This window comes from Zalophus californianus, chromosome 9 (genome assembly GCF_009762305.2).
Source record: "Zalophus californianus isolate mZalCal1 chromosome 9, mZalCal1.pri.v2, whole genome shotgun sequence".
In the NCBI taxonomy this organism is placed as follows: Eukaryota; Metazoa; Chordata; class Mammalia; order Carnivora; family Otariidae; genus Zalophus; species Zalophus californianus.
In genome coordinates, this window is record NC_045603.1 from 70,923,274 (window position 1) to 70,995,362 (window position 72,089).

Sequence of the window (72,089 nt, forward strand, 5' to 3'; positions counted from 1 at the left end):
TTTCTCATACTCTATTTTTTTTTTTTAAAGAGAGAGAGAGAGAGAGAGAGAGTGAGAGGGAGCACGATAGCAGAGTGAGGGGCAGAGGGAGAATCTGACTTCCTGCTGAGCAGGGCGCCTGATGTGGGACTCCATCCCGGGACTCAGGGATCGTGACCTGAGCTGAAGGCGGACGCTTAACTGACTGAGCCACCCAGGTGCCCTCCCATACTCTATTTTCCTCTGAGTCATCAGAGGCATTGGTATAGCATTTCTTAAATGCTATTATCTCTAGAATTTTCTTCCAAGTGACTGACACTCACAGGCATTGCTATCACCTGGCCAGAGTAGTAATTAGATTCGTCTCAATTTCTGAGATGTTCAAATATGAAAAAAAACCAGAGCATAATACTTAGAAATTGTTAGGTATATTTAAGAGCGAAGTAATAATTGTATCTAAAAATGTTACTAGTTCAAACACAATAGAAAGTAGATCCTTTGAAACCATAAAAGTTAGAAAAATATTAATTTCAAACTAAACAAATAGGTGAGGTGGTACAAAATTCCTTTGAAGGACAAATTAGCAAAAAAATGTGACGAGCATCTGGTAGAGAAGGTAAAACATGAAGTGAGGAAAGACTGAAAATTGAGTGACATGGTATTTTGTTTAAATACTATTTACATATTTTGGTTAATTTTTGGTTGGGTATATTGCAGCTGAGGATGAAGTATCAATTATCAAGGTATATGAAAAGAATTCAGACAAATTCAGATGAAGGAAATTAATATATTCAGCCAAGTATTTTCTTTCCTTCCTGCATTTCTCTAAAATGTCTCACTTTCTGTGTGTTTTTGTCAACTTTCATTTGTGCTTCTATGGCTGTTCTGACATTTGACCCCTCCGCATCTTTTAACATCTTCAGCAGTTACTCTAGGTTGATGATTCTAACTTTTTTTTAGATTCGGTCACCCAATTCAAGTCAGCATATGGGCTACTAATTTAAAGCTCATTTGCAAAGTAGAAAATGCAACATCCTAGTTATAAATAATCCTTCACATCACCAACTCAATATTGCAAAGACTGCCAAGTGTACATTTGAAGATATTTTCTGGTGATTTTGACAGACTGGGATTTTAATATCCTTGGGGTATAATCATCAGGGACTAATATAGATGAGAAGATGTAAAAGGATCTTCATTAAAGGGAATTTAAATAAGTGAAACATTCCAGTTTAATATTGGGTGACTTTTAAGTAAAGCTAAATGTCTGAGAGCTTTGATTTTTAATATGATATTGTCTTTGAACTTCTAAGTAATCTTGTATTGAGCTATGGCTTTGACTGAGTTTTCAAAATTCTTGCAGCTCAGAAAATAAGGTTTCATTATTATGTTTTTTAATAGATGGTAATGTAACAATTGATTTTTAAAAATGATGCACTCAGGCATACTGGGAAATCAAATATTTTTTTTTTCCTGCTGAATCCAAATGGAGGAAGACTTTCTACTTAAAGATCTATTCAGCTTCTATCCTTAAAACTTGCAGGAAACATAAATGAGTTTCTTTTTCTTTAGTCATGAAATCCTATTTACAAAGCAGCTTCTGAATATTTGAACATCTTCCTAAAGAAAGGGGAAATATATGCAGTTTTTGCACGTGAGCAAAATGATATATAAGATGGTTTTGTAAATAATATTGAACTATTATGATTAGGGAGGATAAAAATGTTTCCATCACTGGAAATAGAACTGATAAAATATGGAAGTGTATAGCGGCAGGTGACAAGCTCACTTTGTCTCTGTCCCTCCTTCCATTGAATCTGGCCTTAGTAAGGAAAGTTTGGGGTGGCCTCAGTAGGGAAAGTTCATCTCTCTTCCACTTGGCTTCATCAGATAGATATCTGGCAGCTGAGGCTGGTTCCTGATTGGGGAGCCTAACCTAGTTGAGACTGTAGCTGGAACATGGCTTCCTCATCATGCTCAGGGTGAGCATCTCAGGTGGGAGAGAATGCCAGGAGGAAGTTGTGTGCTTTCTATGATTTTGCTATGGAAGTCACAAAGCATCACTTCTTCCATGGTTAGAGTAGTGACATGCTCCAACCTGGATTCATAGACTTCATCTCTCAGCAGAAGTGTCAGTCCAATGTATTTCTTTCATAGAGATTGTAGATCCTCAGATCTCATAATATATTGCTGTATTCCTAAATTGCCAAATTGCTTTTTGAGCAAAGGTCAAGTATGTTGGTTCCTCTCACTTCTCCAGGAGGGCACAACAGTTCCTGACTCTGCATTTTTGCTAGTAGTATTACAGGTTTTTGAGATTTTTTCTAATTTGATAGTGAAAATGATATTTGTTTTAATTTAATTTGTATGTTTGATTGCTAATGAAGAGAATTTTTTCTTTATATGTGTTTGTCACTTTTCTAAATTGTTTGCTGGCCACTAACTTTATAACCAGTATTTTCTTTTAATCCTTTTTTAAAAAAGTTTTTATTTAAATGCTAGTTAGTTAACATATAGTGCAATATTGGTTTCAGGAGAATTTAGTGATTCTTCACTTGTGTATAACACCCCAGTACTCAACACAAGTGCCTTCCTCAATCCCATCACCCATTCAACCACCCCCCCACCTCCCCTCCAGCAACCCTCAGTTTGTTCTCTTTAGTTAAGAGTCTGTTCTATGATTTGTCTCCCTTTTTTTACCCCCTTCCCCTATGTTCATTTGTTTTGTTTCCTTTTTTTTTTAAAGATTATGTATTTATTTATTTCAGAGAGAAAGAGAGGGGGAGAGAGAGAGATGGAGAAGGAGCATGATGGGAGGGGGAGGGACAGAGGAAGAGGGAGAGAATCCCAACCAGACTCCCTGCTGAGTGCAGAGCCTGACACAGGGCTCAATCCCAGGACCCAGAGACCATGACCTGAGCCGAAACCAAGAGTTGTATGCCCAACTGACTGAGCCACTCAGGCATCCCCATCTGTTTTGTTTCTTAAATTCCACATATGAGTGAAATCATATGGTATTTGTCTTTCTCTGACTTATTTCGCTTAGCGTAATACACTCTAGCTCCATCCATGTCATTGCAAATGGCAAGATTTCATTTCTAGCCAGCATTTTCTAATTGTTTGCCATGACTTCCTTAGAATTAATGCAAATGGCCCTTTGTCAGATTTTATTTGATAAGTATTTTCCCATTTTTTAAAAAAATTCAATTTCTGAAATGTTCCATGCTCATGGATTGGAAGAACAAATACTATGAAGATGTCAGTGCTACCTAGAGCAATCTACACATTTAATGCAATCCCTATCAAAATACCATCCACTTTTTTCAAAGAAATGGAACAAATAATCCTAAAATTTGTATGGAACCAGAAAAGACTCCAAATAGCCAGAGGAATGTTGAAACAGAAAAGCAAAACTGGCAGCATCACAATTCCGGACTTCAAGCTCTATGACAAATCTGTCATCATCAAGACAGTATGGTCCTGGCACAAAAACAGACACATAGATCAATGGAACAGAACAGAGAGCCCAGAAATGGACCTTGAACGCTATGGTCAACTCATCTTTGACAAAGCAGGAAAGAATGTCCAATGGAAAAAAGACAGTCTCTTCCACAAATGGTGTTGGGAAAATTGGACAGCCACATGCAGAAGAATGAAACTGGACCATTTCCTTACACCACACACAAAAATAGACTCCAAATGGTTGAAAGACCTAAATGTGAGACAGGAGTCCATCCAAATCCTAAAGGAGAACACAGGCAGCAACCTCTTCGACCTCAGCCGCAGCAACTTCTTCCTAGAAACATCGCCAAAGGCAAGGGAAGCAAGGGCAAAAATGAACTATTGGGATTTCATCAAGATAAAAAGCTTTTGCACAGCAAAAGAAACAGTCCAGAAAACCAAAAGACAACCGACAGAATGGGAGAAGATATTTGCAAATGACATATCAGATAAAGGGCTAGTATCCAAAATCTATAAAGAACTTATCAAACTCAACACCCAAAGACCAAATGATCCAATCAAGGAATGGGCAGAAGACATGAACAGACATTTCTGCAAAGAAGACATCCAAATGGCCAACAGACTCATGAAAAAATGCTCAACATCACTCAGCATCAGGGAAATCCAAATCAAAACCTCAATGAGATACCACCTCATACCAGTCAGAATGGCTAAAATGAACAAGTCAGGAAACGACAGATGTTGGCGGCGATGCGGAGAAAGGGGAAGCCTCCTACACTGTTGGTGGGAATGCAAGGTGGTGCAGCCACCCTGGAAAACAGTATGGAGGTTCCTCAAAATGTTGAAAATAGAGCTACCCTATGACGCAGCAATTGCACTATTGGGTATTTACCCCAAAGATACAAATGTAGTGCTCCAAAGGGGTATGTGCACTCCAGTGTTTATAGCAGCAGTGTCCACAATAGCCAAACTATGGAAAGAGCCAAGATGTCCATCGACAGATGAATGGATAAAGAAGAGGTGGTGTATATACACAATGGAATATTATGCAGCCATCAAAAGGAATGAAATCCTGCCTTTTGCAATGACGCGGATGCTGAGTGAAATAAGTCAATCAGAGAAAGACGTGTATCATATGATCTCACTGATATGAGGAATTCTTAATGTCAGGAAACAAACTGAGGGTTGTTGGAGTGGTGGGGGGTGGGTGGGTTGGGGTGGCTGGGTGATAGACATTGGGGAGGGTATGTGCTATGGTGAGCGCTGTGAACTGTGTAAGACTGATGAATCACAGACCTGTACCTCTGAAACAAATAACACATTATATGTTAAGAAAGAGAAGAAGATAGTAGGAAGGGAAAAATGAAGGGGGGGAAATCAGAAGGGGAGACGAACCATGAGAGATGATGGACTCTGAGAAACAAACTGAGGGTTCTAGAGGGGAGGGGGGTGGGGGGATGGGTTAGCCTGGTGATGGGTATTAAAGAGGGCACGTTCTGCATGGAGCACTGGATGTTATACAATCAATGAATCATGGAACACTACATCAAAAACTAATGATGTAATGTGTGGTGATTAACATAACATAATAAAATAAAAACAAATTGAATTTCTGAAGTTTGGTTATGTACAAAAGTTTTCAGTTTTTATGCAGTCTCATCTTTTAGTCTTATCATTTTTGTCCCTTTATCTTAGAAACTTTAAAAAATTATCTTCTAGGTCATTTGTTAATTTTCTCTAATGTTGAATTTGCTTTTCATTTCTTTTATTGTGGCTTTAAAATGGCAGTCTGCATTTTGGATCATTCTTGTTTATTTTATCAATTTCGTAAAGGCAGTATCCCCTTGAGTATTGTAAACAACACTAATTTTACACTTAATAAAATATTCCTATGCCTTAGTACTATTTTGAGCAAAGAAAATTTTTTAAAGGTTTTATTTATTTATTTGAGAGAGAGAGAGAATGAGAGAGAGAGAGAGAGAAAGAGAGAGACAGAGCATGAGAGGGGGGAGGGTCAGAGGGAGAAGCAGACTCCCTGCTGGGCAGGGAGCCTAATGTGGGACTCCATCCTGGGACTTCAGATGACCTGAGCCGAAGGCAGTCGCTTAACCACTGAGCCACCCAGGGGCCCGAGCAAAGAAAATTTTTTAAAAGATTCTTTTTAAGAATCCTGTTTTTCTTCTCATGTTCTTTTTTTCCCCCAGTATCCCATGATTTTTCCTTATATGGCTCATTCTTTTAGAGGGGATCTATGTTTACCCAATATTGCTTTATAATTTGTAAAATTATCTAGGAGTTGAGTTTTGATGTTGATCAAATATATCAGAGAGGTCCAACATTCCCCAACCCCAGCCCTAGATCTAGAGAGAGGGAAAAATAAGAAAAAGTTATGATGGCTATGTGACTATGGTCAAAGCTATCACCAAAATCCCTGCTGGAGTTCCAGTGGCCTGGGGACACAGGAGGGAGCCAGGGCCAGGGTGTTTACCTATGGGCTACCATTACAGTGGTTTTCTTTAATTTTTATTGTTGAAGTATAATTGACATACAATGTGATATTAGTTTCAGGTATGCAAAGTAGCGATTTGGCAATTCTATACATAGTGCTCACCACAAAAAGTGTGGTCACCCTCTGTCATCATATGATGCTATTACAATATTATTGACTGTACTCCCTATGATGTGTTTGTTGGCTACCATGTGGATTAAATAATCAGGAACCCTTTCTTCTACCTCCTCCCCTAAACTGAGTCTGTTTCTGTCTTGGGTGTGACCTTTTGCACCTAGAGCAAGCTTCAGGGATTGTCTACATTACAGAAGACACTCAGTGTTATAAGCATGCAAAGAAAAAAAAATAATCAATTTGACCTAGGTGGAATTGGACAAAAAATGACTTCGAACGGACTTGAACTTTTATAGATGAAGAAGTCAATGGTAATGCTGGGCTCTAAATAAGTGAAGTCATTTGCAAACTACCGCACAGTCTTTATGGATATTGTATGAAAAGACGATAGAAAAACCCTCTACATACTAACATATCAGGAGCACCATCCTCAGACTTGAAGGACATGATAGAAAAATATATTGGAATAGACAGAGAGAGATAAATACTTATGTTATAAAAAGTGAGGCAGTAATATTCTCAGCTAATTCTGCCCATACTTACTTATCATTCAAAGATTAACATAAAAGTGTGAAAATTTTTACAAAGCTTAAAAATCATTATATATAGTTTATTCAAGCAATAATCCCCTCAGAATTGGTTATTACCACTATTAATGACTTGCTAGTTAGAGTGTTAATGGCCCATAGCAAAAAACTGCTGGTAATGACTGATTTCATAGGGATTATTGCTTAATTAATGACACTCCACCTATCCTTAGTCATTTTTGTATCATTTTTATTGCCTATTTTAAGACCCTGAAGCTTAGTTTATTACATTTGGAAGAATGTCACCAAGACAGATAAAATAGATAATAATTTTCTGATTGTGGTTAGCTTTATAATGTATGGACATTTCACTAAGTTATTTCATATTTCTCTATCCCTTGCTAATCAAATGTCACTTGTGACTTCTGGGTGGGTTACAAGAATATAACTTAAAAATTGATGTAATTGGTTTTGAAAGAAAAAAAGTCTAAAATATTTCTGAATTAGTGGACACATTTTCGCACATCTCCAATTTGGATCGGGTAATAAATGGGAAATACAAAGCTGACATAAGATGAGATACTTTCCTTTGAAAACCTTCTCATTCTATGCAGGGAAGGCTTGGCAGGATTTTGGTTTAGCTTAGCCTCCAAGTAGCTATCCACTTTTGATTTTCTGATTTTCATCTTCATCATTCATAAAATTAGATTACTGGACTGGATAGCCTCTTAGTTCTTCATAGCTATTAAATTCTATAATCAGAAAGCACAGTTTCAAAAGAGAAAACAGGAACATTTGCATTAGAGCTATAGAAAATCCTTTTTTAGTAAATCCCATGGGATAGCCGAATTATTCCTTAAACTAAACATGGTCCTTTTGAATACTGCTTGAAGGAAATGGGTCATCATCTAAGGTTTTAGAAATGAAAATATTTTTGTTGTGACAGTGCTAAGTTTTGTGGACTTGGATCCAGCTCAGTTTCTAACTGGCTGTGTATTGGGGGCAATTCTAGCACCTAAAGTGGGCCAACATCATGAATTTTCTGATGTGATGTAAGGTGATGAAGCTTGACATTAATCAAAACACAGGACAACGACAACAAAAATTTATTGAAATACATTTTTCCACAAAAGATGCTTAAGTTGTTGAAAGTATCAAGTTCCTAAATCTCATGGTTCATGTTGCATAATTTGGAAACTTGCCTTGTAAGACTTGACTCTGAAAGACTTGTAAGTCGTCTTCTAAGTTACTGGCTCTCACAATGTGATCTAGGGACCCTGGGAGTCCCAAGACTCTTTCAGGGAGTCCATGAAGTCAAAGCTATTTTTTATAATAACACTAAGATGTTATTTGCCTTTTTTTTTCTTGTTCTCTCACAAGAGTACAGTGGAATTTTCCTGAGGTTTCAGGGCACATGATACTATTTATAATGAAATGTACTGATATTTGGAAGATCTGCAGAACTAAGTGAATTAATATTCTCTGAATAACCAATGCATGATGTTGCAAAATTATGCATGGATAAAGAATTCTTTGAGACTTATCTGGCAGGGGAGATACCATGATTACGAAGGTGGTTTTCCCAAGGCAAGGCTTATCCGTTGCACTTTGGATGTGCTGACCCCTGCGATTTTCCCAAATGTGGGAAACTCAACCGCATAATTTGTGGTAGCGGGGGATTGTGTTTGCACTTTCCCCTTATAAAAAATATTCATTTTCCTTAAAAAAAAAAAAAGAATTCTTTCAAAGTGGAAAAAAGACCAGTGGATTTTAATGTTGCAGAATATGAAATGTTTCTCGATATGGTTTCAGATTTCACTTTGCAGCTAACCTTCGAGAAACTACTACCTGTTGAGTTTTGGCATAGTATCAAAGAAGAATATCACAATTATCTGAAAAAAATTCTTTTTTTTTAAATATTCTTTTGTTAAAAATTTTATTTATTTATTTGAGAGAGAGAGAATGAGAGATAGAGAGCACGAGAGGGAAGAGGGTCAGAGGGAGAAGCAGACTCCCTGCTGAGCAGGGAGCCCGATGTGGGACTCGATCCTGGGACTCCAGGATCATGACCTGAGCCGAAGGCAGTCGCCCAACCAACTGAGCCACCCAGGTGCCCTGAAAAAAATTCTTTAAAAAATCCTTCCCTTCCAACTACATATGTGTGAGTCTGGATTTTCTTCAAATACTTAAATTAAAATAACATAGCAATAGATTGAAAGCAAAAAGAGATATAAAAATCCAGCTGTGTTTTATTGAGCCATATATTAAAATGATTTTAAAAATGTAAAATAATGCTCCTTCTGTCACAAAAATTTTTTTGTTTGAGAGAACATAGTAATTGTTTTCATAAAATAACTTATTTATTTTAATATTTAATGGATTTATGTTATTTCAAAATAAGCTAATGAATGAAAAATTTAAGACTTTTAATTTTAATTTCTAATATGGTAAATATTAATAAACAATTCACATAAACAAATTCTTTAAGGTCCTCAATAATTTTTACCTGCATAAGGATCCTGAGACCAAAAGTTTTGAGAATTGCTACTCTAAATCAATTATATTCCTAAAGACCTATTTGCTGCCATGGTGAACTTTTAAGAAAATATATTCCAGACCCTGAAGACAATTTCCAGGAAGAACTTCTGAAAATGTTTTGAGATATGGCACATCAATAGAATGAATGTTTGGCTTTCCAAGATAAAAGATTTAACTGAGTAAACCTTATTTGGATAGAGAATTCTGGTATGTTTAATGAAAGAATCATCCTTGTAGTGTATTACAAGATTAGGTCTTTTCAGTTGTCACTGGAAAGTGAGAAAAAGTAGCATATATATAAGAACAATAAACTGGCTCAACTGAAAATAGATGAAACAGACAGAAGTGATGTGAAATTGTTACTTCCAGAAACCTGTATGGTAAGTCTTGAGACCTGACCCTTGTACTTTTGGAGCCTTGGATCACTCTGAGTCCTTAGCCCTGAATCAGTATTGTGGACAGAAGAGGTTCCTGCTATTTCATTTAGAAGGGAAGTGATTTTGAGAATGCACCACAGTAGTCTCTGCAGGTGTTGGGGGAGTTCATTAGGAGGATGTGACTGGCAGTTGGCCCATGAGCTGGACCTGGGTAATTAGAGGCTCCTCACCCCCTCCCTATCCATGGAGTGTGCATTCTGCTTGCCTTCCTCACTCCCAGAAGCTGCTCCAATGGCATAGCCTTGAGATAGTGGTGTGTTGTTGAGGCCATCCGGACAGTGTTTGTGACTGAACCCAGTTAAGCCCTCTGTATAAACTTTCAAGATTCTGGCAGGCAGGTGTGGAGATCTAGTCTTCTTGTGGCTGCCCAAGACAAGCCTGCCCTCACTTATTAAACATGCCACGTACAAATCTGGAGTGGTCTGCCTCTTTCTTTGGTCTCTCCCTGCCCTGTGTGTGCAGGGCCCCGTTTGCAAACCAACAGACATGGTAGGATTTTCAGTATAGGTTAATCTTCATCTCTCTCAGAGCAAAGTAGATATGAGAGGGCTGCAGCAGAAGAAAGCGTGACACTCACTTACTTTCTCTTCCCTTTAAAATACTGACTCATCAGCTCACTTGAATCCTTGACACTAGCTCTAAATTGAGACTACATGGATCTGAAGCAAACTTTGTAAAGAGCTTTACTACCATGATATTAAAATCGGTTTCTGGAAAGAGAAAGGAGGGTGGAGTGGTAAGTTCCTTTTTTTTTTTTTTTTTTTTTTTTACTTCCAGCCTGTGTATAATTGCAAATGATGAGAAAGAAGATCAAGTTCATCACTTATCACACAAAACATTCATGGCTGGAATTCTGTAGAGAGATTTATCTCCTTTTTCTGTGTTTTGGGATATAAACAGAGTGAGGAAGTGATTAAACAGTGTAAGAAATTCATGCTAAGATACTGATCACATAATGTAGTGTGTTATTCTTTGGTGGAGTGTTTGCATTTTAGAAGGGGACTGAGGTGGGTATCCAACTAAAGTAAGCAATCTGGAAAATTTTTTTTGAATAAAGGAATGGATAATTTTAAAGTGCTAGGCAAAGATTGGGCACTACTTTTCACATTACACGATAGGAGAGATGAGTATGAAAACATTAATAAAATGAAAAATGGAAAATATTAAAACAAAAAAGCCTACAAATAAAATCAGTAACCTTCCCCATTTATCTGTAGCTGATTCTAAATTGTCCTCTATCTTTATAGGTATTTTCTTTCATACCCTAGCCCATTGTTCAAACTTGGTGACACATCAGAACTGAACTACTAGGGGAGCATTTAAATTTTTTATTAGAAAATAATATATTTTCATGGTAAAAAAAATGTTCAAGTGATTAAGAATAGCATTAAGTAAAATGTAAAATTCTGACATCCCTATGCCATTCCCCAGGGGTGTTTACCTTTACTTAAACCAACATTCCTCCCTCCCTTCCCTCCTCCCTTCCTTCCCTCCTTCCTTCTTTCTTTTCTCCCTCCCTCCCTCCCTTCCTTCCTCAAATATTTATTAAGCACCTACTATTTACCAGGCACTGTTCCAATTGTGGGGACACAATGAACACACCAGACAAGATTTCTGCCTAATGGGACTTACTATAACTTTGGAAATAAACAAATATATATAATCAGATAGAAAGTAGAAAGTATGAATAGTTACAGAAAAATAAAAGAGCATAATGGGCATGAAGTGACTGTGGATAGAGGGAGCTAATTAAGCCAGAACCTTGAAAAGCTTCAGTTTTAGTTTTTCCATAGTGGTTGCTGCCATAATTCTGGATGATAATGCTTATAAGTTTGTTTCTTGATTTCTCATCTTTAGTCATTACCTACCGATGCCTCATCATGAAAGTTGAGGTATTTAGCTCTCCCATAATGGTTCCCTACTCTATCACACCTCTCTCGAGTTTTGTTAGTTATATTATACTTTAGTCCTTAAATTGTTTGCCTTTGTATCTTGAACCTCCTTTCATATTTAGACAATTTGGACAGTCTCTTTTGACTCTGCTAACCATCATAAAAACTCAGGTACCCGGCTATACTCTAGATGTGCCAAATAAGTTTCTTTGAGGTTTTCTTTGAGGCTTTGGAAATCTATATTTAAAAATAAAAGCTCTCAGAAGATTCTAATGATTAGCTTATTGGAAACCATTGCCCCAGGCTACATCTTCTCGCACTGGAAATTGAGTAGATTCATTCTCCATGTTCTAACTCAGTGCTTCTTTAGATTTTTGCACCTCACACAGTGCAGAGATATGCAACCTAGAGCAATGTTTACAATGCATTTAAATCTTTAAACTATATATTTAAAATACATTTTTGCCTTAAATGAAGATATATATATTTGTTTTGCTTTAAGTGAAGCTATATGTAAGATGTAAGATATATGGTTTCATGGCAGTGTAACATCAAGCCAAGTAACTAATACGGTCCTGTTTAGGGTGAGGCACCTTTTGGGTAAGAAGGAAAATACATAGAAATAATGGAAAGTTGACTGGTTCTCAGAATAGTTGAAAACTTTGGACAGTAGGGGCAGTAAGGAGCGCTACTCAAATAGCAATATTGTCAGTCAGGGTTTTTAGTTCAATCACAGAAGGACTCTGATTGATTTTGAGCAGAAAAAGAATTTATGAAAAGAATTTGCAATGGCTCACACCATCACATGGAAGGCTGGGCATTAAGGTGAGAGACTGGGCAGCAGCCAGGAATGTTCTCTGGAATCATATGGCAGAGCTGATCCCGTTAGGACAGAGCCCAGGTACTGTGGCTTATACCACGGACCCAGCTGACATTTGGCTCTCCCCAGTATAGTTGGCACTGCTGCCATTGTCTACCCCAGGAAGGCCCTTGTACTGCCTGTAACTGCCACCACTTCCAAAGGGGTTTCTCCAGTTCTGTCTTGTTTGCATCACTAGCTATAGATGTAGTCCATGCAGGTGTATCTGCATAGCAGAACTTGGGTCTCTTCCCACATCCAACCTCAAGAAAGGAGGAGAAGGCAAAGACCCAGCATTATCAGCTTCTCTAGTGGGATCTACAAGGTAGACAGTTCTCCAAAGAGAAGATTCAAGGTGCAGGGTGGTCAGACGTCCACTGTGGTGACTTGGGCTAAAGGAGAACCCAAGGAAGTAATATGATGACTATGAATGCAATTCACATATATCATGAAGGCTGCCAAAATTTGAGTGCTTGAAAGTGTGCCTTGAGGTATTCCTGGAGTGGAGAACCACTTTTATTGACCTGCCCTACATCAGAAGTCACTGAGCTCCCAGCCTGCGGCCACTGTGGAGTCCAAAGGACATTTGAATTTCAGCTTATGCTAGCACTGGTCAGCATGCTCAGAAGCACTAATTTAGGTCTTTCTGTAGAATTTGGAACAATTCTAATTTACACATGTGAGAAGAGTTGCTGGCCTCAAAATCATCAGACTCCCATGGAAGAACTTTGTATCATACAAGAGGACCCAGATGAATCATTATTTAAGTAGAGCATTTCCTTTTATTTATACAAATTAAAGCAAATTTTAATGTAAAAAAAAAAGAATTTATGAAAAGAATTTGCAGTGGGGTTTAGGACTACTTCTATACCTAGCCAAATCTTCTCCTTAAGGTCAAGCTGTAAGTATAAGCACCTGGAAATAGGGACTGTGCCTTCTCTTGGCCTGTTGTATCACTCACATGGCATTTGTCAAAACATGAAAAACAAACTACCTTGTATCTGGATATTTTGTGTGTGTGTGTGTGTGTGTGTGTGTGTGTGTGTGTGTGTGTGTGTGTGAACAGACCTAAAATAGAACAGAAGATCTGGCTGGAAAAGCTCACGTCTTATTCAGAAGACTGTATTGGTGTTTTAGGGCTGCCATTAGAAAGTACCAAAGACTGGGTGGCTTAAACACCAGAAATTTGTTTTCTCAAAATTTAAAGGCTAGAAGTCCAAGATCCATGTGTTGGTACACGTATTTTTCTGAGGCCTCTCTCCTTGGCTTGCAGATGACAACCTTCTCGCTATGTCCTCACACGGTCTTTCCTTTCTGAACACATCCATGGTGTCACTCTGTGTCCTAATCTCCTCTTCTCATAAAGACACCTGGTTGGATGAGGGCCCACTCATATGGCTTCATTGAGTCTTAATTACCTCTTTAAAGACCCACCTGCAAATACAGTCATGTTCTGAGGTGGTTAGGGCTTCAGTTTAGCGGGGAAGAGAGTAGGACACGATTCAGCCCATAACCAAGAGCAGCACTGGGGGAATAATTGGGAGTGTCTGGTCTGAACCCTTCATTTTGGCAAGCCAGCATTTGTTCACTCATTGCCACAACAGAAGTCTGGTTCTTCTCTCTGGAACTAACTCTGGCCCACTCTCTTGTTGGGGAGGGGGGGTTGTCATCCTTAACTTCCCACAGGTGCATCGCATTCTCCATATGGGGATTGGTCAGTGAAAAGCACATGATCCTATCGGAACAATGAGGTGCAAAGAGACATACCCCGAAATTAGCAAAGAGGCCGGTGCTCTCTCTGCAGACACTGCAAGCAGTGAGGATGACGTGAGCCAGACCAGGGATCACCATACGGTGCTTGAGAACGAAGCTAACACAGCACAAGGCAAAGCCAAGTGATGGCAAATCTTGGTGACATTGTTTAAGTTCTTGCATAAAACTGAACCTGGTGCCTGGGCTTCTCAATAGTGAGCTTCCTTTCCTGTGTTAGCCTCTTTGAGTGGGGTTTTCCATCATACCCGAGGCTTCCAAAGCCTGTGCATCCTGTTATGATGCAAACACTTTCATTTTAGAGATGAATGAAGAGAGATGTGAGGAAATCTGAGTATCCAAGAACCCACAGTGGGGAAACCTGGCTTTTCAATCATTCGGTGTTTCCACATCTTTGAAAACCCCACAGCACAGTTCCTTGCTCATTAACACTCAGTTTATATTTGTTCAGTGAATGAAAGAATGCAATTTAATCTTAATTTAAATATTTTCATTTAGCTCTTTTCAAAAAGGCAGATACTACCACACCATTGATATCCGTGTATTTCTAACATTGCAAAAGTGATCTCTGAACATACTCCTTATCAAGATAGGGAAAGTTCATTTTAATGCTAAAGTAGGCTGATTTTGAGTCCACTTTATTGAGATGGTTTAATTAGGTAGGCTCCTCCTACTCACCCTGTATACTCCATGCAAATTAATAACCCTCAGTCCGGGCGTTCCCTGGGTGTTGCCAGGTTCCAGAAGCCTCTGTGTCCTATCTCTGGGCCTACACCTTGCGCTTGCACAAATGATTAACTACAGAGAGAGCTTGTTTCTCCTAAGTGGGGCTGCAGCATTATTTCTTAGAAGGAAAATATATGGGCAAACCAGCACTTACCCAATCCAAATGTATCCAAATTTCAAATATCTGCTATACATATATTACTTGTTCATTAATGTTAAAAAAAGAGAATGTAGATGATGCTGGTTTAGAAGAAGATGTTGTTTTAGAAAAATTTAAAAAAACTAGACCATCACCACAAATGGTGGAGAATTAGGAGGGGCTGTTATATTTATGTAAAACCCTTCTTCCCCAAAAGGAGGACAGAGAGAGGTTAAAGAATTCAGAAATCATCAATAGGTCTGCTGTTTTAGTCTTCTGAGTAAGTGTAACAATTTATTGTCTCATACATGGTTTTATCAGTCTACCTTTCCTCCAAGGAGATAAAATAAATGAAATCAGCATTCTTTTCAACTCCCTTGGCATAAATTATTACTTACTCTAAGCAAGATGACTGATGATTTCTAAAGCTCTTTTAATTATATGCTAAACTGATTAGTGGCTGAAGGAAAGTCCTTTTAGGGCAATGAACTGAGATTATTTCAGGAATACTTGCATATTGGGGGGTGAGGTGGGGAAGAGAGGTGTATTCTACTCAAAGAACAACGAACATGTGAAAAGTCTATACACTCTATTAGTAGGGGCCACCTGTACTCCAATAAATAATTGAAACTTGGGAAAAATTTTGCCAGATAAATTCGTCCCCCCCCCCACCATTATCTGGGGTACCTTTAGAAGGAAGGATCGAAGGAGGATTATTCAAATATTAAGCACTTTAAGCACAGAAATATCCTCTGGCCACCTGTTGGGAAATAAACTCGTAGATTTAGAAGGAGGGATTTTCAATACAACAAGCACTTTTCCCCAGTAGAAGCATGAAAATGGGCTTCAGTAAGAACAGAGTGAGGAATTGAGTTATTTTGATAATTAAGACTTCCAAAAGGGAATATCTTGCAAACGAAGGTAGGATATGGTTTTTGAAATCATATTTTCTCTAGAGAATGATCTGCTTTAAAAATTTTTTTATTGGGTAGAATTGACTTCTTTTGAGGATTTCCCATCTTCTTAAAATTTGTGGCTTTTATTCATAAAAGGGGTTTGAGTCTTCCTGAAGGTAGGATAATGGTAGAGTGTATTGTAAGAAGAATGCACATAAATCACATAAGGTTGCTGAGTATAATTAATTTTATGTTATCAGGAAAACAAAATTTTTGCTGTGAAAAAAATAGCTGCTAAATGCCCTGGTTGGATTCTAAAGATTTCCTCATAGGTTCTTACCCCCCTGATTATTCAGTCAAACACTAACCTAGGTACTGTTGGGAAGGAATTTTTCAGATGGAATTAAGGTTACTAATCAGCTGATCTTAAAATAAGGAGATGATCTTGGATTATCTGGGTGGGCCTGGAATAATCATAGGAGCCTTTAAGAGCACAATAGGAAGATAAAAAGGCAGGAGGAAACTTTTGGACATGATGGTTGGGTTTAAGGCATAGACTGTGATGATGGTTTCATGGGTACATATGTATACATTAAGCATGTACTACATTTTGTTTGTCAAAGCGGGGGACAGAGAAGGAAAGAAAACAGAAGAGCTAGAGAGATATGGTGGGAGAAGAAGTAGCAGAGTAATGATGCAGAAAAGGGGGTGTTCCTGAGGTTATATGTGTGAGATGGGTTTGACCTTGCCTTTTGAAGATGGAGGACCTGGGCCAAGAGTTAAGGAATGTCGGCAGTCTCTAGAAGCTGAGAAAGACCCTCCTCCCTCAACAAACAGCAAGCAAATGGGGACCCCAACCCTATAGCAACATGGAGCTGAATTCTGCCCACATTATGAATGACCTTGAAAGAGGATTCATCCCCAGAGCCTCCAGAAAGCAACAAATCCTTGTTGATACTTTGATTTTTGACTTTGGGATACCCTGAGTAGAAACTAGCATATTCAACCTGGACTTCTGGCCCTCAGATACCATGAGATAATAAAGTTGCGTTCTCTTAAGCCACTAAGTTTGTGAGGACATGTGACAGCAACAGAAGATGAATACAAATGTGAAGGAACTTCATACTATGAAATTAATTCTCCTCTCTTAGCACATTGGAGATGCTCAAAGAATGTCCTTAAAGCATTCTGATGCAACAAAGCCTAAAACAAACACACACAAAAGCAGAGTGGTAAGGGGCATCTGAGTGGCTCAGTCATTAAGCGTCTGCCTTTGGCTCAGGTCGTGATCCCAGAGTCCTGGGATCAAGCCCTGCATCAGGCTCCCTGCTCCGCGGGAAGCCTGCTTCTCCCTCTGGCTACCACTCCCCCTGCTTGTGTTCCCACTCTCGCTGTCTCCTCTCTGTCAAATAAATAAATAAAACCTTAAAAAAAAAAAAGCAGAGTGGTAAAGCTGGAGTATCTTCGGGAAGAAAATGTTTTATCTATTTAGTGAGAAAAGACATATATTTAAGAAAAAATCATTTTTCTCCAAAGATCCTACTTCTCAAATGGAGATTATGATTGTTATTTCAGAAACAGCCACAAAAACAAGTCCCCTTTAGCCCCATTTCCTTCTAGTCTACACTGCACTCACAGTTTGTTTGCCTCCTAGTATGATTCTGCATCCTGGAGAATATTGATTAAAAGATTTTTTTTTGAGTCTTAGATTTAAATCCTGATTCTGCTGCTTATTGGCTTAGTGGGTTTGGGAAGTGTAGCTTTTCCAGGTCGTGGGTCTTTTTGTGGGTAAGGTGAGGAGAAAGATTCTCACCTGCATGGCAATGTTGAAATAACAGAAAAAAACGTGTGCTTCCAAACAGGGCTTGTCACAGAGTAGCCTTTCGTCAAATAATAGTGATTCTTTTTTTTGTATCAGTGAACCTTCTTTTCTTTGACAGCTGAATCTTACTCTAGATTATAGTCCAATTTAAATTGTATGTTGCGAAGAATACTTCTCAAATAACCCATATTGATCATTCCTTACCCCCCCATTTGTAACTGAGGAGTTTCTTTTAATATTTGATAATGACTTTTTTGCCCCACCTTGATTAGAAACTCTTTCATGCAGGAACCATAAGGCACACAATAGGCTCCCAATAAGCATATGCTGGTAGTTTTAAAATGTTAGCAATGCAGTTTTTACTTTGCTTTGCTATGAATGTCCGTGGGCAAATGTGCTTTATTTTCCTGCACCAGGTATGCCAAAAAGTGTAAAGAAAATAAGCCATCCTCGTTGGATGTGCAGCCAAGTCCCCAAGCTACGGTGCCAACAATCTCAAGAGAGAGACTAATCTTGAAAGAATGCCAGCATAATTTTGCAGGCCTGTGAGATTTGGCTTGTTCAGATAAGTTTTAGATAAGCATCTGCACTTTTGGTGGCCTATCCAAATCCAATCCACACAGCCAGCCTAGAGAGCATCATCCATCACCATGCTGGCACCAGTGAGAATTTGTCCTGATGGGGATTTATTGCAGGAAATAACCCTTCTTTTCTGTAAAATGATTTGTTTCAAATCCAGGCATCTTTACTCCTACTGAAAACTCCAGTGGCGAGACGCATAGCTTTCTGACTTTTCGCTGTGCATTTTAATTGAGCTCCCTCTCAATCATTGACTTACATGTTTCAGTGCCTTGTGGAGGAGATAAGAGGGAAAATCTGATTCACCTTAGGGAGGATTTCATAAGGAAATTGGAAGTTTCTTTAGAATTATTGATCAGTACCTGTTCTGAGCATAATTATACTCAGATGTTGTCTTTTCCTCTTTTATGCATTCATAGGACATTTCTTTCTTACTCCTCTCATTTCTTTATCCTTTTGTGAAGTTTCATTATTTCATAACTTGTCAGTGGCATTTTATCTTTCTTGACTCATAAAACGTCTTTAGAAATGTATTCTGTATAATCTCAGTGTTTCTATATTCAATTCCCCTTTATCGTTTCATCACTGCTGATGGGCAGGCTGCCCTGGCTGTTTTTCCAGGAGGTCAGTGGTCATTTGGATCTTTAAGTGGGTGCATGGAGAATCTATGGGTTCTGTGGCTTGAGGCCCTGGAGAGGAACCTCTTTGCCAAGGGATACTTTGTAGTTTGGAATGGTTTTTGAAGCTACTGGGTGCTTCCTTTTTCTTTTCTCTTTCCTTCCTTCTTTTTCTTTCTTCCTTCCTTCCTTCCTTCCTTTCTTTCTTTCTTTCTTTCTTTCTTTCTTTCTTTCTTTCTTTCTTTCTTTCTTTCTTTCTTTCTTTTTTTTTTTTTTTGAATGTGGAGTGTGTTAGTTTCCTAGTATTGCCGTCACAAATTAACTGCAAAGTTGAAGGCTTAAAATACCACACACTTACTCTTTTCCAGTTCTGGAGGTTGGAAGTCCAAATTAGTTTCACTGGACCAAAAATAAGGCGCTGATAGGGTTGTGCTCCCTCTGGAGGATCCAGGGGAGAATCTCTCCTTGCCTTTTCCAGTTTCTGGTGGGGGCGGGCACTCCTTGCCTGGTAGCCACATCGCTCCAATCTCTGCCTCCGGTCACACTGCGTTCTCCTCCTCTGTCTCTAGTCAAGTCTTCCTCTGCCTCCATCTTACAGAGACACATTCGATTACATTCAGGGGCCACTAGGAGTCTTCCCATATCAAGATTCTTAATCGCTTCTACAGAGACCTTTTTTTGCCATATAAGGTAACATTCACAGGTCCCAGGGATGAGGACCTAGATATTTTCGGGGGCAATTAGTCAGCCTACCACATAGCGATAAAAATCCCAACACTTACTTTTCAGTTGTTTAAGAGCAAGACAGCAACTTTCATTTTCTTTTGTATCCATTCATAGTATTACTGTTTCACACATAGAAGAGAACAACAGACAAGCTCATCAATTACATGAGCAAACACATAGAAAAATGAATGAAAGTTTTGCTGTACCTACCATGCACGTGTCAGACCCATGGCAAATGTTTTTCTTTGCACTTTGCTTGTTGGTACTTTCTTTCTCCCCTTTCCTCATTCTTCCATTTCATAGTCCTCTGTTCATCAGCCTCCATCAATTCTCCCTCCCTTCTTTCATTCCTCTCTCTCTTCCTCCCTTCCTTCCTTCTTTTCTCCCAACTATATTTTGACTTAGCATATAGAACAGTTGGATGGAAACATCTATATATCTGGTTGCTACTTGTTTTCATAGCTAATTTAGATTATTGGCATATTCAGCTAGGGAAATGTAAATAAACCCTGAGGCCAACCAACTGAATTAAATATGAAAAATTTGGTCCAGCCACCGAGAAGTATTCACACTTTTGAAGGTTTTACTGGGTTAAACAAACAAACAAACAAACAAACAAACAGACTTCTCCAGGTGATTGTTTGAAATTTTCATTCTTCAAAGTGTTTGGCATATAGCTTTCAGTTTGCCCTTGTAGATTCTCCATTGATGATGATGAATAGGACCATTTCTGAAACTCAAATTAAAAGTAAACAGAGTAGGCTTCTCATGTGTAACCAATGAGTTGTGGCCAATTAGGATATCAGGACATTTGTGTCCTTCAGTGTTACCAGGTGCAGTCAGGTGGTGTGAGGTCAGAAGATAGCAATAGTATCAGGCTATTAGTATTAAATATTTAAATGCAGAGTACTAAACCCAGCTCTCAACTATCCATGTTAATCGGGGAGACAGGAGGCATGGAATAATGAAAACCAGAATGATAATAGTGATAATAAAAAAATGCATCCCAACTACTGCTTTGAATATCCTCTACCATTTAACCAGAGCTCAAAGAAAAGGGAGTAGAATAGGTTGAATTATCTGTTGGATAATTTTGGAAATTCTGGGTAAGATTTAGCAAACACAGTACTGGTTACACCAAAAGTTCTAGAGGGTATGTGAGCAATGGGGAAGTCGTTCTGTGATTTTCCCTGTCTGGGCTTATTTCATGTTTTACCTTCAGGGCTGTTTTTACTTATTGATAACAGTGACATGTTAGTTAAGATGCCATCTTAATAGACAAAAGGATCACTTCTTTAAGGTTACTTTAAGATCAGCACAGATTCTCCTAGTTATGCTGGTTCCAGGGACTTTTGAGTGTTTCCATCTCACTCTGAACCCTACTGAGATGAGGAGCCCTGCTTGGTACCCACTGATAGTTTCCAGTAAGTGAGGAGAGGCAGATTCTTTGGTCTCCTGGGGTATCTGAAAGTCCAGTCAATGTCCCTCTAAACCTGTATTGCCTGATATGCCACCCATCTTCATTGTAAAGCTTTGAATCTATGATTAAATGCCACAAATTCGCTTTTGAACCCCGAGTTTGTGTTCAGTATTTCTAGGCAGCTTATGAGGCTCCTGGTTAAGCTGCAGCTTCCCAGATCGTATTTTGTATGTTTCTGTGAACATTCTAAAGGCATTCCCCATCAAATTCTACTCTCGTATCAAAATTCAACTCAAGTATTTCTCGAAGCCTTATTCAGTCTCTCACGATGGAGATGAGTTTTCTTCTCTGACTGTCATTTTGGTCTACCATTTCACTGATGATTAGTATAAAGGGTCTTCTTGGAAAAGCTCTCTCTTATTTTATTGCAATCAACTATTCTCTCTTTTATTGTTGTTTTAGTGTTTTACGTTTGTGTAACAGGCTACATTAATAGGAGTTCAATGCCCAGAACAAAGGATATTATCTTGCCTCAGGCTCTACTGGTCAAATCATTCCTGGAACATTAGGTGTAGTTTGGGTCCTTTCTGAGGGACATTGACAAACTAGAGCATGTGCAAAGGATGATGACCAGGTAGGCACAGAGTCTTCAAACTATGATGTAAGGAGAGCCATCGAAAGATCTGAGACTGTTTAGCCCAGAGCAGCAACACCCAAAGTGTCTTCCCATGGAACTATACTTCCCCAACATTTCCTGTTAACTTACGTTACTGTTTGTTCAATTATTCATCTTCCATACTAGATTCTAAGCTCTGGGATGGCAAGAATCATATCTGTTTTGTCTACTATAGTGTTTCCAACCTATATCACAATGCCTGGTGTAAAATAGATGTTAATAAATATTTGTTGAATGGGTGAATGAATAGACAAATTTTTCATTGAACCATAAATCTGTGTGATGTTAATAGGGTGAAATGGGAAGAAATTAGATTTCTGTGGTCAAATAGGTTTGAAAAGTGCTTGGTACGATGCAGTTAGTTGGGTTTCCTTGCTGCTGGAAATCTCAGAGCTTTAAAAAAAAAGCATGTTTTTAAGACAAGATTAGGATATTTTCTAATTTCTATTTTCTCAGTGTATCGCACCATGGAATGCTTGCTTCCCCCCCTTCACGAAGCCTCCAAGGGAAATGCTGCCAATAAAAAGGAGGACAGGGTCTATGATAGGGGGCTTTAAATACATGAAGGACTATTATTTGTAAAGGAGGACACAAAAAGAACCAGCGAGTAGAAATTTATAAGGGTGCATTCTTTGATTTAGCATAAAGATCTTGTTAAAAATCAAAGCAGTACAAACATGGAGTAGACAGGCTCCCGAGGTAGTGAGTTATCTGTTCCTGTTTAAGCAGCTTTAAGCAGAAGCTGAAAACTCACAGGGAGAGTTGTAGGAGCTGACTTACCCATCAACTAAAAGATTGTGTTAGGTGACCTCTAAAGTACTTCGAAAGCCAAAGTTATAGTTTTCTGTGGTTTCTCTCTCTCTTGTTTGCAAGTTCTTTGCCAAGAAGACATTGTCCTCTCTTCAACACACCCAGTGCTTTGTTTCAGAGTAGACATTTAATAAGCATTTGCATATTATTTGATTGGTCTGTAGGTTTTTACAGAATTTAAAATATTGTAATGGAGACATATTGGCTATAACATGGAAAACTTCTGTATATAATTTTCTTATAATTAGAAAGGAGACATTAATAGGAAGCCTGTCTTATGGAAATCTGCAGAACTGTCCAATGTTAGGGGAAGGTATAATTGCTGATGCTATCTCACTATATTTCTTCCTCTGCAACCCCAAATCCAGAATCCTCACTCCATTTTACCTGCGAAGCTTGACTCAAAACAAATGAGTTGTAATCATTTGGATGACTTCCTTGTGAAATTCAAAAGCATATTGAACGATTCAGACACCATAAGCTAATTATCTGCAAATGTTCGATTGAATTTAGAGGGATATTCTTTGATCTGGCTTTTGCTGTTTATGTGTTTCTGTTATTTTGTTTGCCATCTGGCCCAACGATAACATGTTGGGAAGTTAGGATGTATACGGAACCTGAGTTCTTTGGTGTCAAACTCAAGCTAGTGCTGTGTTCTTCAGACATTTTTATATGACTGTTTTTACTTCAGGTTTCCACTCTGTTTGCTGCTGCTATCTGTGTGTATCCAGCAATTTGTTTTTACTAAAGTATCCAGAGTTGGTTTCTTTTGTATGCTACCAAATGAACAACCCCATGTGTTTGGATGAAGAACTTGGACAGTGAGGGTATAAGGAATAAGAGCCTAGAATAGCGCTGTGCAGCAGAAATACCACACCAGCCACATACGTAATTTAGAAGCTTCTAGCAGGCATATTTAAAAAAAAGGAAGAAAAAAGAAGAAAGCAGTTGACATTAATTTTAATAATATATTAAATTTAGCTCAATATATCTCAAATTGTATCATTGCAACATATAATCACTGTGCAAAATGATTGATGAGATGTTTACATTTTTTAAATCTGAAACCTCTAAAATCCAGCACGTATTCTTATAGCATGTCTCAGGTCGTATGCTAAATTTTCATCCGAGATAATTGATCTCTATTTAGATTTTAGAAAAACTACAGTAAAAAAGTAGATTCACTTAGCTAAGCTGTTCCAAACATACTAAAAATGTGTTCAATAACCAAATTGAATACCAAAAAAGAATTTACATTCAATCCCTCCGTCACACCAGCCATATTTCAAAGGCTACCCTATTGGACTCTATAGGTGTAGAACCTCACTTTTAGCGAGTCCTCTAACAAGTAGAAAACCTAGACCACTCCATAAGCCCAGGTTTCTTTCACCTTCCTCCTTTCCTCTCTTCTATAACCTCACCCCTTGCCATGCTTTGCTGTATAGATCAGAATCCAGTCAGAAAAATGGAATATCTTGGGTGGTACAAGATATTGCAAACAGATAGGATGTCATACAGAGGATTCATTACACAGGTATTGTTAACAGGCTGAAAGAGAAGAGGGAATACTGAGATAGTAACAACTAACAGCTACCACCCTGGGAACTGAGGTAAAATAAAGATGTAGAATCACCAGAAGCGAGGAGCCTGGAAGAGAAGCCCCATCCAGATGGTGTTCTGATTTCCAGCGAGCCACCTGGATGCTCCTGCACCTGTAAGGGAGTGTGCCGAGATTGGTCTGGGGGGGCTGTGGCCAAACTCGGGTGCTGGCGCCCATCTCCACAGCTAGAGGGATCTGATAGAACAGGACAAATAGGGCGGAAGAAGTCTTTATACATCTTCTCACCTTCTGTGTTCACTCTCGTACTTCATCTGTCCTGACGGAAGCCAGTTTGCAGAATTCCATCTTCAGCTTCACGAGCAGAGGACAGGAGGGTAGACTGAGTGTGGAGAAAAAAATAGGGAAATAACTGGCATTGGCAGGTTGGAATGCTAGCCCTTCGTTCTGCACAGGCACTCCTTAACTTAACCTGGATGGCTCCTTCAGTCCAACCATGGGGTCCTGGCTGTGGTCCTGCCATTGGCTTTGGCGGAACTTAGTTAGAACCCTTCGGGAAGAAGGACTTCTTGGGTTCATCTGAGTTTTGAAAGCAGCTCTAGCTATGTAGGTCTAGACTAAAATAAGTCCGGGGTTCAGCTCAGTTTGAAATGGCTTCAAACTGACCTGCTATTAATGAGTTTGGGCCTCAGTAAGGGAATATTTTTGCTCTGCCAGAACTTGGATGGCCAATTCTACTTGTAGGGGCAGCTTTATTTCCACAAATGGTACCAGCTGCCCATTCACTATGTTCCATAGTCTCTGTGGATTTTGCGACACCTTCCCACAAATGGGCACAAAGGGAATGCTCAATCTCCATTTGCTCCTTTTATGGAAGAGGGAAATCACATTTCCCTCTCTCCAAAAATGAGTTTTAAGTGAACGCACTTGTGTCTTTATTCCTGAAGCTTGTGATTATGCAGAGCCCCGTGAAGAGATCTTTAACATATCTCTCATTCTTGAAGGGTAAGATTCTAGCATGGTTGTGCCTTTTTTTCTGAAAGGGAGATAAATGCAGGGGGAGATGCTCTAACGAGGCGGCCGCAACTGCTCGAGGTAGCATGGATGAGCAAATGGCAAGGCAGCGCCCGTCTACCTGCCTCAACTCAAAGGACCCATTGCCCCACTCACATTCCAAGGCAAGTGGGATTATTTGTATAAGAAAGATATATTTGTGGAATTAATGCTGCATATGTTTGAACTCTTTCCAAAACGATGTATTCAGCAACGCTTAAAACATTTTGAAAGCTCTGTGTAAATGGGAGGATGCATTAGCCATTTCCTGGCAACGTGATGTATTTGTGTTTGGGTTACAGTTCAGTTCTTGGCTTCCTCATCACACAGCAGTTGGAATGAGTCTTTGCATTAGCATGAAATGACACGGTTTATTTTGTTTAGTAGATCTGGTCTTTCCGAAGCTGGTGTTAGTTTCTCCTGGGCCTGTTGTGAACCTTTGACTCTGATAGGCTGGAGGGGAAGAAAGGAGAAATCCTGACAGTAGTTTTGACACACTAGGTTTCTCATTAAGAAAGAAAACAGGCAGTTCCCCTGCCGCCCTCCCTTCCTGCCACAAAACAGAAATCAAACCATGGCAAGAATCCACACAGAAGAAGAAATTGTCATTGAAGGGGGTCCTTTGTATTTGATGTTAGCGGTCCTCTCTACCATAGCCCATAGAGGTAGAAGAACAAAATTAGGCTCTTTACATTTTCTGGCTTTGCCGATAATTTGACGAAGTAAAGCCAACATAGGTGAATTGGAATATTCCCCTTTGGGATGTGGAGACAATCAAGACATATATTACCGGGAAGTTAATGAATGCAGACCCTTGAGTATTTGACACCCAAGACTTTACTCTTTAATTTGGGATCCTCATAGTGCTCAGAATCCCTTCCTTCCAGCAAGTCCCTGGCAGATGTTTTATTGTTTTGTTGTTTCTCCTCTGGGGCTGTACATTAGGTTAAAATATCACAAATAGCTGCTATTACTGTGTGAGTCACAGAAGCTGTAATTCTTCGTGACAGCCAGAGGAAATGTGACATGTTTAGGGAACCCTGTCATTGATGCTAACACTCAGATCTAAAGGCAAATGTTTAATGACCAACTCAGCAAGCTGCATAAACTTTGCTATCTACCAAAAAAAAAAAAAGGTTACTCTCAGCAAACTATAAATATTTGAAAAATGTCTCTAGACAATGATGAGCTTTCTCCTCTTTCACCTCCCAATCTATAATTGTAGGATAAATATCCTATCTGTGACAAATCAGACAGATCTTCCTTCTCTTCTGTTCATGTTTGTATATCTAGGTATGTTATTTCCAGCCAATATCCATGACGTTGAGTTAAGCAATCTTTCATGTTTTAATCTGATGTTAATATAGGAATTTGAGTCCTTCAAAGTTCCTTAGGATATGGTCATTGGGAATAGTGTAAGTGTTGGCAGTATTACTCAACTGCCTGCTAGTGATCTCATGATGAAGTCATTAATTTTATGTAGCCAACAAACTATAAATTCCCCCAAATGAATTTTTCACTATATAAATACATGCATGCTCTGTATTATCTGTCTAACTCAGGGTTTCTCAAACTCAGCACTGCTGACATTTTGGGCTGAATAATTCCTTGCTGTGGAGGACTGACCTGTGCATTGCGGGACGCACTGGGGCTCAACACACTACATACATACCAGAATGCTTCTTCATCAGTTGTGAGCACAGACTATCTCCAGGATATTTCCAAATGTCCCCTGGGGGGGGGGGGCGGGGACAATCATCCCTAGTTGAAAACCACTGGCCGAACTCTAGGTCCCTTTCTACTTCTCTTCCGAGTCTCCAAACTACTTTAGTGAATGCATAAAAATTCCTTATCCTCTCTTATATGTCAAGATTACAATTCTCAATATTGTCTTAGAAGGTCTCACATGCATATTCATGTTTTCCTGCTTGAAACTCCTTTGGATTATTATCTGCTGTACTTACAATATTCTACGTATTACTGCAGGTATAACTGTGTATTTGTGGGCACTTTTCTAGACTGTGAGTCCACAGCGTTTAGACATAGCTGGTGCTCAATATTTTTAAAAAAATGAAAAGAATTGATATTCTTTTGTAGATCACACCTCATTTAGAACTCTCATTTCGTTTACCACTTTATTTTTTTTAAATAATGAAAGAAAAAAAAAACACCAAACAGGTGTAAAGATAAAAAATTCAAATGGCCCAAATTCCACCATCCGGAAATAATTATTTGCCATGTAGTTAATTTTCTCCCAGTATTTTCCTGTGCATTTTTATTTGGTGCTTTTAAAAGTTTAATGTCACATCATAAGCATTTTCCTTATGAAAGATTTTTATAAGCATTGTCTTAATAGCTACTCTTGTAGAAAATAAGAGCACAGTCTAAGAGTTTAAGTAAGATCTTATGTGTTAAGAGCAGCACTGCAGGAGGAAGGAAGAAAAGGAGGCTCAGAAGCTGGCAGCCACCCATCACCACAACTTTCTAACCTAGCAAACTTGCAGGCGCTCTTTCACACCCAAGTACAGAATACTCTCTGCTGGATCCAAGACTGCTTTGTGACTGAGCAGGGGAGGGGGGCGTCTATGACTGCAGTCACTCTACCGTGAAGAGAGTCACCCTGGGGAGATGACACTTCATACTCAAAAAGGAAAAAGAAGGGGAACCTTGGAATCATGTTAGTCAGCATCCAAAAAGGTTGCACACGAAGGGGGCTAGGCTCATGTATTTGAAAGGTGTGTCAGAGGAAAATACAGGTTGGACTCTCAATCTAATCACTTAAGTCATTAAAAGCTGAGGTTCTTTCCTAACTGTTGTCAAGAACCAGAGATAGCAGCTTGAGAAGCACTTGACCCACGGTCACTAGCTTTGAAGAGAGAAGGAGCCAAGAATACAGGCATCCTCTAGAAGCTAGAAAAGGCAAGGAAACAGATTTTCCCCTAGAAACACAGAAGGAAATGCAGCCTTGCTACCACCTTGGTTTTAGCCCAGTGACACCTGTGCTGAATCTGACCTACAGAACTGCAAGATAATAAATTTGGGTTTTTTTAAGCCACTAAAGTCACGATAATTTGTCACAGCCGTCATAGGAGATTAATGCATGGGCAAATACCTGGGAGTTACAAGGTAAGTGTTTAACTTTATAAGAAACCATCTTATTGACCTTTTGCTAAGTGGGATTAAGCTGGGTTCTTAACATGAATGGATGTACAGTTCTTTACTGTGGCTTTTATAGAAATGGCTTTTATAGAAAGATTTGTAGATTCAGATGTAGAGAAAGAAAAAAAGCAGGAGACAACCATCACAGGTTTAACAGTTTTGGGGGTTAGGTAACCAGTCGAACCAGTCATAGCTAAGTTTCCAAGGACATTAACATAAATGGTATTTTCATAGAAATGTTCTCTTATGCCCATTTCTCTGACTAGTAGGCTCACATGGCTTTAGAAGCCAAAATGCTAGACTTCTTCATGCCCTTCTCATTACTTTGGTCTCATCCTCTCTCCAAGACTGGCTTTTGCAAGTGTTAGTGTTGCCTTGGGCTTATCTTCCGACATTGCTCTCTCTAAGGGCTGCTAAAAACGGTGATTCGTCTTCCACCAATTCACACCACAGGGACTGCATCTAATTGAAATTCATCCAGGGTGCCTGGGTGGCCCAGTCGGTTTAAGCGTCTGCCTTCAGCTCAGGTCATGATCCCAGGGTCCTGGAATCAAGTCCTGGGTCAGGCTCCCTACTCAGTGGGGAGTCTGCTTCTTCCTCTACCCCTCTCCCCTGCTCATGATCTCTCTCTCTCTCTGATAAATAAATAAAATCTTAAAAAAAAAAAGGAAATTCATCCAGATCTCTGTATGTGTATGGTATATGTCATTCCTGATTCGGACTAAGGGTCAAAATTTTTCTCTCTGAACATTTGATTATTTTTGCATGAATTTTGAAGAATCTTGGTGTTGGAGAAAAACTTATGACACTTGTTAAAAACGGTAAGGAAGACTTTATGCAAGAGGGAGAACTTCAATGGGGGTTTTGCAGTAGGGGGGAGGACCAGGTTCAACTCCAAATGTAATGATGACAAGTGGGGATTTACCAAAGGAATAGGGTGGGGCCAGTGATTACAGAAAATTGCTAAGAGGAAATATCAGGGGTAAGAAAGGATTCTGGCTACCCAACTTGACAGGTTTCTTAGAAGGCAGGATGGGGTGATAAGGTATCAAGGGTGGGGGATAAGGAATTTGATCAGATATTGGGATTTCCATTAAACTGACCTGGAAGGATTCTTGTTAAAATTGGGCTAAGTAGGCCAAGAACAAAGCCCACAGTCAAGGCTTAGTCCAGAAGAGGGGATCAGAGGAGCATGATTCAGGTTTGGTCAAGAAGAGCATCTTTGTCTTTGGGTACCTATGCTCAAGCTGCCACCCTGGCCTTTGGAAGTTATTTTTAAAAATACAGTAACCCATGCTTGAGGGAGTTTTGGAAAAGACAATTTTCTATTAATACAAAAAAAAACTCTGAAATACACGAATTTACATAATTAATGTAAAAGGAAATATGAGCAAGAAAATATATATTAGGCAAGCTAAAATGAAAGCAGTACCCACTACTAATCCAAGCATATGAATTGTATAAGAAAATCATGATAAGTTAAAAAAAAGGAACTTCATTACAAAACTGTCAGTTTGTTCAAATCTGAAAGATGATGCCCTATGATTTAAGAATTTTACTCCCCTGATCCTTCCACTTTTCAGACAAGTGATTTTCAATTTTTTACAAAGCCTATTTCTGGACATGAGTGAATGGGGGAACCAGGTCTGAGGGGCCAAGAAGATTCTGCACATGTTCTGTTAATAAAAAGGTTTCAGGGTGACCAGAATTATCCCTGTGAACATTCTTCCTGCTCTGCACGATGCCTGTAATGTGGTCTTGATGCAGATAGGCTTCCAAAGTACTTTAGTGGCCATTCCTGTGGTTTTGTCTTATTTTCTGAATCATGTGTAGCAATGACATTCCAGACGGACTCTGTTGCTTTGGTTCCATTTCTGCAGCACTGATGTATTTGCTAACCTCTCTTGTGGGCATGTTATTTTACACAGGCAGTACATGTCACACTGCCTGAAGGGATGGTGGTCTGGGCTTCTTGGCTATCCACAAAGCACGGCAGAATGCCAATGGCCCATCGGTGGACAGACTTTATGCTTTCAAGTATCTGACTGTTTTCACACCCAATGAATCATCAGTGAGATAGAGTCATATCACCTAAATCCTGATGCTTTTAGGAGGATGACCAAAATCTTTAACCTGGCCCACAAGCTTCCTTATATACTAACATCGTTTTTTTTCTTCAACAGAGGATTTTAGAAATACGTCCTTTACCCATCCTTTTACACCTCCATCCATGATACTCTCTCCATTTGCTTTTGCTATCCAACCAGGGATTTCTAAGCCAATGTCACCACAGAGGTCCCAAGGGTCTTCAGGTTCGGCTCTCAAAGAGGCTAAGAGGAAGTAGCAGTGATGTATCTTGGTGGATAATTTTTTGAACCTATCATGACGGTCTCCCAAAACTCCACCTGTCAAAGTAAAAGAAACCATGGCCCCCCACCCCTCACAGGTTCAGCCCTCACTGGAAGTTTCAATGGCATCAGCAGTCTGGTTGGCACCAATGCTACATTTTAGCTGTCACATCAGGAGGGCAAACGTGGGCCAGTGCTCTGCTCTCCCTCATCTGGTACTTTGTGTTCAAACTTGGTGGATCCTGAAGTTCTATCACATTCCTCTCTGTACCATGTAGTCAGGTAGTTACTACATATTCTGACTATACACAGACTACCCCTTCTCTCTAACTTAAAAATTAAGTGGTGGGGCACCTTGGTGGCTCAGTCGGTTGAGTGTCTGACTCTTGGTTTCGGCTCAGGTCATGATCTCAGCGTCCTGGGATGAACCCCACATTGGGCTCTGTGCTCAGTGGGGAGCCTGCTTGAAGATTCTCTCTCTCTCTCCCTCAGCCCTTCCCTCTGCTGATGCTCACTCTAAAGTAAATAAATCTTTTAAAAAAATATGGTACCAAAGTTTTTAAAACTTAATTTTAAGTAACACGATGACTAGTGATAATTGAGTTCATGGGTCCCGAGCCAGATAAGGACCACTAATTGTTCAGTGCTTTTATGTTAATTAAATTATTTTCCCATTAGGAATGCTTGCTACTTACAAAGAATTATTAATGTACCATATCCTTTGTCCCCACCCCTCCTTTTAGATTCCTGTAACTTGAATCTCTTAATAAATCAGCCCTAAGCCCTGAAATATACTATTGTTTGTTATTGCTATTTGAAAATGCTAAGCTCTCCTGAAATAAACTGCAAAGTAGTTTCATTTGACGTTATCGTATTTTTTGAACTGAACATGTTATTTGGAAATGAAAAACAAAGCACGTGAAAAAAGCAAACAAAAATGTATTCCTTTATCACTAGTTTCTTGGGAAATTTTATCTAACATTATTTTCCCTTTTTGGTATGCTTGTTGTAATCCATTTATTTTCTTTTCACTTCTTGTCAAGCCTTCCTTCTGGAACACCCTTCTTCCCATGATTATATTTCTGAATCCTCTGAGATCTCTCACTAAATTGTGTAGAACATATGCTGCTGTAAGATTTCATTGAAAGGTATAAAGAAGAAAGAATTCTGTTTCCTTAAATTCCCTTTCATACATAAAATATTTGGTGAGTTGCTGATATCTTTATTTAAACCTTTTTTCAGATACAGACTATTAGTTGATTTTATCTTTATGTTTGACACCTCTAGCTACAATTTTTAATTGAAGTTTTTAATATAAAGGAGAATACATGGTAACTTTGTGACTTTCTCTTCCGCCTGGTTTGAAAAATTCTAAATATTTTTAGAGGCAACAGGCAATAACTAGTGAATATTCTAAATAACAGCTTCAAGAAGTTGAAAAGTGTTATCATTACTAGCAGACGCTATCGTGCCACCCTGTCCCCAACACATACACTTGCCCTACATCAAGAGAAAAAGCTAACTGATAAAGGGAGATTAAGGGCAGAAATCTGTGTAGCCATAATCAAATGTTCTTAATCTATGGATAACTGTGGCAGGACAAGACCCACACCACTCAGTCATTCAGTTCTGTGCTTGTAACCCCCAAATTCTTGTAAGAATGAGACTTGCTTGATGATTCACTTGTGAAGGATCTCGTCAGAAAACTGCTTGAATCAGAAACAAGGTCATTGTGTGAAACAAGCATTCATGCTATTAAGACGTTTGCCATGGGACTAGACCGAGAAATTTGCACAAGGCAGTTTATAAACCACTCCTCTCGACCATGAGGGATGCCTCATGAATGAGAAGCCAGGTAAAGAGGTGCCAGGTAGAGATTGGAGTCATTGTGTAAGGGGGAGGGGGTCAGGAAATAGACCACCAGAGCCACTGGGGATGCAGATACAAAATAGGTTTTATTAAGGAAAAACTCGTAAGCAGAGAAGTAACAGAATACACACAGTCCATCAAAATCTTGTTATCCCGTAGCTAATGCCAAGCCGCGGTGGGCTGCATGCGCCATGGCCAACGCCCCATAGATAGGAGCCCTGGCTCCAGGTTGCCAGACAGCAGCCCGTTCTCTTGCGCTGACTCAGATCTGTTGAGCCAGCTCTCTCCTAACTACCAAATCAAAGGAGGAAATGAACCTCCAGGGTTATCCAGGCTTTTGCTCCTCCGAGTGATGTTTAATGAAATATAACAGAATTTCCTAGGACAAGAAAGAGAAGACAGATTTAGTATACAAAGGGAATAACACAGAGGCAATGAGCATGGGGATGTTGAAATCATAAAGAAGCAAGAAGTCCTTCCAAGACCAGGGTGAGAGAGAATGTATGTGTTTGTGTGTATCCAATGCTATACCTATAGACACATCACATGAAAACTTTTTTTAAAAAGTATGACATTACTTTTATCAGCTAACTTTCAAAAAGTTAGGCCCATAGCTGAGAAAATTAGTAATTTATATCAAAAATAGAACAAATAAGTAGGGTGCCTTGAGAACAACAAATGCCCGTGAGGATGTGGAACAACAGGATGCTGGTGGGAATGCAAAACAGTACAGCCACTTCAGAAGACAGATTGGAGATTTCTTACAAAATGAAATATACTCTTTCCACACGATCTGGCATTTACATTCCTTGGTATTTACTTTTGTGCACCCCAAAACCTGTACACTGATGTTTATAGCAGCTTTATTCATAATTGCTTGGATAGCAAAGAAGATGTCCTTAAGTAGGTAAATGGATAAATAGCAGTACATCTAAACAATGGAATATTTTTCAGAACTAAAAAGAAATGAGCTATGAAGCCATGAAAAGACATGGAGGAAACTTAAATGCATCTTACTAAGTGAAAGAAGCCAATCTGAGACGGCTCCATACTCTATGATGCCAACGATATTAGACATTCTGGAAAAGGTTAAAAAACTAAGAAGACAGTGAAAAGATCAGCAGTTGCCATGACTAGGGGGGAGAGGGGCAGTCTGAAAAGGCAGACATCAGGATTTTTAGGGCAGTGAAAGTACTCTGTGTTTTATCATAATGAAGGACACGTATCATTATACATTTGTCCAAACCCATAGGATGCCCAAAACCAGGAGTGAACTGTAGTGCCCGCTATGGACAATGGGCAGTTATGTGTCAATGTAGGTTCATCAATTTTAACAGATACACTGTTCTGTCAGAGGATGTTGATAATGAGGGAGGGTATGTATGAGTTGGTCATATGGGAAATCTCTGTACCTTCCTCTGAACCTTCTGAACCTAAAATTGCTCTAAACAAATAAAATCTTAAAAAAAGAGAGAGAGCATATGTGTAAAACATATATATAATACCAAAAACAGAGAATAAATAGGGTGGGGAGAGAGTGCTATTTTGACCAAAAGTATAAATTGAAATAAATAGAATGTACAACCACATTCTGCTACTTTTGCCCCCAGCAAAAGAAATTCCAGATTCTAGGTTACAAAGTTCAACCTAGATTCTACCTTGTGCACAAGTGACAAGTGAAACCAGTTCAGAAAAGCATGTTTGGGTCCCTTAGAGAACACAGGAAGACTCCTGTCCATTGACTCTACCGTTTCTGGAAAAATGGGGTTTTGCAGGATGTTCTGCAGAAGGTGAAAGGAGACAAATGTTCTGCTTTCATTTTTGACATACCAGCAAATTCTCCAAGAGCAATGGAGTTAACTGTGCAGGCGAGGGGGGGGCGGGGAGTTGCTGTAGCACTTGTCCTAACAGAGGCGTTGGAAATGGACCCCTTGGTGGCACCTTCCTGGAGGGCAGCTGGAGGTGTGGTGGAAACTGCTGCATTTTAGTCTCCCTTGTCAGAGTCCCAGACCTGGCTTTTCATAATTTTTCTTCTTGTAATGTACTTCCTAGAAAAAGAAGTAAAACTCCAAAGGCAAAAAAAAAAAAAAAAAAAGTGAAATAAAATATCAAAAAGTGGGAGTGGGTTGGAGAAAGTGAATGAAAGGGGCAAGAGGGGGCTTTGCCTTCCTTAGGTCTACCCAGGACGCCTTTCCTGGTTTATGATTCTCCCTCTGTTGAACCACAAAGAGAAAAATGTGTTAGGCCCCGAATGCCAGGGTATATTGTCTGTCAAAGGATTTGCCAGTTAAAGCACCAATTAATTTCTGGCTCTTACAGCTCATGAGGATATAAAAATAGGATCTTCTATGGCTTTTGAAATGTTGGATATACTCTCTTCTTAAAAGAGGAGAATTGAAACTGGCTTTTCTCTTTTCTAAAAGAAAAAAAAAAAGAGCAACGTTTGGAGGCTTTGATGTTTTTCTTTCAGAACCTGGCCCCGAGATGTGCGACTTCAGTATTTATGCACACGTGTGCACGCATGCACACCTCGTGCATATTTGCACACACTGATGCAGAAGTGGTTTATTATAGAGCTAATGCAGATGTTTTCTTCTCCCAGGCAAGTGATGATTTCCTTTCTTCCATGGTCAGATGGATGATTTGAACAGCTTGGAAGGGCAAGGGCAAGAAAAGCTTTGATTTATCTGCTGCTGAACTGATTTAGACAAATGCAGGAAGATGATACATCACTGAATTAGGGCGCACAGGACAATAATGAGAACCTAAAGTGGGTGACAAGTGCACACTAAAATCCATATTACTACTAAACAAGCAGGCATGCATGTGTACCCTGTGCCTTATTTTATGTGATAGAGTGGTGCTTGTCATGTTTCAGAGTAGTTTAATGAATGCTTTAGATCTGTAATTAACAGGGCTCTCATGTGCTCACGGGGTGCTGGCATTGGTGAGTGGTGAATTATTCAATAAATATGATACAGAAATTTAGACACTGTGCAGGGAATTATACAGGGAAAGAGTTAGAGAAATATGGGCAAATATGAATCCAGTTGTAGTCAATTTTAAAGCTATGTCATCATTGTAGTAAAGAAGATACACTAATAAAAAATGTCCTGTTTGCTTTCAACATGAAAATCAAAAGAAATAGGAACCATAGAGGACCAAGAGCTTCTCTCTTAAATTTCGTCATATTGATCAAGCCAGCTAGATATTCTATTTTCTTGGCGATTTATTTATTCCTCTGGATAACCTGGGTTAGAGGTGAGTTCCTAAAGTTGAACTGAGGATTTCCCAAACATACAAAGAAAACAGCAACTGGAAAGTGCTGGAAGGATGTCTTTACAAGGCAACATGGGACCTAAGAAGGAGCTGGATGGAGGTGAAGAGGTTTTTAATGCAGCCACCTCCAGCTGCACCTGGGTTGTCACTTGATTGACAGCTCAGGGAAAGCCTTTTTGTTTGCTAGCAAGATGGCTTTCTATTTCTTCTCTCGCCCATTAAGTCAATGTGCAACTCAGCTATCGAGGCTCCTGAGGATCACACTGTTCCAATACCTACTTCTTTCCACGCATTGGGTTAAATATGAACAATTAAAATTTCAGTCCATTTGTTAATACATTTTCTCATTCAACTGATCACATGTTATTTATATTAACACCTTTGATTTGTATTTGTCACCTGTTTTCTTCTTGCGTGGAGGGTCACCCTCAGATTGACTTAGCTGTTTGTATCCAGCAGGGATCTGTTAGTTACATAGTCGAAATGAATTTTAAAGGAATAAAAAAAAGATGTGGAGGCCATAAACTAGAAGAGCTCTATGCAAATGATCTTGCACGATTACATTGAAAACCAACATACCAGCAAGTTGGTAAAAATTTTTATCCCTCAAGGCTCTAATCGTAATTACCTACTAATTACACTACTGGGAAACAGGTAACTTCTTCCTGATCTTTTTTCCCTCTTAGGTGTCAAATGATGGTATGGCGTCTTCTTGGACCCTAATGGGGTATTCTCTCCAGGGTGGCCCTTCCTTTTTACCATCTGTTTTGTCTCCAAACCAAAATCCAATTAATGTTGGGTATCCTTGTGACTCACCACTAATCTGATTGACCAATGAATGCTGAATTCTTAATCCTTGAACAAAGGGTTAGCTATCAATGACCTTGCTCTGGCAGACCACTGCCCCTTTTAGCCAATGCCTTCCTTGTCTCAATCTAAAGCAGCAAACAGTGGTTGGGATTAGCTACTTGGGATGCTGCTGGAAAGATGCCTAGACTTTATTCTGAAAACTCAGGATTTGTAAAAACAAAGTTTTAAAAATATACGGGGACTTACTTCATTTTTTGGTTTAATTGGCCAAAATATTTACACTCAGGACTAAGAGTATGCTTTTCATGTATAATGTTTCCTTCTTCATATTTTTGTGCTAAATAATAGAATGAATGGATCCAAATGGTAAATGATTTAGGCAGGACAAGATCGTATAAAGTGAAAAGTAGAATCTCCTTGTCTTGCTGCTTTGTGTCTTGTCCCCGATCTTAGTTCCTAGAAGCAACTATGGCGGGTATATTTGTTTTTTAGTGCTTCTGGAGGTTCCCATTGTGTGTTGAAATAATACTCTTGTGCCTCTATTTCTTGATTCATCAATTTTAAACATGACATATTGACTTTACTATGAAAGATGAGCAATTTAGTGTACTTATATTACTCTCTACCTTTTTCCCCCATCTACTTCCTGATTTTCATTACTGTACATTATTTATAACATTTATATTCTGTCCTGCAGTTCTGTGCTTATAATTAAACCTTTTATATTCTGTCTATAGGCTGATTCTAAAACAAGAAAGATAATTAACATTTTAATACTATAATTATATAACTATTATTTACTCCAGAACTAAGTAGAACGATTAGATGCAGGTGGATGAAAACATAAATTTAGCAAATTAAATTTTTGTCATTTGAAATAAAATCTTCAAAGTTTGGCAGCCTAAAAAATTTCTTTTGTTTTCCATCTCATTTCCTTTCCTATTTCTGTGTCAGAGTTGCTCTTGTTCCTTATACTCTATGCAATTTCCTTGTCAGATGCTTTTTATTTGCCTGTTTTTTACTTTTGCTGGTATATACTTCTGAATGTTTTTTATGTGTTCTTTTTTTTTCTTTTTTTCTTATTATGTTAATCACCATACATTACATCATTAGTTTTTGATGTAGTGTTCCATGATTCATTGTTTGTGTATAACACCCAGTGCTCCACGCAGAATGTGCCCTCTTTAAGATCCATCACCAGGCTAACCCATCCCCCCACCCCCCTCCCCTCTAGAACCCTCAGTTTGTTTTTCAGAGGCCATCGTCTCTCATGGTTCGTCTCCCCCTCTGACTTACTCCCCTTCATTCTTCCCCTCCTGCTATCTTCTTCTTTTTTTTTTTTTAACATATATTGCATTATTTGTTTCAGAAGTACAGATCTGTGATTCAACAGTCTTGCACAATTCACAGCGCTCACCATAGCACATACCCTACCCAATGTCTATAACTCAGCCACCCCCTCCCTCCCACCCCTCACCACTCCAGCACCCTCAGTTTGTTTCCTGAGATTAAGAAGTCCTCATATCAGTGAGGTCATATGATACATGTCTTTCTCTGATTGACTTATTTCACTCAGCATAACACCCTCCAGTTCCATCCACGTTGTTGCAAATGGCAAGATCTCATTCCTTTTGATGGCTGCATAATATTCCATGGTGTATATATACCACCTCTGCTTTATTCATTCATCTGTCGATGGACATCTTGGCTCTTTCCACAGTTTGGCTATTGTGGACATTGCTGCTATAAACATTGGGGTGCACGTACCCCTTCGGGTCCTTACATTTGTATCTTTGGGGTAAACACCCAGGAGTGCAATTGCTGGATCGTAGGGTAGCTCTATTTTCAACTGTTTGAGGAACCTCCATACTGTTTTCCAGAGGGGTTGCACCAGCTTGCATTCCCACCAACAGCGTAGGAGGGTTCCCCTTTCTCCGCATCCCCGCCAATATCTGTCGTTTCCTGACTCGTTAATTTTAGCCATTCTGACTGGTGTGAGGTGGCATCTCATTGAGGTTTTGATTTGGATTTCCCTGATGCCGAGTGATATTGAGCACCTTTTCATGTGTCTGTTGGCCATTTGGATGTGTTCTTTGGAAAAATGTCTGTTCATGTCTTCTGCCCATTTCTTGATTGGATTATTTGGTCTTTGGGTGTTGAGTTTGGTAAGTTCTTTATAGATTTTGGATACTAGCCCTTTATCTGATATGTCATTTGCAAATATTTTCTCCCATTCTGTCGGTTGTCTTTTGGTTTTGTGGACTGTTTCTTTTGCTGTGCAAAAGCTTTTTATCTCGATGAAGTCCCAATAGTTCATTTTTGCCCTTGCTTCCCTTGCCTTTTTTCAAGCCCAGCTAGTATCTTTAAATTCATGATTCTGAACTCTAGGTCTGACATTGTACTAATGTCCTTATTGAGTAGGTCCCTGGCAGACGGTATTACCTCTTGTTCTTTTTGCTGACGTGATTTTTTTCATCTTGTCATTTTGTCCAGAGGGAAATAGATGAATGAGAGAACAAAATGCTAAGAGGTTAACAACGTCCCCAGCAAATATATTCTATACAAATCAGAAAAGACCTGAAACCAGGGGAAAACAAAGGGAAAGAAAGAAAAAAGAAAGAGGAAAAAAAAAAGAAAAAAGATAAAAACAAACAAAAACAGAACAAAACAAAACAAAACAGAATATTATCAAATATGATCAGACTAGTGTATAGATCAGTGCCACACACTAGATTTTGGGCGTATTTTGGTCTGTTAGAAGAAAGTGCCTCTTAAAATTTTAAAGAAAGAAAGATTTATATATGTACAAAATAAGAGTTGATACAATTAAGGGATGGAAGATGACTGTAAAGATGAAAATTGTAAAAGATTTTATAAAAGGAATTGATAAGATAAGAAGTTGTTTGAAAAAAGAAATAAGATTAAAAAACAAAGAAGAAAAGGAAAAAAGAAAAGGGAGAGAATGTGATCAGGCAGGAGACTAGAACAAAGCCATACACTAGTGATTTAGGGTATACTTTGATCTGTTAGAAGAAACTGTATCTCAAAATTTTAAAGAGAGAACAACTTTATATATATGCCAAAAATAAGGGTAACTACTATGAAGGGATAAAATATGACTCTAAAAAATGAAAAATTAAAAAAAAATTTAAAAAAAAGGGATTGATAAGATGTTGGCTGAAAAAGGGGAAAAGAAAAATTCAAAAAAAGAAAAAAACAGTTAAAAAAACCAACTTTGAAAAGCTAATGAATCATGGTAAAAAAGCCATGAATTCTATGTGCAGTATTACCCTAGCGCTGGAGTTCTCCCGTTCTCCTTGATCGGTAAACTTGGTCTTGGCTTGCTGGCTGTTTGTGCTGATCTTCTGGGGGAGGGGCCTGTTGCCATGGTTCCCAAATGTCTTTGCTGGAGGCGGAATTGCACCGCCCTTGTTGGTCCGGGCTAAGCAATCTGCTCGGGTTTGCTCTCCAGTGCTTTTGTTAACTTCCATGTTCTCGGTACAACTTTGGAGGACAGGGTGAAAATGGTGGCCTCCCAATCTCTGCCCGGAGGAGCTGAGACCTCGGAGACCCGCTCCTCAGTGCGCCCCCAGAGAAAAGCAGTCACTCTCGTGTCCCCGGTCTCTGGCCGCACCCCAAGCTCACCCAGCCTGTGACCGAGCGTTTCTATCTCTGGTACCTGACCCCGTGTGGAGTCTCCAAACCCAGCAGATCCCTGCAGTGCGCTCCTGAGCCGCTCCTCCCGGGGAAGGAAGGGGAGTCTCCCCAGCTCTGCCGCTTGTTGGGTCCCTGCTGGAGGAGCCGTGCCCCGACTGGGCTGCAGATCACAGTTTATGGCAACCCCGAGCTGAGAGCCCGCACCTCCGCTCTGTCTCTGCAGCTAGCTTCCCGGCTCCGATACCTGGGAGCTCTGCTGCACTCAGGTGCCCCCGTTCTTTCTGTGACCCCGAGGGTCCTGAGACCACACTGTCCCGGGAGGATTCCACCCCCCGCTTAGCCACCGGAGCGACGTCCCTCAGCAGAGCCGACTTCTAAAAGTTCCGATTTTGTGCTCCGCGGCTCTATCACTTGCCAGAAGCGGCCGACGGAGGCCCCTCCCCCGCCGTCTATCCTCCCGAATATCGCCTCGGATTCACTTCTCCGCATGTCCTACCTTCCAGTAAGTGGTCGCTTCTCTGTTCAGATAGTTGTTGCTACTCTCCTCTTTGATCTCCTGTTGAGTTCGTAGGTGTTCAGAATGGTTTGATCCCTATCCAGCTGAATTCCTGAGACCAGAGGAAACCCAGGTCTCCTACTCCTCCGCCATCTTGCTCCTTGTTCACTTCCGAATGTTTTTTACAAATATGGAACATAGGTTTTAAAATTTGTGATACCCCATCAAAGACACTTAAATAAATCCTCACATATCATAATTTGGCTGTATATATATGTTTCTAGTTTCAAGAGAACTTTCCTCTCTGGACTTTGCTCCTTATTTTGTAGTATCGACTGTGACTCCTCCTTTGCAATCAGCCTGGTTGCTTTTTCTTTCTGGCAGTTTCTCAGACCTTTAGTTTCTCCTAGCCTGAAATTTCAACAGGAAATGGCTGGTTGTGTGAATCTTAGAACCCTGGTCTTTTCAGCTAAGATAAACTCCTTTTGTTATTATTATATTTTAATTATCATTTTATTATTTATTATATTATTACCTTATTTTATGATTTTAATTTTAATATTTATTATGATTATATACTAGCATTGTTATTTTATGTGTATATATATATTTTTTTTTTTTTTCCACACTGTTGTTTTTGTTTTGTGATTTTGGAACTTATCAAATGCATATTGAACCTTGAAAATGTATCACCATTGTCATTTTTCTCACGTATTTTCCACATTTTGTCTTTCTTTGTTCTACATTCTGGAGGATTTCCTCGACTCTATTTTGTATATCTTTATCCCTATCTTTTACTACTTTGATATTATCATTTAGTCCATCCATTACTTTAATCTTTCCTTTTCTTGGATTGTCCCTTTTTCTTTCTTTCTTTCTTTTTAAAAGATTTTATTTATTTATTTGAGAGAGAGAATGAGAGAGAGAGAGAGCACATGAGAGGCGGGAGATGGAGAGGGAGAAGCAGGCGTCCCGCAGAGCAGGGAGCTTGATGCAGGGCTTGATCCCGGGACTCCAGGATCATGACCTGAGCCGAAGGCAGTCAATCAACTGAGCCATCCAGGCACCCGGATTGTCCCTTTTTCATGGCAGTTCGTCCTTGTGTTAAGGATGCAATATCTTCTTTTTTTTTTAAAGATTTATTTTATTTATTCATTAGACAGAGAGAGATAGAGAGAGAATGAGCACAAGGAGGGGGAGTGGCAGGCAGAGGCAGAGGGAGAAGCGGGCTCCTTGCTGAGCAGGGAGCCTGATGTGGGACTTGATCCCAGGATCCTGGGATCATGACCTGAGCTGAAGGGAGACTCTTAACAACTGAGCCACCCAGGTGCCCCATTCTGCAATATCTTCTTGAATAATTTTTTATGATACTAATTATTTTTAAAATCTGATTTCTTCATTGTTTCTCAGATTAGTAGTTCCTTTTGTTCTTCTTGGTTTTTGTTCTCTTACTCTTTTGGATTTTTGGGGGTGTCGAATGCTCTTTTTTTTTCATTCATTTCTACAAGTAGAGAGGTGTATTGGTGAGTAGAAGTAGCTGGTGTGGGTGGCCCTGCATCCAGGAGGCTTCTCTTCTGAAGACAACTCTGTGCTTAGTCTGTGTGATTGAGGACATGCATCCCCACAATAGACTTTCTAGTAGGGCACCTAAGCAGGGCAACTTGACTCTGGGAATGCAGAGCTTTATTCTGTTTCACTCCTTTCCTGTTTCACTGCCTTTCCTTTCTCATTATTGTTCCCTTCTGTATTTTTTTCCCAGAGGTCCAGCTTACCTCCAACTTGGCTTCCATCTCAGGTCCTGGCACCCTTGCCAAGCATCCTTACTTCCTCGTTAGGCAGATCGCACACTTTTTTTAGAGTTTAGCTCCTGGGCTCCAAGCGTCCTCAGTACTGAGGGCAAAATCCTCTCTTGGTTTCATTTTGTCACTAATGAATTCATTTTGTTATAAGTTTCTTCCCCGTCATTTCAAGGGAGTATGGAGAAAAAGAATCAACAGATGAGAGAACAAACCAGCTATTTCACAGCCTGAGGTCCCACATCCTTACTGTAATATTGGTTCCAATTAAAGCTAATAAAAAATGGCATTTATTTCACTTGAAATGAAATCACCTACTAAAATGAAGACAATACAAGATATTAATAGTTTTTTAAACTGTATAAAAACACATTTTAGCTCCAGAGGACACTGAGCTCTGAATGTCAGGCCCATGCTCTATGATAGGTAGGGCCCTTGGGAGGAAAGTTCAATATTTAGGGACAGAGAAGGAGGCTACCAGCGAAAATCAGGCACAGCCTCTCATGGAAGTGTCCATCTCTTTGCTGTTTACTCTGTAACATGAACTTTCAACTCTTCTTTCATGGAGTCCTGAATTGAGCCCTTAGTTTGCCATATACTGTTCAGTCATGGGCAGGGCAATTGTAAGTGAATGTTCTTACATTTTTACTTTGTCACTATGAGATCAATCAAACTGTCCTATAGAGTCACAATTCAGAGAAATAAATTTTATATTGTTGAGGAAACGTAAGGAGGCTTTGCACTCAGGGTTCACATGCTTTTTAAAGATAAAAATGAACAGAATCGGAAAACATATACCTGAAAAGCACATGGAGAAAACCTATAATTTATTTGTTGGCATATGGAGAACACAGGTCTCCTTTCCTATCTTCATTCATTCATTCATTCATTCAGTAAATAATGCTCGAGTGCCGAGTCTGTACCAAGGGCAGCTACAGGGGCCAAGGGCGCAGTGGTGAAGAAAACAGACACCGTCTCGGCTCTTACGGAACTTACATCAGAGTAGAGAAGCAGGCAATCACAAATTTACAGTGTAAAGTAAGGAGGTGCTAAATGCTGTGAAGAAAAGTAGAGCAGAATGAATGGGCAGAGTGATGACACGTTGGTGACAGGATGGCGGCTGTAAGCTACAGTCTTTCTGAAGAATGCCGTTGAAGAAATACCTTAGAGCCATGGTTCCCACAGTGTTCCAGAGTGAGCTCACAGGACATTTACTCAAGTTTCAAGGGAAACACAGTAATACTTAACATCTAGTAGACACCACATGAGCTACTAGCTTGTGGTAGTTCTCACAGTTTCATTATATCACGCTCCATTCCTTCAATGATGATTTATCTTCTCAAAGCTAAGATTTTAGGCTGTTGACATGATTAAAAGCAAGTATTGTTTAAAAACTAAGAAGGGGTAGTGACAGTAGCTGTGTCCAAGGTGATTGCAAAGTCTGAGGAGTTGTGTAGTGTCCAAAGATACACACATCCCACTAGTAAGTGTGGTAGGAGGAAAAAAATGACCGTCCAAAGATATATTCACTTCTTAATCCTGGGACGTGTGAATATTACCTCATTAGGCAAAAGAATGAACATTACCTTATATGACAACAGATGTGCTTAAGGACCAGAAAGGGTGAGTTTATCCTGGATTCTCTGGATGGACCTTAAAAACAAGTGTAAGTATCCTTATAAGAGAGAAGCCGGAGATTCAGCCTAGAGATACAAAGAGGAGAAGGTGATGTGAAGACAGGTGGGGGTGACAGCGATGTTGCTACAAGCCAAGGAATGTCAGGGATCGCCAGCAGCCACCAGAAGCTAGGAGACACAGGGAGCGGATTCTCCTTCAGAGACTCTAGAGAGAACACGGTCCCGAAGACACCTTGATTTCTGGCTTCTGGCTTCCAGAGCTGTGGGGGAATTAACTTCTCTTGTTTTAAGTGGCCCAGTGTGTGGTAATTTGTGACCCTGGAAAATGGCCTGGGAAGCAGCCCTAGAAAACTAATGCCGTCAGTAATTCTGGTTATTTATAAATGAAATACAAATGTTTTTATTTCAATTTATGTATGTTATTTTTTTCAAAAGGCTACTAAGTTGTTAGGACATAAATACTTATGTTGTTTGGATGGAACTTCTAAATACATGGAACTGATAGTATTTCTCTTGTCCTATAATCCACATGAAACAATTAGTGAACAGTGAGTTTGTGTGAACCAAGAAAATTTTGCAAATTGTTTCTTTTTCTTTTTTTTCAAAAGATCTTATTTATTTTTTTAAAGATTTTATTTATTTATTTGACAGACACACACACACACACACACACACACACACACACACACACACACACAGAGGGAACACAAGCAGCGGGAGCGGGAGAGGGAGAAACAGGCTTCCCGCTGAGCAAGGAGCCTGATGCGGGGCTCGATCCCAGGACCCTGGGACCATGACCTGAGCTGAAGGCAGACGCTTAAAGACTGAGCCAGTCTTGACATGATTTGCAACCTGACTAAATTCTCTCATTTGGGAGAGAGGCAGCTCTTTGCAAATTGTTTCTTAAAATGAGAAAGTGGACAGTGGGATGTTTTGAGGGAAGTGTGTTCCAGGAAGAGGCAAGATCAAGGTCAGAGGCCCTGAGGCAGGAACAAACATGGTGGATCACAGAACAGCAAAAGGCCAGTCTGCCAAGACATAACGAGCAGGAGATGGAGTCTGAGAGAGAAGCAGGGGTTGAATGATGTGTGACCTCACAGGCCAGAATAAGGAATTTAATTATGTTGTGTGATAAGAAGACACTGGGCAGTGTTGACTAGAGTAGTGAGCTGTGGCAGGATTTACACTGTGAAATGACCCTTTGGCTGTGGTAGAGACAATTGACCACAGGAATCCGATTTACAAAGAGTAGAAGACAAAGCCTCTGGGCTTGCTTAGAGACCTGGATAAACCTTTGCCCCATCTTTCCCATCCATTTGTACTGGCTACTCTATATTTACCAACTGTGCATAAGACCATGTAGATGTAGAAGAAATTGTGGAATTTGTACACAAGGGTGGAGAATTTTATGTATTATATGTTTGCATTGGGTATATCCCTTTCTAGATGTCAAAGCCCTCTTCTAGAAGTTTATTAATCAAAAACAAAGAACAAATGAGAGAATTTGGTCAGGTTGCAAAGGCATGGAGCAGGCATAGGTGCTAGAAGAGACCCTTGCCTATCTCTACTGCCATTAGGATACAAAAGCTGTCTCTGAACTTACAAACCAGGAAGGGCAGGGGGCAGGGGTGGGGATTCCTTTGAGAGGGGAGAAACACCCTTATATGGAGAGTTTAAACTTTGAATTGATTGAATATTGACCTGAATGAGACATGGGTCTTTCTGTTATTACTCCATGCACCTGCACCTGGAAAACTTCTCAATCTGTACAATTGCTCAGGAAGAATAGCAAGATTTGTAGGAAAAATAAGTTTAGGGGTAAACCACTCAGAACCAGAGCACTAACTAAACAGTCCTGAGTATTTCAGGGTGAACATGACTGCCCAGGAAGGCAAGTGGATCAGAGGCTGCCTTGGGGAATAAAAATTCTGAGAACAAATATTGCAAAGGCACAGCCTTGTTGTGTTGAGGCACGGCAAGTGGAACTGGAGTCCTGAGCAGGGGGTTGGAGGCCTGGGTAGAGATACTCATCAAAAACAAACAAAAGGCCCCACAATTCTTCAGTAGATAACTGCTTTTCATTTTCTTAAAGTGCAGATTAGAAGGCTCTTGCTTATACAGCCATCAAGCTGAGGGGGTTTTCCTTTCCTGCCTACGGTTACAATGCTAATTCTGCCTTCCTTGCCTAGCAGAAATCGTGTATGAACCAAAGTGACTTCTGTATTGTACTGACATCCAATCGTGGACCAGTAACCGGTGTTATAGAGATGTGTAGTGCAGCAGAATTTTAAATAGGAAGAAATAGTTCAATTTATCTGGAAAGTTTAATTTTCTTCCCTACGATCAGCAACAGGGGCTCTAAAGTAAGATATAATTAATTGTAGATAATACAAACTTAAAACAAATACGTCAAAGTTGAAGCCTGTGAATTTTGATTCAGCTGCACACATATTCGAAAAGACAGGGGTTAACTAACCAGAGGGTGATGGAAGAAAGCAGTTGACATGATGAACCGCCTTATCTGAGAAGCAGATGTCTGAGATGTTTCGCCTCAGGAGAAGAGACTAAGCAGAGATGTGACAAGTGTCTTCAAATATTTTAAGGGTTATTGTTTTGGAGAATGAGTTATCTAGAATTATAGTCCTGTGCAGCAGTGACTTTGTCTTAGGTTGAGAAGATCTTCCACTCCCCAGCCCCCAGCAAAATCATTCTGGGATCACACTTGAGCCCCTCCCACAGACCTTCACTTTCCCTCTGAGGTGTTTCCAGTCGAATCCCAGGAATCCATTACACATGGTTTGATAAATCACTGCTATAGAGCGCACAGCAAGGATCAACAGACAGGAATGTCCTCAACAGATTGTAACGCTGTTTAGAGAATACATTAATAATTGTGAGTCTCTCCCATTTTCTATCATATTCTATACCTGCTATACTCACACTTGTGTAAGAAAAAGTTTGAATGCCTACCCTGTGTGAGACACTGTGAGATGTACTTCCTCACCTCTGCCTTTCACTAATTTTTGCTCCAGTCTCCTGGAAACTCTTTTGGCTTTTTCCTGGGAGTCCTGAAGGAGTGTCTCCCATGTTCCCGTGGGACTTGGGGTTTTAGTCATCTTCTCCTGGCACTCTCTCCCTCCAGCGGCTTGCCATGTCTGCCAGGCACACCACTGCATCTGACACTGCTTCTGGACACCTCTCTGCTGGGTCCACCTGGCACCTTTCCCACCTGGTGGACACTCTTGCCTCTTCTGTATAATCATTGTGCAAAACCACTGTTTCTGCAAGTCACTTCTCTTCCCAGATCAGCATCTATCTCTGTGACTTCCAGACTCAACATCCTCTTGCTGGGTTCTACAGTCTCCTCCTAGATTCTTCCTGGTGCTAAAGCAGTGGCATTGTGAACTGGGGAAGAATATTTGCTTTTGTGCTATACCCAGTATGAGGAACCTGGGTGAACTGTGCCCCAATGTCATAAAGAATATTCAGTAATACAGAGATATTAGTGACCCTTTCTTCAGAGAATTAAGATATGAAGCTAAAATGGACAGACATATCCAAAAAATGCACAGCACAATATATTCAGGATCATCTCTCTCTTCTAATGACCCTGGCTTGTTTGCTGGGTCAAGACTTATTCTTGGCTCTGTTTTATGTTGTTTTCTTTGAGAAGTCTTCTCGATTCTTTGTGTAAATACATATTGGGAAGTCTGACCCCACAGGTTTGCCAGGTAGCCCCAGATGTTTGCATACCTCATGCAAAGGCTCTCCTATATAATTATAAAAGGTATACTTTTGCATTGTAGAATTTCTGGAAAATACAAAAATATGCTTGCTCAATATCCCATCACACCTGATGATACAGAATGTATGAAAAGAGGGAGTCCAAGAGTGTAATAATATGAGAGAGATTTATTTTTACGCACATAATTTTGCATCTTATTTTGGTGATTCTCTTTGTAATGTTGCCTGGATTGTTGTGCAGTTCTGTGTTTGCTCCAGATTTCAAGTGATAGAATGATTGCTGTGTGTTCTGATGGTGTGACAAGAATATCCAAATGCTGGTGCCAGGGTATAGTTTGTGTGCGAATACACATGTGGCTTAAATGTGGCAATCAGTGGGAGGTAGACTCCCATCAACCAAATTTTAATTATACATGGAATACATCCTTCACATAAGTCAAAGAATCCTGTAACTTCAAAAGCTGTATTTAAAATGGATTTAAAAATCATTTAAGGTACTTAGGTTGTATTCTGTTTACAAAAAAATTTTTACTAAATAGTAATTAGATGGGTTCACACTCTTCCTGGATTTGGGAATCCCTGCCAGGTCACTAAGAGTACCTCTTTCCATCACCAAATTTACTATGGCCCCAGCAAAAAGAGGTAGCTGTTTACACAGTATTTCTTCAAACAACTTTCTAACACACTTCTAATGCTTACTTAAATTATTCACTCTCTCCATTCTATGACAAGAAAATATTTTTTGTCACATATAATCCATCTGCCTGCTAAGGAGGGTAGACCCTGGTAACCAGATGAGTGAAGATGGTGGGGGGATGATGCACGTTTGGCAGAGCTGAGAGGGGACACAATTGCTCTGCATTAGGAAGAGGGAGAGTCTGAGAGGGAAAGACAAAGGAGAGAAAGACCTAGAAGGAAACTGGAGTGGAGAGCCACATTTGGGAGGAAATCAAGTAACCTGAGGGTGAACGACTTACCTGGGAAGTGTCATTATTGGGGCTTTGCATTGAGGCTGCAGAATTGGGTAAGGGGCTCTCATCTCACTCCACTTGTCTTAGTTCAGGTTTTGCTGTAACCAAGTCACTGGGTGGAAAGAGAGGGAGGGAGTTCTCTTGGTCCCTTCTTTTTTTTTTTTTTTTTTTTTAATTTTTTATTGTTATGTTAATCACCATATATTACATCATTAGTTTTTGGTGCAGTGTTCCATGATTCATTGTTTGTTCATAACACCCAGTGCTCCATGCAGAACGTGCCCTCCTCAATACCCATCACCAGGCTAACCCATCCCCCCACCCCCCTCCCCTCTAGAACCCTCAGTTTGTTTTTCAGAGTCCATCATCTCTCATGGTTCGTTTCCCCCTCTGACATACTCCCCTTTTCTTCCTCTCCTGTTATCTTCTTTTTCTTTTTTCTGAAAATATGTTGCGTTATTTGTTTCAGAAGTACAGATCTGTGATTCAACAGTCTTGCACAATTCACAGCGCTCACCGTAGCACATACCCTCCCCAATGTCTATCACCCAGCCACCCCATCCCTCCCACCCCCAACCACTCCAGTAACACTCAGTTTCTTTCCTGAGATTAAGAATTCCTCATATCAGTGAGGTCATGTGATACATGTCTTTCTCTGATTGACTTATTTCACTCAGCATAACACCCTCCAGTTCCATCCACGTCGTTGCAAATGGCAAGATCTCATTCCTTTTGATGGCTGCATAATATTCCATTGTGTATATATACCACATCTTCTTTATCCATTCATCTGTCGATGGGCATCTTGGCTCTTTCCACAGTTTGGCTATGGTGGACATTGCTGCTATAAACATTGGGGTACACGTACCCCTTCGGGTCCCTACATTTGTATCTTTGTGGTAAATACCCAGTAGTGCAATTGCTGGATCGAACGGTAGCTCTAATTTCAACTGTTTGAGGAACCTCCATACTGTTTTCCAGAGGGGTTGCACCAGCTTGCATTCCCACCAACAGTGTAGGAGGGTTCCCCTTTCTCCACATCCCCGCCAACATCTGTCGTTCCCTGACTTGTTAATTTTAGCCATTCTGACGGGTGTGAGGTGGTATCTCATTGAGGTTTTGATTTGGATTTCCCTGATGCCGAGCGATGTTGAGCACTTTTTCATGTGCCTGTTGGCCATTTGGATGTCTTCTTTGGAAAAATGTCTGTTCATGTCTTCTGCCCATTTCTTGATTGGATTATTTGTTCTTTGGGTGTTGAGTTTGATAAGTTCTTTATAAATTTTGGATACTAGCCCTTTATCTGATATGTCATTTGCAAATATTTTCTCCCATTCTGTCGGTTGTCTTTTGGTTTTGTGGACTGTTTCTTTTGCTGTGCAGAAGCTTTTTATCTTGATGAAATCCCAATAGTTCATTTTTGCCCTGGCTTCCCGTGCCTTTGGCGATGTTTCTAGGAAGAAGTTGCTGCGGCTAAGGTCGAAAAGGTTGCTACCTGTGTTCTCCTTTAGGATTTGGATGGACTCCTGTCTCACGTTTAGGTCTTTCAACCATTTGGAGTCTATTTTTGTGTGTGGTGTAAGGAAATGGTCCAGTTTCATTCTTCTGCATGTGGCTGTCCAATTTTCCCAACACCATTTGTTGAAGAGACTGTCTTTTTGCCATTGGACATTCTTTCCTGCTTTGTCAAAAATAAGTTGACCATAGAGTTGAGGGTCCATTTCTGGGCTCTCGATTCTGTTCCATTGATCTATGTGTCTGTTTTTGTGCCAGTACCATACTGTCTTGATGATGACAGCTTTGTAATAGAGCTGGAAGTCCGGAATTGTGATGCCGCCAGCTTTGCTTTTCTTTTTCAGTATTCCTCTGGCTATTCTGGGTCTCTTCTGGTTCCATACAAATTTTAGGATTATTTGTTCCATTTCTTTGAAAAAAGTGGATGGTATTTTGATGGGGATTGCATTGAATGTGTAGATTGCTCTAGGTAGCATTGACATCTTCACAATGTTGATTCTCCCAATCCATGAGCATGGAACGTTTTTCCATTTCTTTGTGTCTTCTTCAATTTCTTTCCTGAGTATTTTATAGTTTTCTGTGTACAGATCCTTTGCCTCTTTGGTTAGATTTATTCCTAGGTATCTAATGGTTTTGGGTGCAATTGTAAATGGGATCGACTCCTTGATTTGTCTCTCTTCTGTCTTGTTGTTGGTGTATAGGAATGCCACTGATTTCTGTGCATTGATTTTATATCCTGCTACTTTACTGAATTCCTGTATGAGTTCTAGCAGTTTTGGGGTGGAGTCTTTTGGGTTTTCCACATACAGTATCATATCATCTGCAAAGAGTGAGAGTTTGACTTCCTCTTTGCCGATTTGGATGCCTTTGATTTCTTTTTGTTGTCTGATTGCTGTGGCTAGGACTTCTAATACTATGTTGAATAGCAGTGGTGAGAGTGGACATCCCTGCCGCGTTCCTGACCTTAGGGGAAAAGCTCTCAGCCTTTCCCCATTGAGAATGATATTCGCTGTAGGTTTTTCATAGATGGCTTTTATGATATTGAGGTATGTACCCTCTATCCCTATACTCTGAAGAGTTTTGATCAAGAAAGGATGTTGTACTTTGTCAAATGCTTTTTCTGCATCTATTGAGAGGATCATATGATTCTTGTTCTTTCTTTTGTTAATGTATTGTATCACGTTGATTGATTTGCGGATGTTGAACCAGCCTTGCAGCCCAGGAATAAATCCCACTTGGTCGTGGTGAATAATCCTTTTAATGTACTGTTGGATCCTATTGGCTAGTATTTTGGTGAGAATTTTTGCATCCATGTTCATCAAGGATATTGGTCTGTAATTCTCTTTTTTGATGGGGTCTTTGTCTGGTTTTGGGATCAAGGTAATGCTGGCCTCATAAAATGAGTTTGGAAGTTTCCCTTCCATTTCTATTTTTTGGAACAGTTTCAGGAGAATAGGTATTAATTCTTCTTGAAATGTCTGATAGAATTCCCCTGGGAAGCCATCTGGCCCTGGGGTTTTGTTTTTTGGGAGATTTTTGATGACTGTTTCAATTTCCTTAGTGGTTATAGGTCTGTTCAGGTTTTCTATTTCTTCCTGGTTCAATTTTGGTAGTTGATACATCTCTAGGAATGCTCCCATTTCTTCCAGGTTATCTAATTTGCTGGCATAGAGTTGCTCATAATATGTTCTTATAATTGTTTGTATTTCTTTGGTGTTGGTTGTGATCTCTCCTCTTTCATTCATGATTTTGTTGATTTGGGTCATTTCTCTTTTCTTTTTGATCAGTCTGGACAGGGGTTTATCAATCTTGTTAATTCTTTCAAAGAACCAGCTCCTAGTTTCGTTGATCTGTTCTACTGTTCTTTTGGTTTCTAGTTCATTGATTTCTGCTCTGATCTTTATGATTTCTCTTCTCCTGCTGGGTTTAGGCTTTATTTGCTGTTCTTTCTCCAGCTCCTTTAGGTGTAGGGTTAGGTTGTGTATTTGAGACCTTTCTTGTTTCTTGAGAAAGGCTTGTATTGCTATATACTTTCCTCTCAGGACTGCCTTTGCTGTATCCCAAAGATTTTGAACAGTTGTGTTTTCATTTTCATTGGTTTCCATGAATTTTTTTAATTCTTCTTTAATTTCCTGGTTGACCCATTCATTCTTTAGTAGGATGCTCTTTAGCCTCCATGTATTTGAGTTCTTTCCGACTTTCATCTTGTGGTTGAGCTCTAGTTTCAAAGCATTGTGGTCTGAAAATATGCAGGGAATGATCCCAATCTTTTGGTACCGATTGAGACCTGATTTGTGACCTAGGATGTGATCAATTCTGGAGAATGTTCCATGGGCACTAGAGAAGAATGTGTATTCCGTTGCTTTGGGATGGAATGTTCTGAATATGTCTGTGAAGTCCATTTGGTCCAGTGTGTCATTTAAAGTCTTTATTTCCTTGTTGATCTTTTGCTTAGATGATCTGTCCATTTCAGTCAGGGGGGTGTTAAAGTCCCCCACTATTATTGTATTGTTGTCAATGTGTTTCTTTGCTTTTGTTATTAATTGCCTTATATAATTGGCCGCTCCCATGTTCGGGGCATAGATATTTACAATTGTTAGATCTTCTTGTTGGATAGACCCTTTAAGTAGGATATAGTGTCCTTCCTCATCTCTTATTACAGTCTTTGTTTTAAAATCTAGTTTGTCTGATATAAGGATTGCCACCCCAGCTTTCTTTTGGTGTCCATTAGCATGGTAAATGGTCTTCCACCCCCTCACTTTCAATCTGGGGGTGTCTTTGGGTGTAAAATGAGTCTCTTGTAGACAGCATATGGATGGGTCTTGTTTTTTAATCCAATCTGATAGCCTGTGTCTTTTGATTGGGGCATTTAGCCCATTTACATTCAGGGTAACTATTGAAAGGTATGAATTTAGTGCCATTGTATTACCTGTAAGGTGACTGTTAACTGTCTGTTGTCTGTGTTCGTTTCTGTTCTTTGCTGCTTTTAGGTTCTCTCTTTGCTTAGAGGACCCCTCTCAATATTTCTTGGAGGGCTGGTTTCGTGTTTGCAAATTCCTTTAGTTTTTGTTTGTTCTGGAAGCTTTTTATCTCTCCTTCTATTTTCAATGATAGCCTAGCTGGATATAGTATTCTTGGCTGCATATTTTTCTCGTTTAGTGCTCTGAAGATATCTTGCCAGTCCTTTCTGGCCTGCCAGGTCTCTGTGGATAGGTCTGTTGCCAATCTAATGTTTCTACCATTGTAGGTTACATATCTCTTCTCCCGAGCTGCTTTCAGGATTTTCTCTTTGTCTCTGAGACTCGTAAGTTTTACTATTAGATGTCGGGGTGTTGACCTATTTTTATTGATTTTGAGAGGGGTTCTCTGTGCCTCCTGGATTTTAATGCCTGTTTCCTTCCTCACATTAGGGAAGTTCTCTGCTATAATTTGCTCCAATATACCTTCTGCCCCTCTCTCTCTCTCTTCTTCTTCTGGGATCCCAATTATTCTAATGTTGTTTCGTCTTATCGTATCACTTATCTCTCGAATTCTGCCCTCGTGATCCTGTAGTTGTTTCTCTCTCTTTTTCTCAGCCTCTTTATTTTCCATCATTTGGTCTTCTATATCACTGATTCTCTCTTCTGCCTCATTTATCCTAGCATTTAGTGCCCCCATTTTTGATTGCACCTCATCAATAGCCTTTTTGATTTCGATTTGGTTAGATTTTAGTTCTTTTATTTCTCCAGAAAGGGTTTCTCTAATAACTTCCACGCTTTTTTCAAGCCCAGCTAGTATCTTTAAAGTCATGATTCTGAACTCTAGGTCCGACATCGTACTAATGTCCGTATTGAGTAGGTCCCTGGCTGACGGTACTACCTCTTGTTCTTTTTGCTGAGGTGATTTCTTTCGTCTTGTCATTTTGTCCAGAGGAGAATAGATGAATGAGAGAACAAAAGGCTAACAGGTTTACAACGTCCCCAGCAAATATACTGTATGCAAATCAGAAAAGACCTGAAACCAGGGGAAAAGAAAGGGAAAGAAAGAAAAAAGAAAGAGAAAAAGAAAAAAAAAAGAAAAAAAAGATAAAAACAAAAACAAAACAATTCAAAAAAGGCAGAATATGATCAAATATGATCAGGCTAGTGCATAGATCAGTGCCACACACTAGATTTTGGGCGTATTTTGGTCTGTTAGAAAAAGTGCCTCCTAAAATTTTAAAGGAAGAAAGACATATATGTACAAAATAAGGGTTGATACAATGAAGGGATGGAAGATGACTGTAAAGATGAAAATTATAAAAGATTTTATAAAAGGACTTGGTAAGATAAGTTGTTTGAAAAAAGAAAGAAGATTTAAGGAAAAAAAAAAAGGAAAAAGGGAGAGAATGTGATCAGGCAGGAGACTAGAACAAAGCCATACACTAGTGGTTTAGGGTATATTTTGATCTGTTAGAAGAAACTGTACCTCAAAATTTTAAAGAGAGAACAACTTATATATATATGCCAAAAACAAGGATAACTACTATGAAGGGATAAAATATGACTCTAAAAATGAAAAAAAAATAAAAAATGTTTTTTTTTTTAAAAAAAAAGGGATTTATAAGATGTTGGTTGAAAAAGGGAAAAAGAAAAATAAAAAAAGTCAACAAAAATTAACTTTGATGAAATAATGAATCATGGTAAAAAAAAAAAAAAAAAAAAAAAAGAAGGCATGAATCTATGTGCAGTATTCCCCTAGCGCTGGAGTTCTCCTATTCTCCTTGATCGATCAACTTGGTCTTGGCTTGCTGGCTGTTTGTGCTGATCTTCTGGGGGAGGGGCCTGTTGCTGTGGTTTCCAAATGCCTTTGCCGGAGGCGGAATTGCCCCGCCCTTGTCCGTCCGGGCTAAGGAAGCTGCTCCAGTTTGCTCTCAGGAGCTTTTGTTCCCTGCAAGCTCTCGGTACAGCTTTGGAGGACCAGGGCGAAAATGGCGGCCTCCCAGTCTCTGCCCGGAGGAGCCGAGAACTCGGGGCCCCACTCCTCAGTGCGCACCCAGAGAAAAGCAGTCACTCCCGTGTCCCCGGTCTCTGGCCGCACTCCGTGCTCACCTGGCCTGTGACCGAGCGTTTCTATCTCTGGCACCCGACCCCGCTCGGAGTCTCCAAACCCAGCAGATCCCTGCAGTGTGTTCCCGCACCGCTCCTCCCCGGGAAGGAAGGGGAGTCTCCCCGGATCTGCTGCTTGTTGGGTCCCTGCTGGGGGAGCCGTGCCCCGACTGGGCCGCAGATCACAGTTTGTGGCAACCCCGAGCTGAGAGCCCGCGACTCTGCTCCGTCTCTGCAGCCGGCTTCCCTGCTCTGATACCTGGGAGCTCTGCCGCACTCAGGCACCCCCGGTCTCTCTGTGACCCCGAGGGTCCTGAGACCACACTGTCCCGGGAGGATTCCACCCCCCGCTTAGCCACTGCAGCGACGTCCCTCCGCCGAGCCAACTTTTAAAAGGTCCGATTTTGTGCTCCGCGGCTCTAGCACTTGCCAGAAGCGGCCGACGGAGGCCCCTCCCCCGCCGTCTATCCTCCCGAATATCGCCTCGGATTCACTTCTCCGCACGTCCTACCTTCCAGTAAGTGGTCGCTTCTCTGTTCAGAGAGTTGTTGCTACTCTCCTGTTCGATCTCCTGTTGAGTTCGTAGGTGTTCAGAATGGTTTGATCCCTATTCAGCTGTATTCCTGAGACCAGACAAAATCTAGGTCTCCTACTCCTCCGCCATCTTGCTCCGCCTCCTCTTGGTCCCTTCTGTAAGGAAACTAATCTCATTTATGAGGGCTCCACCCTCATGATCTAATCACATCCCAAAGGCCCTACCTCTTCATACCATAACACTGGGGTTAGGATTTCAACATAAGGATTTTGGGGGAACACAAACCTTCAGTCCACTGCACGGGTAGGATGACTTCTTTGTGTGCAACACTGAACACTGTATGGAACAAGACAGGGAAAAAGAGGCTTACAAGGGCCATCAGACCCACCTTCTGCTACTAGTCCAGCCTCTGTTCTTTTACCTGGCTTTGCCTCTTGACTTTTCCCTCCATCCCCCTCAAGCTTTGCCCTGCCCTGCTGTGCAATCTAAGCTCCATCAATAGCAAACTACTAAACTTGACACATTTTCTTTATACTTGCTACTGGAACATTTTCTCCCCAGCCTCCACTTTATGCCTTGTTAATTCCTATTCACACTTGGTGTTTCTGTTCAGATGTCACTGCTTCTAGAAGCATATGCTGACTGCCAAACTCCCCCTCCCCCCACCAAGCCCCTGACTGAGGTAAGTGCTCGTTTACCATCTACTATGCTCTTTTGTTCCTGCTGCTCTCATTTCTGTTTCCTCCACTAGAATCTAAGTTCTTTGATGGCTGGGATGAACCATGCCTGCTTGACCTTTATAGTCCCAAAGCCTAGTAGAGTGCCTAAGAAGTATTCAATAAATATCAAATGGACAGAAGAGTAGAGGGATTAATGAACGGAGTAACAATGGATGTATGGATCTGTTAATTTTCCCTCCAGACCTACTACTCCTCTTTGTATCAAGCAAGGTCCAGTCAGAAAGCAAGGAAATAAACAAAAAACATAAAGCCTAACAAACTAGACTTTAAAACAGAAGTAGATGTCATTAATTACACAACATTGGAAGAGATGTTGAGGTAACTGTGGTTTTAGTAACTGCAGGAATCAGCTATCTACAGGACTAGGGGGACTGGAAGAAAGAGGTGGGTGTCCAGAACCCGTTGTCACACTACTGCTGGTGCTCAGAATTCTGAGTAGGAGTAGAGTTAGGTGAGCGCTGGACCTTGGAAGACAGGGTGTGGCCTAATGGTGCTTGGACTTCTGAGGAGAGGGCGTCATCTGGTGGGTGCACACTGTGGAAGGGGGCCAAGCCCAGTGGGAGAGGGAGCATAGCATGGTTAGTACTGCCACCACTAGGAATCCCACACCTCACTGCTGCGGGTACCTCTGGAGGGGCATGGAAAGACTGGTGCCAGGAGTAGTGAAGAAGCCGGCGGCTGGAGTCAACCATCTCTGGTGTTGGAGTATTGCTAATAGGGCCTGAAAACAGGAGGAATGTCTCTTCTCTCTTCTTGCCACCTTCCAATCCTTTGAGTGCCTCTCATCAGCAGAACCTAATGAAATGCCAACTGGCAAGCTAGTATGAAGAACACAGTATGCAGATCTAGGCCCAGAGGCACAGAGTATAGAAAGGACTGGGGCTCAGAGAAAATAGGTAAGTAACTAGTCCAGTCAATCCCCTCAGCAAATCAGCATCCATACCTATCCTTCTAACAACTAAGAGTTTTGTGCCTCTTCCTAATAAGATGCAATTATTCTTCATACAAATGAAGACTGTATTACCCTCTCCCCAAAGGAAGATTTCCCACAGCAATCATACCCATATCTATCTGACTATTCTATAACACAAAGACAAAGTCATAGATTTAACCAACAACAGTAGTACTTAAGTAAAATAGTAGGAGAAAGGAGGAGGAAGAAAAAACATTAGAATACACATTACTTGCAAAGTAAAAAATATTCATAACTGCTACTTTTCTATAATTGTTCATGAGGCCATAGTTGATATTTATAACTTCCTTTTCCACGACCTATCTGATATTTCCTTCATCCTAAGATAGCAACTCAGGTGGCAAAGCTTCTTTACAGTAGCACAACCCAAGCCTTCATTCCTATAAGTGTCTGAATCCCCAGAGTCTTTCTTTTATTGGGATGTGGTCTTCCACAAGTTTTGCACATGAAAGTATGTGAGACACCCATAGAAGACTGTAGTTTTCAGACACAGTTCTTTCTGCTCCTGTGAGGAGCAATTTTCCCAAACATTATATAAAACTCTTTTTGAGCCTTTTGTCTCAGTAGCACGAGAAAAACCCCAAATGGTCAGATAAGCCTAAATAGGATCATTTCTCCTTGAGAACTAAGATCCCTAACCCAGCAAAGTTCATAGTTGTAGAGATGGGAAACAAAAATTATCTCTCTGTGGAGAGTCCATTCCCAAATTTTACCCCTTGATTCTGGCTATACAGTAAACTGCACCATGTGTTGGTCACTGGTTCAAAGCATATATTTCATCTATAAGAGAGGATACAAGTCTTTCAGGGTTTTCTTTCTTAGCTGGCCTTTAATTGGCATTCCACCATTTGATCAGAACAACTATTTCTGTGTGATGTGATACGTGTTAAGACGAGTAGAAATCATGGGCATGGGCCCATTGCTATGCTATGCTACTTTTGTCATGAAATACGTTCCTCAGTTAGAAGCAATTTTGTGTGGGGTATCATAACTGTGGATAAGGCATTATTATATGAGTCCAAGGTTAATGGTATGGGGAAAACACTGAAGTTAGGAAAGAGAAGTCCATGCTCTAATAAGTATATATTCCAACAAGCAGCAGTGATTTGACCCTATGAGGAAGAGCTGCAACATAAGTAATCTGCTGCTAGGTAGTGCTCCGGCTTCCTTGCAAATGATAGCATGTCAAGGGGCTCAGTTTTGGTGTCTGCTATCAGCAGGTTAGACAGTCAGCGGTAGCAATTGCCAGTTCAGCTTGGAGAGTGGCAATGCAAGTTGATAAGCTCTTCCATAGCCTCCATCCCTGCCACTAAGAACCCTGAAGTAGCCGGGGAGAGGCTACTTGCCACAAAACATGTCACCATGAATATCTGGATATTGAGGGCATCTTCTGCAGTGGATGTCCTTTGGTAATCCTATGAGACACTTCATGAAGACACGGAAAAATAAACTAGTGAAGGGAGCACCAGCATTCTAGAAAAGCTCAATGGGAGTTACCTCTGTAGACTGGGGTGATGGTGAGAATGTTGCCATTATGATGGAGATGTCATTATGAAGGGATCCTACAGTGGCAGAGGTCAAGCACTAGTACTTATTTCCAGAAATAAGGCATCAACAGAGTAGAAAGAGTTAATAGCAACAGAGATAGAATGGCAACCAGAATAGTTAAGCCTACAAGAATCTTCAATGGGGGCTAATTCATAATATGTCCATAGACATGAAAGAGATGGGCAACCTACTAGGGTATCACTTGATGTATATAACAGGAAAGAATCCTAGTCTAGTGGGCAGAAATCTAACTTGAGTTGTTATAATACAGAATCATGGCTCTTGCCTGGTTCTGTGCTCTAAGCCCATCCACAGAGACTGAACTTTTCTCCGCTATTTTGTTCTTTGTTGCATCTTTGATATATTTAAAATGAGTTAATATATAAATTATATATATGATATATATATATATGACATATATATATGATATAAATGACTAATAGAAAAAATGGGAAGGAAAGGCTGATAGGATTTGTTGGCTCAATTAGAAGAATGGGTTAAAGGCTCAAGCTGAAGCTTTGGATGCTTAGGAAAATGGTGATAGCATTAACACAAATAGAAAATTTGGGGAAAGCAACTTATTAGAGATGATAGGGAGTACAAATATGAGGAATTGAGCTTTTAAAGCTGAATCTGAGAATTGTTGCAAATCTTTTGTAAAGCTTCCAGAGGTTACCTGGCATCAGCTTTTAATTTATTATCTGGATAAATAAGCCATCCATTTGGGTGGGACTATTGGCTCTATCACAATACATGCAATAAAGATGGTCTGTGTGATATGTGATACGTTAGTCTCAGGCTGACACTCCCATCCCCAGATCCCTACCCCTGTATCATACTCATTACCTTCTGGACCTGTGCAGGTGGCTGAGCAGAGCAGTCAGATAGAAATGTTTACATAGAGAACTCTTCATTACCTCTGACAGACGTATTTTAGCCTCACAGCTTCCAACCCCAGTTCCTGGAAGGCTGCCTGGCATTGTTGCCAGATATCATTGCCATGGAAACCACAGACCATTCCACTAGGGTGAGACACACAAAAGCAAAAGCACTGTTAATAACAGATTTTTTTTTTTTTTTTTTAAGGCTCTGGTCCCTCTGATTTCACACCTGACGGGACCGAACATACATCCCTCTGGGGGACACAGGGAAAAGCAAACCAGTAGAGCTGGGGTTATTTTAGTGGCTTTTAGGAACAGAATAACCTGGGTAAATCCCACTCAGAGAAGCAGGGTCACAAATTACTCTCCAAAGCATAATAATATTTTTCTTATTTTCCTCTAAATATAGAGCTACCGTGGCTGGTCCTTCTTTTAGAAAAGAATGATATCTGTTAGGTTTTTGACATTGTGAAGATAACTTCAGTGAAAATGGCTTTTCTATTCCAGGCATTAACTCAACCATACCAAAATGACCTTGGTTTCTCAGACTGTGGTTGGAGGAGGGCACTCGTAATGGGTATTACCTAGCACAAAGAATTTGTGTTGCTCACTTTGAAGCCAATAGAAATATTGGTATTGCATTATCCTCTTGAGCTGGGTAGTCATGACGGAGGATGAGTACCTATGTTAACATTCATGGAGTTGTGCACTGGGGACCTGTGTATGTGACTCTATACAAATTGCATCTCTATAAAATATTGTTAGCATAAAAAGTGAAAAACTAAGTAATGTAAAATATTCAGAGCAATTTTTTTTCTAATTTGCTATTTTTGGAGGGAAAGATGGGTTTGAGGTTTGGCTTCCTTAGAACCGTGCAACTTCAATTTTGAAACTTCAGTTGCATCATTTCTTAAAAATTATTTTCTCAGAATTACTAAGGATCTTCATTTTGCTAGGGACTTAAGGGGCTGCACAGCTACTGAATGAGCAGTTATTCTGGGATAGGGTTTATTTTTTTAAATGTATTTATTTTTCTGGGATGGTTTTAAATGTTTTTCCTTTAGCCCACCCATTCCCTCTGTTGTTTGTGTGTCCCATCACATACCCCTCAGACACCCCCAACCAGGGGGGTAGTGTTCCACTGGTCACATCCTAGATTGGCATCTGACCATGGCATGTATACATACCTGCTCAGTCTGGTGGTTCTCTCCTGATGCTTGGAAAGAAGCTATGATGAGTCTCCACTAAAATTCTAGAGGAGATTCCAACACTGGTCAGTAATAACAGTCATTCTCTTGTTCATTTACCAGTTTCTACCTTCCCCAGCAACCATCTTTGTTTTTATTACAAAGTGGAACTTCCCTGAGTGAAGGCATTCTCAATCCTCCTCATTTCTTCCCTTTCCATGGCCCCCTTCTAAGTTTTATTTTGTTCCCGTCTGCATCTCTATGCTATGGTCAAGAGATAGCATTGAAATACATAAGTGTTGATTAATTTTGTTTATTATCCCCAATTATTTTCTTTTTCCTCCTCCTTGATATTCATTCTACATTCTTGTCTCAACAAAAACCTTGTTGTACATGTTTCTTAAAATCTATAAAATTGAAGATTAATTTCTCATTCTTTCAAAAGCCGAGATACAAGACATGAGAAAGAATTTGGCCACTTAAAGGAGGAAAAAAGAGGATTTTGGGGAGAAGAAACAATATGGGTAAAGGTCCTGAAGTGAGAGGTAGCATAGTCTATTCTAGAAACTGAAAGAATGCTGTGACTGGAGCTCAGTCAATATGGTGAGCATGGTTTCAAGAGGTAGTCAGAGAAATGTGAGGACAGAATCTTGCAGTAGGAATAGGAATCCATGGAAGATGAAGGACTTGTGTGATTTTGTTTTTATCCTAAGAAGATTATCCTGGTAGGCAAGTAGAGAGTGGTGGGATGAGCATGAGAAGAAATGAAAGAAGCAGATAAGTGGATGTTGGCACATAGGACAGCGATGAAGTGGCCCCACTCACAGTGGAGTGAACAGAGAGCACAGACACGACACACACTTAAACTGTGAGCTGGCAGAGTCCCAATCAGCGTGAAGGGTAAAGCAATGAAAAAAACAATGTCTTGTAGGTTTCTGGCTTGTGAATTGAATGGACAGTAGTAACCATTTACTAAGAAGGGGGAGACTCTGCTGGGGAAAGAGCCCTTGAGGGTTGTTTTAGAAGTCTATGAGATATCCAAGCGAAGGTATCAACGAGGCGATAAAAAAGGCAATTCTAGAACTGAAAGAAATGGTCTAAACTGAAGATGTAGTATGGGATTCATCAGCATACAGATGGTGTATACATTGATGGAACTGATTGAGGCACCTAGAGTTTCAGTCTACAGAGACATTTCCATTGGTTCTAGCAACATGGAGGTCCTTGATGACCTCAACAAGAGCAGTTTCAGTGTAGAGCTGGGATAGAGGATGGTAAGTAGTGGGTTATGGTGTACATGGGAGATGAGGTAGAGACAGCCTCTGTAGACCGCTTTTTTCTAGAAATTTAGCTACAAAGTGGAGAAGAGGAATGGGTTAGTATCTGGCAATGGATGTGGGAATATGTGTGTATGTGTGCATGTATGTGTGTGTATATTTCACCTTTTCCTCACATTAATGGATTAGTTTCATCACAAGTGGTTATACCCTGGGCCTTGTCACATATAAAACTGCTCAATATTTGAAATCCTCAATCTGGAAATACCTTTCTGCTTTCTTTTCCTCATTGCAACCAGTTCTTTAGCCTCATTTGGCGTGAGTCGTTACTATTCCTGAAGTCTGTCTTCCCTTCTAACTGTGTGCATTTGGATCCATGAGAAATCACCTACATGACACACTGATATCCCAGGTCCAGTGACCCTTCACCTTTCAGAAACACCTGATTTTCTCGTCCTGCACTCAGGACACACCTCCTATCTTTTGGTTGGTTTGTTACTCATTCTTGTTCAGGGCAATAGAAGGTGTTAGGGAAAACCAAGTAACAGTGATAACTTTTAATTACAAACATTGTTTCCAGACTCAGGCGGTTCCATCAAGATTTCCTCCTCTCCATTTTCTCTGTTCCTCTCCTTGTTCCTCCTCTTGGCTGGATTTTTACAATCTCCTCACTGTTCTCCTTTAGTCTGCAATCTCTACTTCTGATATTATCATTTTTTTTTCCTAGACATATTTTTCCAAAATACAAATTGGATCACTTACTTCCCTGCTTAAAAATTCCTGAGAGCAGCCTAAGATCTAAAATATTCAGCAGAAACCTCTTTGTGTTTCACTCAGGAATCAGGGCCCAACTTGCCTGTCTAGTCGTATTTCTCCACACTTGCAGCACCCTTCACCACTTTTCCCACCCAGCACACAGCACTAAGCCAGACTCTAGCTTTCTACTCACATACCCCGTACCCACCATCGTGCTGTTCCTTGTCCCTGGAGTGAAAGCCTCTTTCTTCTCCTTATCTGTAGAACTCTGTTTTCTAAGCTACTACTTAATGCTGCCTCACCTGAGAAGTCTCCTCAGCATATCTGCGCTACCAGGTAAAAACTCCTTCCTCGGTGTGCTCACGCACCTCCATCTGCCACTAGAACTGTGCTCAGTGCACTTGTTAGGCTTACGTACTTGTCTCATTGGCTCTGCTGCTATGCTGTGAGCTTCTTGAGCTTAGAGACAGTATATTTGTTATCTTTGTATTCCCGGGGGCTTCTAAACATGGTTGGTGTATGGGGGCTACTTGATAAATATTTATTGACTGAGAGATGAATATATGTATGACACTTTTTGGCTATTGGTGAAAGTAGCAGGATTTAAGAACATGGCTCCTGATTTCAAAATAATAAGATAACAGAAAGTCTAGATCCATTTCTAAAATACCTAAGAATATAAGGCAGACTAGGATATAGCCAAAGGAACAGTACGGGCAATGGCTCTAGAACGAATGCAGAGGGAGGGAAGGCATCTTAGTCTGCTAAGTCTGCTTGGGCTGCCATAACAAAATACCGTATACTGGTTGGCTTAAACAACAAAAATTGAATTATCATAGTTCTGGAGGCTGGAAGTCTGAGACCAGGGTGTCATTATCACTGGGTTCTGATGAGAACCCTCTTTCTGGCTTGCAGATGTCTGCCTTCTCACTGTGTCCTCACATGGTGAAGGACAGAGAGAGAGAGAGAGAACTCGAGTGCAAGCTTGCTGGTATCTCTTCTTAAAAGGGCACTAGTTCCATAATGAGGACCCCAACCTTATGAATTCATTAAACCTTAGCTACCTCCCAGAGGCCCCATCTCCACATACCATCACTCTGGGGGCTAGGGCTTTAGCATTCAGATCTTGGGGGGACACAATTCAGTCCATAGCAGAAGGTGAGCTTCTAACACTGCTGATTTAGGAATGAAGACCTAGCCATATAATACCCTCCATTCCTGACAGACCCCATGAAAGACATTCTTTCCCATGCTATCTCATTTCCCAGAATTACATGGAGGAAGAATTACTTGGTAGCTTCTGTGGACACCCCAGAGGAAGGATTTTATAAAGGATTTTATAAATCGAAGCCTCCACCTCACTTCTCAAGGAATGCTTTCTTCAATCACTTTTAGATTTGAATGTGAGCTGTGAAACACGGATATGTAAAAAGAATAAACATATGCGCTGTACAGCGCATATGTTTATTCTTTTTACATATCCGTGTTTCACAGCTGTATCGGCTGAGAGGATCAAGAAACACTGATGTTTCTTCTTTTCTCAGTTTAGCAGTTCCCTCGTCCGCACTTGGGAGGGAGAAGGTGTGGCTCCTGCCCGTAGCCGGATGAAAGGTGGAGAAATGTTGAGAAATGTCACCTTCCCCATGGCTGTCTCTAAAACCCTCAAAAACAGAACCAGGGCTGGCCTTACAAGACAAGGGAGTGGGTGTTTCACAGCTGGAACCACATTCCCGCTGAGGAGGCGTCTTCTTCCTTCTTTTGTCCATCTGTATCCACCGCTCACTTGAATTTTTTTTATTTTTTTATTTAATTTTCATTGTTATGTTAATCACCATACATTACATCATTAGTTTTTGATGTAGTGTTCCATGATTCATCGTTTGCGTATAACACCCAGTGCTCCATGCAGTACGTGCCCTCCTTAATACCCATCACCGGGCTAACCCATCCCCCCACCCCCCTCCCCTCTAGAACCCTCAGTTTGTTTTTCAGAGTCCATCGTCTCTCATGGTTCGTCTCCCCCTCCGATTTCCCCCCCTTCTTTCTTCCCCTCCTGCTATCTTCTTCTTCTTCTTCTTCTTCTTCTTCTTCTTTTTAACATATAATGTATTATTTGTTTCAGAGGTACAGATCTGTGATTCAGCAGTCTTGCACAATTCACAGCGCTCACCGTAGCACATACCCTCCCCAGTGTCTATCTAAAACCTTCCTTTGGGACATTCCCATTTTAATCTTTCATTTGTGATGATACCAAGGATTGTTTAATTTTTTTTTCAGATTATAAAAGGAAAAATTATTATTTTCAGAAAATTCAGGAAATCCAGAGGAACATAAAGAAAAAGAAAAATGCTTCACCATTCTATCTTCCAGAGGTAACTGGTGTTATCATTTGGTGTATCCCTTGTAGTCTTTTATCTCTGTGGGTACATTCATGTGCTTTTTTGGTCTGAAAATAAAATGGAGGTCAAACTATTTAGACTACTGTGTATTCCACTTTTAGATTCTTTCAATGGTCTCCCCAGTGCCCACAGAAGGAGCTTCCCCTTGGTTTACACTCAAAGCCTTCAGAACTGTCTCCAGCCGGCTTTTCTGGCTTAGCCAAACTCTTCCACAGCCAGATGGGTTGACTCATTTGGACCTTCCTGTGCTCCATAACTAGTTATATTGCTGCTCCCCTAGAAATGCCCTTCCTATTCTCCCCAAATCCCAGAGACCAGCCCTCTTTTTAAGCCTAGCCACACTGCTGCCCCTCCAGGGGAGGTTTCCTGGAAACTAAGCCTTGGATGATTTCCTTCCTTCCCAGTTACCACAGACCACTCCCTCTGCCTGGCGTGCCTTCCCCTCAGTTGGCTGTCTTCACATCTTGTGGGTCTTTGCCCCTTGAAAAGAACTTCTTGAGACTGTGCAACTCCAATTGTATCCCAACACCCCTGTCTCCCTATCCTGCCTTCTCTGTCTTTGGAGCACTTATTTCTACCTGATATTTAACACGTTTTAACTTTTTATTTTTTTGATTGATCAATGGTCTTTCTATTGCCACAAAACTGTAAGCTCCATGAAATCAGGTGTGATCTTTTTTTCTATTTCATTCACTGCTCTATCCCTAGTGCTTAACAGTGTTCGCCAGATAGGTGCTTCATAAAGATTTAAGAGAAAGTAGGAATAAATTAGTGTTTATAATGTGGAATTTAGGATAAATCACTCTGTATTTTTCATGAATGTGCACATTACCTCCTATTAAGAGCATGTGTACATATTATCTATTATCAAGAATGTAAACTTCTGTAAGGCAGGAACTTTGATTTTTTTTGTCTGGTTTGATTTTTGTCTGGTGTCCTTTAGGTCTTTATTATTTATTTATTTAAAAAAAGATTTTATTTATTTGAGAGAGAGAGAGAATATGAGCAGGGGGAGGGGCAGAGTGAGAGGGAGAAGCAGGCTCCCGGCAGAGCAGGGAGCCCAAAATGGACACTGGGACTCCAGGATCATGACCTGAGCCGAAGGCGGATGCTTAACTGACTGAGCCACCCAAGCGTCTCTGATGTCCTTTAAGTTGTTAGTATGGTATGTTGCATATAGAAGGAATTCCAGAATGTGCACTCCACAAGGACAGGGATCTTTCTTTTTGTCACTGATGTATGTATCCCAAGTATCTAGAACAATGCTCACCACACAGTAGACCCTCGAGACTACTTATTAAATGACTATGCCTGAGTAATGAGCTGATACTGTTTTTACAAAGGCTTTTCCCTCCTCACTGGTTTCAAACATCTCCACGAAGGAACTCTGCTTAAAATTCCATTATAAAGTCATTCTCTTCAGTCTTCTTCTAGAGAAACATTTTCAAATGCAAATACTGTAAATTTCTTTTTTGGTGGGACTATGGCAACAACTTAGCTCTGAAACTTTTTCAGCCCTTGGAAGCCACCTAGAGCAATAAGAATGATACAAAGATAAAACCCACAAAGTACATTTTCAGTGAAACTAGGAGTTGGGGAAAATCCCACAAACTCCATATTCAGAATCAGTTTTACTGAAGATAGAGCCAGGAGTGAAACCTGGGCAAGAAGTTGCAGCAAAAACTTAGTGTTAAGTAAAACAAGTAAGCACAAAAGCATATGGACAGCGTGCTACCCTCCCTGTAAGAGAGAAGAGAATGTAAAGACTTCCATAGGTATTTGCTCATACTTAGCAAAGAAAAATCAGGAAAGAGAAACCCAAGACTGAAGAAACTGGTTACCTACAGGAGGGAATGGGGTGAGAAGGAGGGAAAATGGGAAGCAGGTAGCTGGGATGCGGGGAGAGGGTACTTCTTGAGCATGTCTTTTTGTACAGCTCTGACTCTTAGAATCATAGCAATATTTCACACACCTCAAGAGTAAACAGTGAAAACCAACCAGGATCTGGGGGGAGCCCAAGATGGAATACAGACGCTAACAAACAAACCTGCTGGGTTACAGAGGAATAGAGTGGCGGGAAAGAAGAAAGCTGACCTATGTAACTGTGGTAAACAGTGTCTTGGACTGGATCCTTGAGGCTACAATCTCGTTAGTGAAAGTAGGGAGGTTCCCTGACACCAGGGGAGGGACTGGCACTTCTGAAACTCTTTCATGCATGTCCTAGAATTGAATAAATGAGCAAATAGATATTAGATAATGAAAGATGGGATTCTCTCTACTGGAGAAAATCATTATGAATAAAGAAACTGGAAGGCTCAAATGAACCTTGGGGTGTGGGATTGGAATCAGAGGTATCAGTATGCACTCACGGTTTTTAATGTACACACAGAGAAATAAATACATAAATATAGATCTGTGTATGGGAGCGGGCTAGAATACATACATATATTTCCCAGCTGTATCGGCTGAGAGGATCAAGAAACACTGATGTCTAGCTCAAGGTCTCGGTTCTCCAGTGAAAGGGACCAGGGCTCCTTAGAGGAGTGGTTGATTCCAAGGCAATGCAGGGAAAATACGAACTGAGCCTGGGAAGTCTTGTGGTGCCAGAAAATAAGGAAATGATCAAAACCAGATGGGGGTGGTGGTTCTTGTTAAAAGAACGCGGGAGCCAACCTGAAAGAGCTCCTAATGACCAAAACTAAAACAGTGTGAGCGACAAAATGCATGATAATAATAGGAGGTCCTAATCCCTAGGATTAACTAACAAAGAACCACGAGTCCGTGAGCCGTTATTTATAATGAATGGAGTAACGATTTGCGTGGTACAACTCTTCATTTTTCCCCCATCTCGAGCAGTAGTCTTTTTATCTTCCGTGATCTACTTGATCATTTATTTAATATTTATCTTGATATGTTTATCATTTTTCGTTTTGTTTGTGTATTCCCCACGGAGCCCTCTGTCACATGTTTTTTCCCCGTGGTAGGTCCTCAATAATTATGACTGAACAAGAAAGGGATGTCTAAACTTGGACTTGCGGAGGAAATAGTAGGAAGCTTAGGTGCTTAAAAATCTCACTTCAGGCGTTTTCATATCTTTCTCCCCTCTCCTCTACCTCTTTGGCTGGGGGACTTCTCTTCTTGCAGCCTGGACCAGTGGCCTCTATAAAAATTCGGAAGGCCAAGTGTATTTTCTGATGAATCCTACCTGAGATTAAGAGGGGGTAACAGTAAACCATGAAAGACCAATGAACTTTCAGTGGTTGATCCCTGAAACTGTTGCATTTGGAGGGGTTGACGTTTTCTCTGACGGTGCTGCTCATGCCAACTATTCCTGCCAAATGCTGTACTACTGTCTCATTTGAAAATCTTACCTTTGATTTTTACAACACAGCATGAGGGATTTGTTTATTACTCCTTTACCCTCCTGTGGCTTGTCTGCCTGCTGTGGGCTGCCTCACGCCACGAGGCCTGGCTTGGACGCCACGGGGTTGAGATGATCAGAGCTGCTCTGTCTCTGTGAACCACACAGGCATTGATATAAAAGCCCTCAAAATAGTGTCTTCTGAAGTCTCTTGTCTCCTAGGGTTCTTCTTTCATCTTTCCTCATCATAGAGGAGTGAATACTCCAGATACCACCTCTGGGGAAACTTCTGTGAACACCATTTAAACACCCATCACCAGTTAGGCTCCATTCTGAGAGAGGCATGTGAAGCCACGTCTGGAGTTAGGTGATATGTGAAATCTCACCTTTCGAAATGGGATGAGCAGAACATCCTTCAGCCTTCCTTGCTGGTGCAAGCCCTTAGGTATTGATTGGCTGGACGACTTGGAGTTTGCACAGTTTCAGGTGGTATTAGGTTTTATAAATGTAACTTTGAAAAAATTTTTACACAGTTTTAAGGGATGATGCATTTTTCTTGGGAAAACAGCCCAATGCTTTCAAAGAGTGATAAATCATCTGAGAGCATTAGCAGGTTTGAAAAGAAACATTTATTAGCTAACGCTGCCATTTCTTTCCCCACCCAGATTTCCTCTCAAAGAAAATTTATTGCTATGTCTCTCTGACGGAAATATCTCCCATAACACAACTGGATCGAAAATATAGTCACTCCATTGTTTTTGCCTGTCTTAATAACTAAATTGAATTGACCACATTGTTGATCTCATTGATTGTGAAGAAGTCTTTTAAGTTGGCTGGAAAAACAAAACAAAACAGAACAATTAAGCTGAAAACCATCTGAGTCAGTGACCACATAAAAACATGACTCGTGTTCTTTGCAGACTGTCTGTCTTTATTGATGTATCTAATTTGGAATGTTGTTTCTTTTTTTCCCTTGAGAAAGGTAATTGCTTTAATGACAACAATGTGCTTTATTTCTCCGAAAGTTTTTGTAGTCTTTTGGATCCAGATTCTGGGTCACAAAATTCGTAGTTTTTAAACTTTCCTTTCAAAATAAAAAGAATGTATTAATTTTTGATTGGGAAAAAAGGCCGAAACATTCTGATTCTAGCATAGGAATAGGATAAATCACCTGCCGGCATTTTAAATCACTGAATTGCATTCTGCTGAAGCCTTAAGATTTTTTTCTAACCATTTAGTTTTTGCATTGTACGGTTGAATGTCTGCTCCTGGCACTAGGAAAATTTCTGGAGATTCAGGGAATTGAAGACTGGATTCCTTAGACATTTCTGTTTCAAGGTAAAGAGAGAAGAGAATTTTGTTTATTATTAAATATACCAAGGAAAGTTTTTTATAATCGATTAAAATCTTGCTTCTTAAACTAGTAATGAATCTGACTCCATTTTTGATGATTGTCCACCGATGATCTTCTTTCTCTCTCTCTCCCTTTCTTTCTTTCTTTCTTTCTTTCTTTCTTTCTTTCTTTCTTTCTTTCTTTCTTTCTTTCTTTCTTTCTTTCTTTCTTTCTTTCTTTCTTTCTTCTTTCATCTTTCTTTCTTTCTTTCATCTTTCTTTCTTTAAAAGATTTTCTTTATTTATTTGACACAGAGAGAGAGAGAGAGAGAAAGAGAGAGATCACAAGTAGGCAGACAGGCAGGCAGGCAGAGGGAGAGGGAGAAGCAGGCTCCCTGCTGAGCACGGAGCCCGATGCTGGGCTCAATCCCAGGATGCTGGGATCATGACCTGAGCTGAAGTCAGACATTTAACTGGCTGAACCACCCAGGCGCCCCTCCACCGATGATTTTCAAACCCCACGCCTCTTCTTGCCTCACATGTGGGCAAGCCAATAAGAAAACTCTGGCACTACTCTCTAACCCTAGTAAAAACCAGTCACTCCTCCCTTTACTCAAGGCATTCAGGACCAGCTTGGGTGTCTGCCCTACCCTCTCCAGAAATCCATATTATGTGAATAATGAATCTTGCACACCTTATTCCTGCAAGTATTGCATCAACAATCTCAACATCAGAACAAGTTCTGGGGGAGAGGGATTGTCCCTGTGGTCTTGCAACCACCACAGAATGATTGGTGCTGTGAGCAGGATGGTCTAGGTGGTGACTGCCACCACCTGAGGGTCGTCTCTTGCTTTCGGCTTGCTGACTGGCCATGCTGCCCACTGCCAAGCATGTGCACTGAGCTGCTGCCTGCTCACTAGTGTGTGCTTTGAGCTGTGTTACTTTTTAAAAAATTTTATTTATTAACATATAATGTATTCTTTGTTTCAGGGGTATAGGTCTGTGATTCATCAGTCTGACACAATTCATAGCGCTCACCATAGCACACACCCTCCCCAGTGTCCAGCACCCAGTGAGCTGTGTTACTTTATGCTACATTTGCCAAGTCCTACCCAGTCTCCGTTACAGATTTCAGTGACCCAAGTTAAAAGTTTTGTAACGGGTACTAGGGACAGGATTATGAGATGGGGGCCTTTCTTAAAGTGGCCCTGGGCTATGTGTTTTGGCCAAGACTTGTGTATGGGTGTTGGGCTAAACTGTGTGTCTTGACTTCAGCATAGGCAGTGACTGATGCTGATGCCCCCCACTCAGGGGACGATGACTTATCCTGCGAGTGTTGGTTGTATGTCTCAAGTAGGCATTGGCCTTTGTTCTGTAGACAGCTCAGAGGAAAAAAGACTACTCTCGGCAGTATATTGCCCACCAGGTAATTACTCATGTGAGGAAGAGTGGTTACTACCTGGAGTGTTGAGGTCTGTACTCCAAAAAGCTGGTGGCTCATTAGGACCCTATAAGTGCTTCTTCTGCTGCTGCTGCCTATGCCTCTGTCACCAGAAAAGATGGTGATCCTCAGGATCTTGGGGCAATACACCTATTACCTGGACTGCTTTTATGAAAAGCAGCTCTAAGTGCTTCACCCCAAGT

At 40.4% G+C, this 72,089-nt stretch overlaps 1 long non-coding RNA gene and 1 other non-coding gene across 3 annotated transcripts; one reads left to right on the plus strand and one right to left on the minus strand.

Annotated features, from left to right (window-relative positions):
- Positions 1 to 8,127: 8,127 nt before the first annotated feature.
- LOC113923291 lies at positions 8,128 to 8,291 on the plus strand. The gene has a single exon (XR_003520288.1). It is a non-coding gene; the product is annotated as a U1 spliceosomal RNA (small nuclear RNA).
- Positions 8,292 to 32,574: 24,283 nt separating this feature from the next.
- Positions 32,575 to 60,207, minus strand: LOC113923084. Of its 2 annotated transcripts, none has more exons than XR_003520165.1 (3): positions 60,099 to 60,207; positions 56,277 to 56,327; positions 32,575 to 32,864 (listed from the first exon to the last, which is right to left on the minus strand). It is a non-coding gene; the product is annotated as an uncharacterized LOC113923084 (long non-coding RNA). The 2 variants fall into 2 exon arrangements; XR_003520164.2 differs by lacking the exon at positions 32,575 to 32,864 and adding an exon at positions 48,883 to 48,987.
- Positions 60,208 to 72,089: the final 11,882 nt, after the last annotated feature.